The sequence below is a fragment of the Rattus rattus genome, chromosome 7 (assembly GCF_011064425.1).
Source record: "Rattus rattus isolate New Zealand chromosome 7, Rrattus_CSIRO_v1, whole genome shotgun sequence".
NCBI lineage: Eukaryota > Metazoa > Chordata > Mammalia > Rodentia > Muridae > Rattus > Rattus rattus.
In genome coordinates, this window is record NC_046160.1 from 28,635,680 (window position 1) to 28,699,726 (window position 64,047).

Here is a 64,047-nt window from a genome sequence, read left to right on the forward strand (position 1 = left end):
CCTGTAAGTAGCTGGTGAGGTGGGGACCTGTAGGATTGGTATCCAGAGCATGCCCAGGCTCCCTTCAGGACTCACATCCAGCTTCTGTCCCTGCTGACACCATGATGATTGTCAGGGAAGATCAGCATGGGACAGACAGATCCGCTGACCTTCGGCAGCGCTACCACCCACAATGCACAAGCTTGTTACCCCATGCCGCTTGAGCATGGAAATGCCAGGAAAGTGGGCAAAGGCCGAGCATGAACACTACACGGCCCAGCACAGATCCAGCCATTTTTCCTCACAATAAGATTAAGTAACCGACCACCCTCTCTGCAAAGGTCCAGCCCAGCTGCTTGGTAACCCCAAATCCCACAAGGCCAGAGTCTAGGAATCCTGAAAACGCTTTCCTGCCAATGGAGGAGTTACTTTAATCCATAAATTATGGCTTCAAGCAGCAAACCAGACCAGCTTAGTGTCTGGCAAGCCTGTAGGCCCAGCTGGCCTGCCCCTGCTTCCTGAGCTGGGACTGTCAGTCTCCACTCACTTGAAGTAGTGGTTCAGGTTATCTCAAGTAACTGTTCCCCAGCAACATGGAGAATTCTGTTTACTTCAGCAGGAAGATTTTGGTGATCTCAGGCTGAGGATGAGGGGACACCCTAACAGACATAGTCTGTGCTGACCACAGCATCCAACCAAGGATTTCAGCTGAGTTTGTCCTGGTCACCCAGCCCCACTAAACCCTAGGTGACAGGCAGATGATGAAGAGTGTTCCCAACTGTGCAGGCAGCAGTCTTTCTCCGCCTTTTGGCAAGCTAGTTTAACCACATCCCATCTGCCCCACATGCGGTTAGCCCTTTTGTGGTCACAAAATGCATCCTCTAGAAGATGGCCATAGGAAATAGAACCAGAAGAAGGGCACTGTTGCTAGGGATAGTTCTACAAAGGTTCAAGGGAAACCTGGGAGAAGTTCCCATCATTCAGCAAACAAAGAGCACAGGAGGAGAGGCTCAGAGGCAGACGACAATGTTGACCATTCTAAGGACAGGACCCTCTTGTGGGTACAACCTCAACACAGGGAAAAACCCACTCTCAAAACATCACATGCAATATGTCTTGTTAGAAAGAGGTCATCAAGTTAAAAGGGGGCAGGGCTAATGGATATTTCCCTACTGTATAACAACCAAGCTAAATCAAGTTATTTTCCCCCAAAAGTTGTTTGGCCTAGTCACAAAAAAAGTATTAAAATGTTTGCTTCTATACAAAAGTAGTAAACACTCTAAGTTTTTCTCAAAAAAATAATAGTCAACTGTAAATGTTCATTGATTTTTTTTCTAAACTTTCTAATACAGCTTTTAGCTTTTCAAGCATTTTATTCTCCATTGTGACACGAGAACGGCCACTATTAAATCATCTTAAACAGAAGAGGGGGGTTTCCCTGGCAGAATCCAGAAATCTGGATGCACATCTCTGCCCAGGCGACAAAAAAAGAAAAAAGAAAAGAAAAAGAAAGAAAGAAAGAAAGAAAGAAAAGAAGGAAGAAAGAAATTGTATCAAGAGTAGCCACTTTGTGAAAAAGAAAAAAAAAATGATGAAAGTGTTGTGTTTTCCGATTACAGAGATCCCCAGTCAATAAGTTCACATTCTAAAAGGAGAGAAATCTTCATTTAAAGAATAAATTATACATGGGGGGAATGAAAAGGACTCAGATGTGACTCTTAAATATAAAATTCACTGAATCTAAATTCTCATCCTTCCTGTCTCTCAGGAGTATCCACTAAGAACTAAAATAAAATACCTGTAAACTGCCCTGGGCCTTGGCATTCAAGACAAGTGCAGAATTAACTCCTCTCCCAAAGCCTAAATTAGAAAACCTAGAGTAATGTTAGAGAGGTCCTCTGAGCCCTCTGACAGGTGCAGCCCAGCTTGTTTCTGTTTCCCCAGCCATTGACAGGAGGCCCCAAAGGATGAACCGGTACCAAGAAATCAAATGCCTCTGCAGAACAAAAATTCTGGAGCTGGGAGACAGGCCTGCAACCCACTCATTCCACCATCTAGGAGCAAGGACCCGATTCTTCCCACCCTGCAGATCCAGACTGTGTGTTTAGGTCTGACAAAGGCATTTGTGTGGCTTCACTCCCCCTCATCACTGTCACACTGCCAAAAAAAAAAAAAAAAAAAAAAAAAAAAAAAAAAAAAAAAAAAGCAAGAAACACAGTCAAAGGCACAAGGCACACACAGGCCACCACAGATGTGCTAACAAAGGGAAGCCAAGCACAAGCACTCATTGTCTTTTGGAAGGGACTGTGCCTACCTGACAAATGCGCTTGAATTCTGAAGGTGAGAAGCTGAAGCTGGTGGCCCTGGGACACTGACTCCCTGACAGACAGCCGTTTCCAGCCTCTTAGGAAATCCTCTTGGCACAATCCTCCACTACCCCTTGTACAGTCACTGCTCTATCCTCCTCCTGCTACTGCCTTCTAGACGCTTCTAAACCTGGCAGATCCTATCCTATTCCTCACCTGTCTCCTCCATTTCACACACATCCTCAGGAGAAAGCTGTTCTTCCTACTTTCCCGATCATTCCTAATTGGAATTGATGTTTTTAAGTCGGTCTTGGCTTTTGCAGCACAACCCATTCGTTGGCATAAAGCTTCCTTTTCAAAACTGAGACAGTACCACGTGAGACGTGGCTAGGAGATGTGCGCCTCCTTGCGACCCCCAGCGGGTCCTTTTTGAAGATTCCCAATGCCCACCCCCCAAGAGAATCTGGGTATTACAGCCCCACAGTGGAACTCCACGTCCAGTGTCAGGAATCCAGCCACCTAGCAGAGCCACACCGCCTCCAAATAAGAGGAGAATCCAATGCTAACCCGTTTCTACTTGGATTTAGTGCCAATTACCGCAACATAAACACAGACACCCTTCATAAACACTCTGGGGAGAGGGACAGAGGTTTGTATCAACGTCAGCAAACGAACACGGCTATGACATCAGGTCGCTGCATACTATCTCTGTCCAAGGCTTTCAGCGCCTGGCATCCACAGTAAACATGTGCGCGAGTGAAGGAGTGTGTAAATGTGAGTGTTAACTGTGTGCTCTCCTCTGCTGGCAGAGAACATAGTCCGCCGTCCCTCGGGCCTGGTGACACACGCTCTTCAGCTAGGGTCCTGGGCAGCAAAACCCTCCCCAGACCTCATGCTACCTGCAGCCGCAGGCCTCTACCACCATGTCCTCGTACTGCTTGTAGACCACGTTGTTGGCGGCGTCGATGTAGAGGATGCTGATGGGGCTGAGACGTGCGGGCACGCAGCAGGAGGCTGGCGCCGCATCCGGCGCCATGGAGTTGAGCAGCGTCTGGATGATGGCGTGGTTGGTAGGCTCCAGGTGCGAGCGCAGAGGAAAGTCGCAAACGCCCTCGCAGTGGTATGCCTCGTAGTCTAATGGCGCGATGATCCAGTCGTCCCAGCCCAGCTCCTTAAAGTCCACGTGCAGTGGCTTGCGACTGCAGCGGCTCCGGCCTCTGCGCCCGTGGCCCCTGCCTGCGCCACCGCCGCCGCCGCCGCCGCCCCCACCGCCGCCACCGCTTCCCTGCGCTCCCCGAGTCCCAGCCAGCGCGGTCCGCCGCCGCCTGCGACCGCCCGGGGTGGCTTTCCGAGATCCAGCCCCTGGTCCTGGATCTGGTGGCAGCTCTGCGGCGGCCCGGAGAGCGCGGGTCTGGGCGCGGATCTCCCGGAATAGACTCTCTTTCCTGTGCGTGCGGGAGGAGATCACCAACAGCGCTCGCTCCTCGGTTGCCGTGCCGCCGCCGTCGCCACCGCCAGGCCAGCCGAAGCCCAGTCTTCTCAGGGCCAGCGGGCTGCTCTCGGCGCCCGTCACCGCGCGCAGCACCAGGCAGAACTTGCGGGAGGTGCGCGGCCAGCGGCGGTGACTCTGCACCGCGTCCGTCACGTCGAACGCTTCCCAGCGCGCGCTGTCCAGGGGCTCGGCGGCCCGCGAGTGCAGCAAGTGAGCTGTGCGGGCCTCGTCCGAGCACGTGGACAGCAGCAGCAGCGGAAGGAGAGTCGCACTGTCCCTGTCTGGCTCCGGAGACCTCCGGCGCAGCACGCGCAGCTCGGCATTCACCACCTCGTCGGAGTCCGAGAGGCTGGATACGTCGAATAAGAAGCTCTGGCCTGGCTCGGCCGCCGATTCCTCTACGGGGAAAGACAGAAACAGAAAGAGCAGGGTGAGGGTCAAGTCACACGCAGCAATAGAGGGGACGGCTTGGCTTCATTTGGTTTGGCTGTCCTTGATACATAATGCGACCCAGAAAGGATCAGAGGAACGGACAAGTGTTCCCGCATCTGGGTTCCCGCAGGGATGCTGTCAATCTGGCCCCAGGGAAAAGGGATTCTTTCTTGTCGCCTACACCTGAAGCTTTGATTCTTTGACCACCGCGACAGCCACAGATACACACGCCGAAAAGCTGAACTGTGGGCCCCAAGAGCGCACCACAGCACCTCAGGAACAAAAAAATAGGGCTTAATCTTTAGATCTGCTGCCTGCTTCAACGTCTTAACGTTTACTGAAACGGTAGGCCAATCTTCTGGGCAGGGGTGACCTGAGCTTGGTCAAGGGGCCCAACAGAAAGCGTTCACGGGCTTTCCCAAGAATTTGCTTTGCGTGGCAAATGCCCCCTTATGGCTGAGCTGTGCGCCCCCAGAGAGCTGCAAGTACTTCTGCCTGTACAAAAACTTTTCATTCCCTAAAAACACTTTTCCCGTTGGCTCCTTTTCTTCTCCTGACCCAGCCTAGACACCGTCACTGACCACGGTTTTCCGTGCAAGTTGGGCCCTGAGAATTGTCCAAAAACGGAACGCATAAGAACCGCGACATAGACACCCTCCGCTCCAGCCCACCCTGTCCCTTCAGCCAGGTTAGCGACAGGTTCTCCCAAGTCCTCAGTGAGCTTTCATTGTTGGTCGCCCTCGTCAACCCCATTCTTGGCTCCTTCTGGTGCACCCGCGGCCACCAAGAGGAAAAGAAAAGACAGTGGGACACAGAGAAGCTTCACGGAGAGATTAGAGGAGGCTTGCTTATTCTCTTGCTCTAGTGTGATTTATTTCGGGCTCGGGGTTTTATTTCTGGTCATGGGCCCTTTTTCTTTTGGGGTGGACTCAGGCAAAAAAAAAAAAAAGTTTAAATTCCACCAAAGAGCAGATAAGGCGTTGCCTTTGAAGGGGGTCATATGGTTTCGTTTTGCCCCATCGGAGAGACCAAGCAAACTCCCCCCACCTTTGGGATTTGTTCGCCAACCATGGCCAGTTTTAAGACTACGGTCTGGGTGTAGTGAAACTGTTCGAAACTGAAGCTGGTGGTAACAAGCTACACAGAGGTCCTGAGCTGTATTCCCAGCCCCTGCTTTCCCCCCAAACACCCTTCTCTGCGGCCTCCACCTCATCCTGCTTCCTAGGCCTCGCTACCTCCCCCAGAAAGGGAGGGAGGAAAGGTGGCCCGCCTTTGAGTCTTGCTGGTCGAGCAGAGCTACACGGAAGGATTTAGCTGGTTTTATAACCTGCTACCTTAGGCCCCTTTCCATTCTCTCACCATCTGCAGTTTGGGAGCATCCTATGTAGCGACAGGTTAGGAGTTTTCCCTGATGCTGTGTACTCAGATTGGCGTTTCCTCTAAGAATCCCACCAGTCAGTGCGGAGTGCCACGGCAGACCCCTGGGAAATGCATGCTGGGCCTAAGGGTCCCATAGGACATTCGGGACCTGAGACTTCTACGTCTGGAAGCCAAGCTGTCTGTGCATACATGCTGTGTGCTGGGTTTCTGAGATGAGCGATGGGTGGCGGCCACAGCCTGTTTTCCCACGCTGGTATCAAAGGCCCGCAGACTGCCAAAGGCTGCCGAGCCTTACTTCCCAGCCCTCCTTGCCTTCCTCTCCCTCCTGATTTCCAAGCTAGATCTTTGGCTGGGCAGAATTAAGGCCAAAATGACTTGCATTTCCGCCTGAAATTAGTTAAATTTTCCCTATCTGTCTGCTTTAATGACTTCAATGGAGATTAATAAAAGCCAGATGACACACACACACACACACACACACACACACACACACACACACACACACTGCAACTACCCCACAACCCCACCCACATCCTACCTTTAGAGGGCCCAACACAGGGTAAGACGTGATGCTTGAGCTCCGGGCATCCCTTTCCTCCCCACACAACCGAGGTTCTGGACTCTGGCTGCTGGGGCCTACTGCCGCAGAGCACAGGCACCCAAACTCTCTTCCCGTACACAAACCACCATCCACCCCAAGTGACCGGCCTGAGAAGGGCCCTCCTGATACCAAGAAAGGCCATTTACTTTAATCGGATACCAGCTTCTCTACCCTGAATTCCCCTGAGCTTCTGTTTGTGTATAGTCCCCAGTCTCCCCCCATCGCTGGAAATAAGGAGCTACCATCACTGCTAGCCCCTCTTGGCGGGAACTCAGAGGCCCCAACTCTTGCCTTTCTTTCTTCTCCCAGGGCTCCAAGCCCGAAGCTACCCTTCCCCAAGAAGCGGATCTTGAACTCCGCTCTGCTTGAGGGGAACCTGCCAGTCTCCTGTTCTAAAAAGCAATCCCAACTCCCTCAGCCCTCGGAGACCAAGCCATGACCGGCACCATAGTCCAGGCTTAGAGGTTCGTGTACGATGACTTCGAAGATGACTTTTTCTCTCTAACACCTGAGGATAGCTATAGGGACCATAGCTCAGGGTCGAACGGAGCAGAAGTTTGCCTCCCCCGGCTCGTCTCAGGCCAGGAGCAGACGGGATGGGCTGGTGCGCAGAAGACGCGTAAAGTACCTTGATTTGCTTGGTCTGTGAAGCCGGTGATCGTGTCCACGCGGCCGTGCCCTGAAGTTGCCGCGGCAGGAGCCCTCCCCGCCAGGCTCCGGTAAAGCGACATCATGAAGTGGTGTGGCACCACCGAGCCGTTCCTGAAGCCGGAGCCCGCGGCGCGGCGCACAGCGCGGGGACCGGGAACCGCAGCGGCCTGGAGAGCTGAAGGGCCTGGAGCTGGGGCGAGGGTCCGCCCGCCGCCGCCGCCCCCCGGGCTCCAGGCTGGTCCTGCTCCCGCCGCTCGGAGCACCGCGGCAGCTTCCAGCCCGTCGCGGGGACGGCAAGCGCTCAGCAGCCAGAGACACAGCGCGGCGGCAGCGCTCAGGTCCATGGGCTCCGTGGGCCGGCCGGCCGCGCGACACGGGCTCCGCGGCTCCGGGAAGTCCCCCGACGCCTTTTGAACATAGTGTTTAATAATGGGGGAAGTGTGCGCAGCAAGCCGCTGCCCCCCTCCTCTCCCACCCCACCCCCGCCCAGCGCTCAGAGCAGCGCCCCCTGCTGAACGCTCGACCTGTAGCGCTGAGCCCCCCAACTCAGGCCTATCGAGCAATGCAGGGTAGGAGCCGCCTCCCCTCGCTGTAACGCCGGGTCCCTGTCCTTGCCAAGTGAAGGCCATCCGCCCCAGGCTCCCGCCACAACGCGGTGCCCCGCCTCCCCTCCCTGAGGCACTGCGACACCCCCTCCCCGCCCCAAGACCTCAGAGATCTCCTTGGCTGGAAGATGGGGCGTCGAGCGTACCGCCCAGCCTCCTCCCCACTCCTCTACGGAGAAACACCGCCCTCCCCGCGATCTTGCGAGTGCGAGCGATGCCAGACCCGGGCCAAGACAAGCCTGGGCCCCTCCCATCCAGCTTTCCCCCTGTGCGCCCCCTCGATGGACGCTCATGAGGGAGCTACTAGGGATATTACCTACACATTTGGATACCACCCCCTCCCCTCCACAGCCCTCTGAAGATAACAGTGGGAGGCCAGAGCAAGGGAGAGGATCTGTGACGAAGGATGAGCGGCTGGAGGGACAGATGGTCACAGACCGACTGTCGGAAAGCAAAAGCTTTGAGAGGGCATCTTGAGCCAAAGCGGGAGCTGAAATCTTAAAGGGCTTAATGAATTAGGAAGGCAGCCGGACAGGGACTAGCGGATTTCAACGCAAAGCAGGTTTCAGGGTTCGAATGTGCAACCAAAGTGGTGACCTTCAATCTGCCCTCCGGTGGCGGGGGGCGGGGACATCATATTTCTTCAAGGTCTGCAGGGCAAAAGGCAGGAGGCTACTGATATGTTCGTGTGCAGCCATAAACCCAGAGGCTGGGCAGCAGAGTCACGGAGTAGTGCTCTGATGCCAGTGTGGTTATCGGTGTGGTCATAGCACCCTGTGAGCGTGGGCGGAAAAGGCTTCCACTTCAGACCTATGCCTGGGAGACACCTGAGCCTGCAGATTCCTTCCTCCCCATTCCTTCTCTCAGAAGGAAGGTGCGGGACGTTCAGCACAACCTGCTGTGAGTAAAGCACGCTGTGACCTTGTCCTTTGTACTTCTTGGTCCAGACCCATTCATCCACCCATCCGTCTCCACTCATTTCTTCTTGTAGCAACCTCTCGTTGCTAGACACTCTTCCCCGTGTTACAAATTCATCAACACACAAGACAAACTCATGGAGAGCCAGGGTGTGCAGAAACAATAATAGCCAGTAACACACAAGTGTGTATTACTAGCATACCTTCAAGGGTGTTCTGAGCACCTTGATGGGAGAGGTCTTTTTGTCAGCAGAGACCGCACTGAAGTGGAGACCCGAAAGAGGAAGGCATGGGGGTGTTGGAGGTCTGCCTGTTTCCTTCCCTCTTCCTTCTGCTTAAGTGACACTTGCCACTTGTCACCTGCCCATTGCTTTACATGCCCTGTGCCACCTCTCCCCCTCCCAGTGCTTCATCCTGTGTTAGGGATTAGCTTATCTTTTTTTTTTTTAAGTTCAGTCACAAAGATGTTAACACTTTGCCTGGGGTCAAGTGATAAGTAGCACAATCTTGAGTAACAAAGTGTCCTGGCTCAGATGTTGGCTTCCACTACCCTAAGGAGGTGAGACTATAAAGGGCTCTGGTCTCCTAATATCCTCCATGACCCTCTCTGGAATCTTCTCAGCAAAGAAAGTGACCCTAAGTTCCTGGGGAAGGTTGAGAGAACTCCCCAGTGGACTCTCCTATCTGCCCCCACCAGGAACTAGGAACTAATTCACTGTGCTTGGGAAACAGCCTGGAGGGTAAAGAGCAGGGTTCACCTGTCCTCCAGGTCTCTGTCTCCCTTGCCCAGGGCTTCCAAGGCCCGTGCCAATCCAGGGTGAAAATTCAGAAGTCAGAGAAAAAGAAAGTCAGAGAATTCCCTCAGCCCTTCACCCTTCCCCGTGCGTAGCTCAAACCCTCCTTTGAGTAGATGGCCCCTCTTAAATCCACAATCCCAAATCTAGCCCAGGCATGCTTGAGGGCCCATCTTTGGTGTAGGGAGCTTTCAGCAGCTGAGATCCCAGCCAGAAGACTTTGGAGGTGTGCTCTGCCACTGGCTTAGTGCCTGTCCTTGGCTTTGCCCCAGAACTACTCACTGGAAAGTGGCTACAGCATCCCAGTGGCAGGTGGCAGAGTTCAGGGATGGTGGGGAACAAACAAGACAGGAAGTAGTCTTCACCTTTGTTTCCTGTCTTTGATGATTAGCCCCAGCACTCTCAGGTGGGAAGGGTTCTGCATTTTTATCTCCAAGTATTCTCCATGGGGTAAGTTCCCTGTCTATTGCCCCTGCAGAAACTATGGCTTATTGTGAGCACAAAGCCCCTGCTTCAGCCACAGAACCTTCTTAGTTTAGACCAACTTCCCATGCCAGTCCCAAGTTGCATTTGCATAATCCAGGCAGCCTTCTCCATGACGGACTGGAAAGCAGTTCTTGTCGACTGCACCCATGAGAGCTTCCAAAGTGGTTTTCAAACTCGCCCTGACTGTAGGGAGTTTGCTATGACCGAGGATCATGCTTCTTTGAAATCTGGTCTTAAATCCTATCGCAAGGGGTGTCGTGATGGCTTCTGGGTACTGGAACTTAAAGAAACCCAAGCTGCCTGTAGCCAGTGGCTCGGCCTTAATGGTCGTCCAGCCACACCCAGATATGTGTGCTGAGAAGGGAACAAGAGGTCCCTTAGAAGTGAACTGCTGTACAGCCCACATGATCCACAAGAGGAAGCCAAGTCCTGCAGCAGAGAGTGGTGACATGGAGCCTATAACTTGGCACCACAGCTGTCTCTGTGTCTGGCTGACCCTTTGCCCTTCACTGAGGTCCAGCATGTGCTGGTTCTGCTCTGCTCAGGGTACTAGTGAATGAAATGAGGAGTGACAGGAAGCTCTCTGTCCTCTGGAGGCCACTGTCAAGGGCTCTGGGTCCTTGCAGCTTCACAAACCTAAAAGACTCGATGTGTGCTCTAGAAACCAAGAGACCTGAACTCAAGCCACACCCGTTTAACCTCTGGCTGCAAGCCACTCACTCTACCTGGCTTTGCCTTCTGCTCGCTATAGTGAGACTGGGAGCAAAGAAAGGTGGAGGAACCATGACAGACGGACCAGGAGTATGTCCTCTGTCTGGAGAAGCAAGGTACTAGTTTAGATCCCGGAGACATAACCTGTAGAAACGTCTATTTGCCTCTTCTTTCTCTTCTGATGACATGAACTCCTCTACTCAGCCCCTAGGAAAGCTTCACGAGTCTCTTCCAGAAAGATCTGGAACAGCAGAAATAAGAATTCCAGAACGTTCTGGCACAGCATCGGTGTATGCCCAGGGTCAGCCTTCTTCAAACTGCAGGAATTTCCCATGCTTAACCTATAACTAGGCTGCACAGGTTGCCCCCAGCAACGGCTCTGGTATTCACGCTGGGGTCCTCAAAAGCCTTGGCCCCAGGCCTCTGGGCGTGGTCTGCTCTGTGGCCCAGACCACCCGGTGGGGGAGGGGAGGAGAGGTAATGGGAGAAGATAGAAGAGTAGCTTCTTTCCCAGAGGCCTTCCTTGGGGTACATTTCAGTGCCTCCTATTCGGGACAAACTGCAGAAGACTTGTAGATAGTGCCATCTGCTGGCCACAATATGTAACAGCACCTGGTTGCTTAAGCCAGTGACTATTAAACTGACCACATCAAGTGAACTTAAAACAAATAAAAAAAACAAAACACTACAGTATGGGAAAGGAACTTGGCTTCAAACCACCATTACTAGGAACTTCCTTTTTGACCTTGTCAGAGTTGACCTCTATGCAAAATCCCAGCATTCAGAGAGCAAAGCGATTTTGACCTTACAGCCAGCCTAGGCTGCATGATGAGCCACTGTCTCTCCAAACAAAGCCTAACATCCTCTGCCTCTTTAAATGGAAGTGGGTGTGGTCTTGTTGGAAGAGGTGTGGTCTGGTTGGAGGAGGTGTGGTCTTGTTGGAAGAGGTGTGGTCTGGTTGGAGGAGGTGTGGTCTTGTTGGAAGAGGTGTGTCACTGGGGGTGGGGTTTGAGATTTCAAAAGCCCATGTCTCTCTCTCTCCTCCCCCTCCCCTCTTTCTTCCTCTCTCTCTCTCTCTCTCTCTCTCTCTCTCTCTCTCTCTCTCTCTCTGCTCTGTCTCTGCCTGTTACCTGCGATCAGGATGTAAAGCTCTCAGCTACTGCTCCAGTGCCATGTCTGCTTTCTACCATAGTGACAATGGACTAAAACTAAAACTGTAAGCAAGCTCTCAATTAAATGCTTTCTTTTATGAGTTTATGAGTTGCTTTGGTCATGGTGTCTCTTCACAGCAATAGAGCAGTAACTAAGACAGCATCGAAGATTAAAAAGCAAAAACAAAAACAAGGACTTTTAGAATCAAAGCTGCCATTGGGCTGTAATTTGGAACACCCATTCCTCCAACTGTGGTCAAAGAACTCAGGGTTTCTGTTCTAGATACACAAAGATGAAGGGGATTACGCTGGCTCGTGTTTGCTAACTTGACACATACAGCCACCTGGGAAGGGGAATCTCAAGGGAGGAGTTGCCTCTATAAAACTGGCTGGCAAGCATGTCTGAGGGACATTTTCTTGGTTAATGATTGATATGGGAGGGTCCTGGCTACTGTGGGCATTGCTACTCCTGAACAGGTGTTCCTGGATTGTGTAAGAAAGCAAACTGAGCAAGACTGCACCTCTTATAGTTGCTTTTAGTCATGAAACCTCATGACTAGTAACTATGTTACTAGTAGATACTATGTTGCAAGTAGATACTAGTAACACAACTAGAATCATAGTAACAGAGAAGCACACCAGTACAGGGACAACGTTAACTGAGATCTGGGGAGATGGGACTGGAAGACCCAGAGCCTGCAGATGAGAACTAGATGGCGACACCAGAATGTAGGTGCCAGTCTCAGATGAAACTTTAAGCTAACTGGGACCCAGTAAGTCTCCTGATTCCTGCAACAGATCCATTGAATAGGCAAACTGACTCAGATCTTGGGACCACCAGGCAAAGACCTCTGGGAAATCTGTCTGTAGAAGTTATCCTGAAGCTGTTCCACAGAGAACAGTACACCTACACAATTCGTTTTTATGATATAAGGCCACATTAATTTCAGGTGAATCAAATGACTACAGAAAATGTAGTCACAATAAGCATATTATGGGAATGCATGCATCTTGACAGAGATTGGATAGGGAATTCATCTCTAAGTACCATTACATCGTTGAAACCAGCAAGCGTCATATTCACAACTGGAATTGAATTGTAAAATTGAGCCACGCATATAAACTAGTCTAAGTACAGAAATGACTTTAACTAAAAGATCACACTCGACATTTCCATCTCCAGGAACAGCAATATCTTGGTTTCTCCCCATACTAACAGTGTTCCCTGAGATGCTATTCCCAAACCCATGTGCCCCAACAACACAGTTCTGAGGGCTCTACTGCATTGTTGGCAGTCATGTCTGCCATTAAATGAGAGGTGATCTTTGTTGCTTTTTAAAAACAGAGTCTCCCTCTTCTCTCTGCCTTTTCCTCTCCCTTTCCCTCCTCCTCCTCCTCCTCCTCCTCCTCCTCCTCCTCCTCCTCCTCCTCCTCTCTTCTTCCTCCTCCTCCTTCTTCCCCTACCTCTCTCTCTCCTCTCAGGATTGTGAATTCTTCCATATAACCATCTGACTCCTCTGCTTCGGGAATCATGTTCCATCAGATCTCAGGATCTTCCATCCTGAACACGTTGGCTCCAAACTCATGTTTGGGTCTCACACTCACAAGATGTCTGTCTTTGTCTCCAACATTAAGACTCTTTTTGGGTAGAAGAAGACAGGAGTTTTCTCCTGGTGATACAACACCCCTCCCAGGACTTTTTTTTATGACTTATTTTTAGAGATGGGGATGGTGGTGCCCCCTTTGCAGAGACAGGCAGGTTCTCTGTGAGTTCGAGGCCAGTATGGTCTACAAAGCAAGATCTAGAACAGCCAGGGCTACACAGGGAAAAAAACTGTCTCAAAAAGCCAAAAAAGTTTATTTTTTATTTGTGTTTGTGTGACTATATTCTCTCTCTCTCTCTCTCTCTCTCTCTCTCTCTCTCTCTCTCTCTCTCTCTCTGTGTGTGTGTGTGTGTGTGTGTATCTGTCTGTCTGTCTGTCTGTCTGTCTGCCTGCTAAAGCCAGAAGAGCTCAGAGAGCATCAGTTCCTCTGGAGCTGGACTTGCAGGCAGTTGTGGACTATCTTCTGTGAGAGTTGGGAATAGAACTCAGGTCCTCTGAAAGAGCAGCAGAGGCTTCGATATGTATTCCAGAAGTAAGCCACATGGCCCCTTTGAGCCACAAGGGAAGGTGACAGTCAAAGCACAACTGGTGGTTTCCGACCTCCATCACCCGCCATGCATTTGTCTCCATCCATTGCTTTGGCTGCTCTCAGCTGTGGTTCTGTTAGACACATTTCTTCACAGAGAAAGCTGAACAAGAACATTCACTTTTTCATTTCTTAGATATGGTACCAACTCCTCCTGGAAGAGTTCTTTGTACACTGCTCCCTATTCCAAGCGGTTACTCGTGCTCCCCATCACCAAGTTGTCCTCATGTCCCCAGAGCTTGCATTCTCATTGAAATCTCCAAGCATCCTCAAGTGGTCAGTGAACACCACTGGACAAAACCAAGTCAACTTCTGCAGCCCCAGGCCTGAGCTGTGTCGGTGAACATTGGCCGGATGACCAGCAAAGGTGGGAGTCCCTCCCACTTTACCACCTGGAGTTGAGCCGACGGACTCCTGGAGCATCAGTTAATGGACAGAGAAAATGAGCAGGTCCTCAGACTACCCATCCCGCTAGAAACAAAGGGGATGCCAGGATACTAGGCCAGCATTTAGACATCCCCCTGCAGACTCTGAGTGTCCCTCACTCTCTGTACAACCCTGGAGGCCTGACTCCCTCTGAAGGAAGCACACATGGAGGGTCCTCCTCGGCTTGAGATGGGAGAGAAGAAAATCTTGCATAGCATGGTCTCTGTTACCACGGCCTTAGCCGTGGACCTCAGCAGGAAGCACACAATATCAGATTCAGACCCCACCATTCCAGGTGCTGTACACAATTATGCACTGAAGCCTGTGGGACCCATGGAAGCAGAAAATGGGATTGCTATCAAGGAAGCGGGTCACTTCCACAGGAATCCTGGGGTACTCTTGACAGGCACCAGGTGCACTGAATTTCCTGTAGTGCACAGGACAAGCTCAAGTCACCAGAAAGCCCAGCTCATTAGCTCAAAAGATATTGGTGACAGTCATGCTAACAGCCTGGGGTCTCATGGCAAGTCCCCATTACGGTCTCTACTTTCCTAGAGCTCCTCAAAATATCTCTTTGGGACTCTAGTGAGGGGGGGGTGTCACCTGGAAAGACTATCTCCTTTCCACCTAGGACCCCACATCCAAATCTCACCTCCCCAGGTCCTGACCATAGATTCACTGGACCCTATATCCAACATCCTGAAACCTTTCTTGTCTAAAACAGATCATTTTACCACCCCAGGCTCCTCCAAATGTCTAGCCATAAAAGAGTCCATCATCTAGCCACTCACATGAGCCAAACCATACCATAGCAGCATCTTTTCTTAATTTCTACACACACACACACACACACACACTAAGGGGACAAGGTCTCCTGTGCCCTCAGGCTGACTTGGTCTCAAACTGGCTGTGGAATGGAGGACAACCTTGAACTTCAGCTTCTCCTTCCTTCAGACCTCCCGAGTGCTGCTGGGCTCATGGCCACGGATTTACACAGCACTGGCATGAAACTCAGGCCCTCGTGTGTGGCAGGCAAGCACAGTAAGTTAAGAGAAGAATTGCAGCTCAGCCACACAGCAGCGTCTGACTCGTCTGCTCATGTTCACGCAAATCCCCATCTCCTGGCGTTCTCACGCCTGCACCTCAGCAGCCTTCCCTGTTTCCCCCATTCTGGGCTCCTCGACAGTCTATGCATCTCCACACCACTGCCCACCTCGTGGGTCTCCAGGATATTCCTTTGTGCACAGTTCTCTGATGGCCAACGTCAGTGCAAAGTCCTAAGTTCAAACCCACTGAGGACTTCACGCCCTGACTCCTGCTTCCCTCCTCTGCTCAGTCCCTACTGATGCCTTCCTTGTCTCTGGAACTGCAACACGATATTCCTAGTTTACCAAATCTTGTTTCTCTAGGAAACTGCTCCTTCGCAAAGCCCTTTCTGACTCTACTTGTTCTGCAATGGAGGAAAAGAGGAGGAGGAGGAGGAGGAGGAGGAGGAGGAGGAGGAGGAGGAGGAGGAGGAGGAGGAGGAGGAGGAGGAGGAGGAGGGAGGAGGAGGCGGAGGAGGAGGGGGAGGAGGAGGGGAGGAGGAGGCGGAGGAGGAGGGGGAAGGGTGGAAGAAGGAGAGAGGGGGGTTAGGATGGGACAGGAGGGAGGGTGCATTAAATCTCTGTGTTAATGCCTATGAGGTGGCTCAGTGAGTAAAAACATGTTCTACACAAGCCTTCTATCTTCACACCAGAACCATGGTGGGAGGAGAAAACCAACTCCTGAAAGTTGTCCTTGATCTAACAAGTGCAGGGTTAACTGCACACACACACACACACACACACACACACACACACACACACACTGATGATGATGATGGTGGTGGTGATGATGATGATGGTGGTGGTGGTGGTGGTGATGATGGTGATGGTGGTGGTGATGATGATGGTGTGATGGTAATAATAATGATAATAATAATAATAATAATAATAATAATTTAAAACATGCTATTGTTAGCTTGCCTCTAAACAAATCCCAAACACTGACAACGAAGTGCATGAATATATATGTTTCAAGAGGCAAAGTTTGAAGTCATTTTTCCAACTTTTAAAATTAACTGTGGAATTACTTCACTGAAGCACATAGGGTTTGAGTGGGCTGAGATGCTACCTCCTGAGAGAGCATGGCCATGGAGCCTGACTCCACAGTGAAAATAACGTCATGCAAACCTGACCTCCACATTTCAATCCCCATAACCCGTGTAAAGATGAAAGGAGAGAATGGACTCCATAGCGCTGTCTTCTGACCTCTATACATGCCCATGGTGGGCACGCACGTGTGTGCACGTACACACACACACACACACACACACACACACACTAAAGGAGGGAACATAATATGTCCCCTTGGTATTTCTGGTGTGGCCCAGCACCTGTAGCTACTTATCACTGGAGAGAGCAAGGGACAGCAGTTTGTACCTGTCACTTGGCTCTGGTTCCAGTCTCCTGGGCCACTGGCAGGAGACAGCCAACAGCAGGTACTGCCACTCTCATTATTGTGGGATAGAGAATTGAGTCTATTCCCAGTGGATCCATTCAGTCAGAGACATACAGAGGAAAATGTCCAAGGCCTCAACGAAAAGCAAGTCAGGCTAAGAGTACAGGTATGAGAGGCGCCGGAGGTGCAGGGGGGAGGGGTTGCGGGGGGGGGGGACGGGACGCAGGGAGGGGATGGAGGGAGAGGGAGGACGCGCGAGTGAGCAGATAATGGAGGGGACAAGAAACCTTAGGAGAAGAGCCACAAAGAGAGGCCTGAGGTTTGTTGTGTTCAATGCACAGCCCCCAAGCCCGAAGGGACAGAGTCCCAAAGGGGAAAACTCCTGTTGCCTGAATGATTGGCTGCGTAAGTGAAAATGGCCCCAGGGAGAGGAGAGAGTGCTTTTGTAGCTAGCCATAGGAGAGAAGCCCGAAAACTAGCGGCTGGATTCCTGTAGCCTTAGAGGTTAAGCATGTAGTAGGATTAAATGGCATGAGGTGCCAGGCTTAGGAGGTGGCTATGGGGGACCTAGGGAGGGTTGAGCTGCACAAGCCCCCTCCGAGACCACAGATGCTGCGATGTGCACAGCTGCTGCCACCAGGGGGCGGTCAAGGGCTGGGGAGGTGGCGCTGCGCCGGAGCGGGGCGGGGCAGGGACGCAGCGACGCCCAGGACGCCAGATCCCGTGACCGTCCGCCAGACCGCAGCCGATATGCAGTCCCCGGCGGTGCTCGTCACCTCCAGGTGAGCCAGACCCCCATCCCGCACTATCCAGACATCCCAGCAGCTGGCGGTTCATCCCGCTGCACCGCACACTCTCCTGCGGGAGCAGTGGCGCGCCGTCAAGAGTCCCCGTTTTACAGACGAGGAAACTGAGGCCCCCTAAAGGACCAAGCACTCGCCCAAGACTCCAGGAAGGCCTGGGATTGTCGGGATAGCTCTGGCTGGGACGCGGCCCAGCTCCCTGTCCCTGCGTACTTCGGAATCCTATCTTCCGGTCCCCCAAACGTTTCTGTAGTAGCTGTGTGAACAGCCCGAAGCTAAGCACCAGGGACGAGGTGAATGAAACAAGCTGTTCCCTGCAGAGGATACCCGCACCAAAGTGACTGGTGCTGCGGGGGGGGGGGGGCTTGGGGGCAGGAGGGATGTCCTACTTTTCCTCTCTTTCCCCCATTTTTAAGTAACTCTGAAATGGTGAACTTCAAAGATATTCGTATACCCTGTCCCACCCCACCCACACAAACTGTAGCCGAGATGGCAAACGGATGCTTACCCAACACACGTTCATTTGTACGCCCAGCTCCCTGTTTAGAAAAGTACGATTCTGTACGTAAGCCCTGCTGTTGAAAGCAGCTTGCTCCCCTTGGTGTGGTAAGTGAGGCCGCAAGGCACATCCCCATTAAAAGAGATGCCCCTGTGGCTCTGTGAGTTGTTCCCTTTCACTGAGCCCCAGTTTCCCTTCCTGTAGAGAGGCTCCATCTAAATAGCTAGAAGCACAGGAGCAGTAAATGTCCCTGTGGGCCACAGCCAGCACACCCACGACTATGAATTTGGTGCTAGGAAGGGTAGTGTTGGATTCCCTTGGTGCTAGCATGCCCTCGGGTGTTAATAGGCATAGTGTGCTGCTGCAGAGTGAGTGATGTAGTGAGGGCGGACGAGCCATGCCCTGCCCACCACTCCACTCATAGTGCCTTTGAGGAGCACTGCCCCATAAGTAAGCAGAGGTGGCCCTGCCCCCAGGATCAGACGGTGTTTCCAGCCTCCTCCTGCTAGGCAGCTCCGGGCTTCCTGCATGCATCCACCCAGAGGGTGTTTTCTCAGGGACTCCTTCTGTGCTAGGTGCAGGTCCAGGTTCTAGGATACAGTAGTGAGGCACTGGTGGGAACAGGTCGGCAGTAGGAAAATGCAAGCTTTGTCAGGGTAGTAAATGCCACGAATGACGAGGAGAGTGGTCAGGTGACCGTGTGAGTGTTATACGTCTCGGTCAAAGGGAAGACGTCCCCCAGTGGAAAGAGCTGTAGAAAGGAGATCTTGTGGTGTGTGCTGAGCAGGAAAGCCACTGTCCAAAGGCCAGCGTGCTCAAGTGGAGGGAGCACGGAAAGTGTGAGGAGACACCTGCCATCAAGAAAGGTCACGATTTCATTCTGTGTGTGACGGGGAGCTGGTGGAGCAGGGAACTCAGCATTTGTTCAGATGGGTTTGCTTTAAAACTCGATCGACAGTCAAATGGAGGTGCTGGGTAAGTAAGAGGCGGGAGGGTTTGTAGGGAAGAGTCTGGACCACAGGTAGGAATTGGGCCGCCCTGGGCTCGGGATGCTATGGAAGGCCTTGAGTCAGGGTGAGGTCACTGGAGGGCAAAGTGAGCCGATCGGGCTGAGCCATGGGAACAGGGTTAATAGGATCCATAAGGGGCCTGTAGCCACATCCCGACGGAACCGCTTGGTTTAGGACACAGTGTGCTGTGCCCGTGAGCCATATCCTGCCAACTGCTTGCTTTTGTGATTCCAGTTGGATAAGAACACACCCAGACCGGACAGGGGGTGTCGGCTGTAGCTGCTTTCCGAGTTGAACTGAGATGAGGTAGCTTGCAAGGCTTGAGATATTTATGGTCTCAGGCTTCCGGTTCGGTGACCCAAGTGGATCTTTCTTGAAAGTTCCAGAGTGGCGCTCACACTGTCTAGGGACCACTTCTTGTCTGGATGAAGGAGTAGTGACCCCCCTGGCTTACTGCTCTCCCTAAAAGTCAGGAGTTTCAGGGAAGGACGGGGGAGCATAGTTTTGCCAATCCAGGAGAGACAGGAAGTATAATTGTGTCCAGGCACAGGAGCAGAGGAGCTGAGGAACGGGGCTTTTAAAAGTCAGCTGGGCCCTAGGCACAAAGGCTGGGGAGTCACATGTGACAAGGAGAGCTGCTTGCACAGTACTCTCAGCTGGAAGGAACGATACAGAGGCTCTAAGGACAGGGATATGAGTTCAGTTCCTGGTGTGGTTGTCTGTGGGAAACCTCCATGGACGGTTCCAAGTGGGGCTTGACGATCCTCTCCCATCTTCTGCCGTTCAGGGTGAGCAGCCTTCCGTGTTACCCCTTCCCACTACCTCAGCTTCATTGCCCCAGCCATCCCAAAGAAAAGGTGCCTCATTTCCCTCTCACAGCCAGCAAAGGCTGCCTGGGATGGCTCCCCGGAACTCTGACAGCAAAGATAAGCTACTTCCTGTTGGGACCTGCGTTCCTATAGGTGGCACTGAGCAGTTGAAGTAATTTCACGTACCCACCTGCTGGGAGTGCCAGCTGCTTCCTCCCTGCCTGAGCCTCTTCCCCCCATGCTGCCTCTTGTCCTTCAGCCTCAGACAGAGAACACTGTCACTTGACCATTGGTAAAGAAGTGGCCTGGCTCGGGACTCAGTGGTTGAGCGCACTCACTGGCTGTCCTTCCAAAGAACTTGAGTTCAGTTCCCAGTACCCGCATAGCAGCTCACAGCTGTCTGTAACTCCAGTCCCTGAGGGATCCAATGCCCTCTTCTGACCTCTGAGGAGACTGCATACATGTGGTACATGGATATTCGTGCAGACAAAACTCCTATACACAGAAATTTTAAAAAGGAAGTGGCCTGGCGTAGTGTGCCTCATCTTGCAGCCTGTGTCTGCTCTGGATGCCTTTGGGATGCTTCTCCAGAGGCAGTCAGCTCAAGTGTGCAGAGGGATCCATGCTTACGGATGCACCTCACATGGGATGAGAGTACAGGTCTGTACAGTCGCTGCACACACACACACACACACACACACACACACACTGCATATTTCATGCTTTTAGTATGCTGTCCCAGTGTGACAGCCTGATAGCCTTGTTCTCAGACTTGTGTGTGTGTGTGTGCATTAAAAACATGGGCTCCAGCTCTCGGAGAGCACTAAGTTAGCCAGCAGATCCTTGCAGCCCAGAGAGAATGTTCTAGCTATACTCAGACACAGGTATCTGTTCCCTAAGGGTATCCAGAGGAGGAAGCCACTGTTTCCTTGCAACCTTGGATGTCATTCCAAGCTGCCACTAGACGCTCTGGTTAAAGGCAGATAGGACCATCGGGCCTGGCTGGGCCTGCTCTACTGAACCTTGCCTTCTTCAGAACTGAGGAAGTACGTCTGTCCAGATTCCCTAGAGGGCTTCAGCCTGCTCTGTCTTCACAGACTGAGGCTTCTCTCTTGGTCTGCATACCCTCAGAATGTAAGGACAGACTGAGAAGAACACACAGCTGAATGACCTGGTGACCGGGTCCCACTGACCTCCTTCCTGCCTGCCCCTCATTGGCGAAGCCTGCTTACTTATACTTGATCTTGACCCACCTTCCTTTGCTCTACAGGCAAGTTCAGAATGCGCACACGGGCCTCGACCTGACTGTACCACAGCACCAGGAGGTGCGGGGTAAGATGATGTCAGGCCATGTGGAGTACCAGATCCTGGTGGTGACCCGGTTGGCTGTGTTCAAGTCAGCCAAGCACCGGCCCGAGGATGTCGTCCAGTTCTTGGTGAGCAGGGAGCCCTAGCCATGATGCTCTGAGGGTGCCCAGGCAGGTATGTCTGCCCCTCAGTGCTGACACTTCTCTGTACAACATGCGTCCAAGGTCTGTAGTGCTAGACTGTAGGATAACAGAAATGCCAGAGGAGACCACGGCAAGGCAGACTTGTAAAGAGGCGTAGATGGTGACCCAGGCACGTTAGAGCCTGGGAGTGTGTAGAAGGAACAACTTAATACACCTTGGAGAGAAGATGCTGGCACCCTCTTGAAAGAGGTAAAGGCAGGACAATGGTTTAAAGAGTAGATGGTGTTGCTGGATGGTGCTGGCACACTCGGGAATCAGAGGGAGGCGGATCTTTAGAATTCAGGGCTAGCCTGGTCTACAGAGTGAGTTTCAGAACAGCCAGGGCTATACAGAGAAGCCCTGTCTCAAAAGAATAGATGATGTTACACAGCAGGGAAGGAGGAAAGACTGGCCCAGAGGAGGACACAGGGGTTGGGTGACATGCGGGACTCAGGTTGTACCTGGACTTGACTTGCGGCCATGTAGTTTTAAGCAGGGAAGCGATGGTCCTATCTGCCTTTAACTAGAGCATGGCATCAAAGTATCAGGACCAAGAGACACCGGCTCTGAGGATAACAGTTGTCCTCCATGCTGGGACCCAGCACAAACAATAGGATAAGAGGCAAGGAGAGAAGGAGAGGCTTACAGTGTGCAGATGGCCAAGATCAACCACACCGGCAAGGAGCACAGTAGAGGCTGTGGTGAGAGTGCATCGTTCACCCACTGGGTGGACACAGGAAGTCCAGCATAGGCGTGGGCCAGGCCTGAGTCCTAGGTATCTAGATATCAGCTTAGAGGCCATGTTAAGAGCTGGGAGTGGGTGCAGCTACCCAGAGAGCAGAGGTGGAGACTCACGAGAAGAGCTGAGGAGAGGAAGTCCCGGAAGCACCAGCAGTGCCAACAACAGTGGGGCCGACCATCAGGGCAGAAGGGAAGGCTGGGTGATTGAAGGAAAGAAGCTCAGGAAACAGAATTTCAACTAAAAGGAAGGATGGGTTCACACATCTATTTACCCTTTGGTCTCTTATGGAAGGGATCCCGACCTGGCGAGCAGGAAGGACCGGTCTTGGGATCCTAGGATACGGAAAATGAACCAGAGTCCTTTAGTGCCCCAAGGGAGCCCCTGTTGCACGTTGGTTCGGCACCCGCAGGCAGCCCAAACAAAAGGAGAGCGATGAGTGTACAGCTCCGTGACAGTAAGGGACAGAATTCTAAAAAGAATATGTCTCACAGATCACTCCCCACAGTGCCGGGTTTCGTCTGATTGTTCCTTAGACCAACTCTTGATTGAACCCAGGTGGACCCTGGCCCATGGTTCTGGGTCTGCTGTGTTCTAGAGTGGATCTTCTTCTGAGGGGCCAGTTGCAGCTCCTGGTGGTCTGGCCTGAGCTCAGGTACACCCGTGTCTTCAGACTCAGGAGCAGGGAAAGGGGGGCCCGGGGTGGCTCTGGGGCCTGAAGGAGAAGCAGCATCCTTGGTCCAGCCCAGCCTGTTCCATCCTGTACAAAAGGCTGGATGTCAGGTGGCGTGAATGAAAGGTCACCTGTGACACTGCCACATGCCACATTAGTGCTGCCTTGTCCCAAACAGTGATGCCCATGCAATGTGGAAAGCATACAGAGTGTGGGCACGCACACCTGAGAGGGCAAAGGACAACTCATTTGCTCCCCCACAAACATGGTGGTATCTAGGGGTGTAGGCCAGAGTTATGCTCCCAGGTCTGTAATCCCCCTAGATTTTGACGAGTTCGCTAAAAGAATTAGTAAGCATTTTGTGTCTATCACATAGAAGGATATATACATTTTAATAAAAGCAAGCTTTTAGTTGCTAGCCATGAGGTAAGCCAGCCCCCAGGGAGGAGTACTATGCCTGAGGTTTGGCATACACGCAGAGGTATGTATGTATGTATGTATGTATGTATGTATGTATGTATGTATGTATGATGTATGTATGTACGTATCAGAGGACAGAGGCAGCTCATGTTGACCCAGTGCTCCGCACTGCCTGCCACACAGAGCCACTGGGTACTTTTGTGTTCCCATTTCAGCTCCCTGTTGTCCTTGTCACGTTTGCTGGCTGTGGCCTGAGATTCTAGCTAGAACACAAGTGGCTGATAACCCTGGATGGTACTAGAAACCTGGGCTTAAAGCTCCCTCCCTGCCCCTCACACTGCCTGGTTTGTGGGTCTGTGGCCTGAGCCTGCATGGTGCAGTTAGGCCAGCAGGGGGCGCTCGTCCCTCACCATGGCCAGGCGCAGCGGCTTGATCCAGCCTGAGCAACTAGCTAGTGCACTGGGGATCCTCCTTACCCTTTCCCTGGGGGTTCATTTCCAGGAAGGTTCTAGAACCAGGCTCTTGTGCTCAGCTGTGGGCAGCAGTTTCCTATCCCAGGGAAATCCCCACTTGGAGGGTTCTGAGGTTCCACCCCCACCGCCACTATACGATCATCCCCTGGAGTACAACACCTAACACTGGGTGGTGTGCTGGTTATTGAGATGTGGCTCCCTACCATGCCTTTCTGAGCCCCAAATGATGGGGACACCCGCAGTCCAGCCACACACTAGCATACATACATACTTAGGGTGGTGCAGCCAGGCCTGGAGGAGCAGTCCTCCATGCCTTCATCCTCAACGTTGCCACTCATTTCCTGGGGAGACGGACCTGGCCTCCAGGGAGGCACCAAGGAGTTGAGGGCTGAGATTAAATCGAGGGTGTTGGTGAAGGCTGTGACATAAGGCAAGTGACTTTTATCTGAGCTCATGTGGATTGAACAGATACCAGCAATGGCACCACCAAACCCACGGGGCTATGGCTACTCCCTGCATGGGGGCCCGGAGCCAGCTGGGGATTTCTGTGTCAACAAACGCATAGCAAGAGTATAGTATATGAACCCATGCTCACTGAGCCGTGGGGAGGTGGGGAGCTTAGTAAAGAGGCAGATGTGATCCCTCGTAGCAGCAATCCAAGTAAACCTTCAGAGACTCAAGGGATACTCAAGGGATACTCGGGACTGCTTGGTAGCAGCAGCAGGACCCATGCACACTGTGCTCCAGCTAACCTTACCTCTGCCGCCTGTCAGGGCAGGCCCCACCTGTCCTGTGCTGGGAAGAGGTCACACAGTGCTGTCACAAGATGGCCTGACACCTGCCAGGGGCCAAACTCACTGTGCTCAGGTTTGGAAAGCCCAGAATAGGTGGAGGTCATGGCCGTTTGTAGGCTGGGTTCAGGTCCCTGTGTCAAAGTCCTTTACGTGAACCTGCGGAAACACCCTAGATCAGTCCATCATTGCGTCCTTCCTTTGAGACTCTCAGACTTCCCTGGGGACCAGAGATTGAGGCTGGAGGTATACAGAGGGCCAGCAGTCAGGCCTGCTCCAGGCACCTCTCTGGTCACCAGGCGCCTCTCTGGTCAGGGTGAGGAAGCTTCTCATCCTTGGTTCTTCTCTCAGGAAACCACATGCTCCTCTCATTCCAGGTCTCCAAAAAATACAGCGAGATCGAGGAGTTTTACCAGAAACTGTGCAGTCGTTACCCAGAATCCAGCCTGCCCCCGCTGCCTAGGAAGGTCCTGTTTGTCGGGGAGTCTGACATCCGGGAAAGGAGAACCATGTTTGATGAGATTCTACGCTGTGTCTCCAAGGATGCCCAGTTGGCGGGCAGCCCAGAGCTGCTAGAATTCTTAGGTACCCAAGGCGTTGTCCCATGTCCATGAGGTCCCTCCATCCCAGAACCCACCTCACCCCTGTGACTCAGTGGGAGGCCCATTGCCACCCTCCATGACCTGTAGCTTTAGCAAGGATGTTTAGGGCGTTGGGTCTCAATAACCCCCTGGGCTGGATGATGAGCGGGGCACCCAGCCTTCAAGGGACTAACCTTCTGGATGCTAGCTGGATATTCACAGAGTGGCCTCACCATGGCCTTCCTGCTATCCTCATTGTATATCTCTCTTCACTTCGATACTTACAGGTACATATATCCCCCCTCCTCCTCCTGCCAGCCAGCCCCGTCAGCCTGGGAACACTGGACTTCTGCTGGCCCTGTCCCTTGTGGGCATCACGCTCAATCCATGGCCCACATAGAGACTATGGGTGTGATCTGACATGGCACCCTTATTCCTAACACTGAAGACCTCATGCTCTTTGGTGTAGCACCGGGGAGCTCCCCACCCCCATTCTCTCTTCTACCGGTGTTCTCTATAAGAGAAGTCATTTTTTTTTTCTGATGGAGATTGTGGGGGATGGTGTGAACTAACACACATGAAGTGCTTCAGACAGAGCCTATTATCAGGGGGTAGTGATCCAGGGACCACCCCTCTCCTGTCTACCTAAGCCCCCCTTGGGACTTGAGCATCTGCCCTTCATGCCCTGAACGATGAGGCCAGGCCACACCTATGGATGGAACCTCTCTCTCCCCCTCACCTTCTCCATCTTCTGGTCAGTCATTACCTTTGCTCTGACTAACAGGGTTTCTTAGATAGCCCTGCCTATATTAGAACTCACTACATAGACCATGCTGGCCTTGAACACACAAGGATCCGCCTGCCTCTGCCTCCCATGCTGAGGATTAAAGGCACCACCACACCTGGCTGAGTGATTTTTATTTTTTAGGTGACTGTTTTAAATGATAACTTACCAGTCACTGCTTGCTTAGGGATAAGCAAATAAATAGTCCAAGCCTATGCTTCTCAAACTGTCCTCTGGGGAGAGCTAGCTAGTCGTTCCAGCCTTTCACAGACAGATGCGCTCACAGGACTGCGTGCTCAGAGGCTATGGTGATGCAAAGCCTCTGTGGACATTTCTGGGCCTTGCTTCCCCTTTCTGGACTTAACTTATCGCAAACACCTGTCTCTGAACCACGCTTTGAGAAGCACTGATGTAAGCCCAGTTGCCCTGGGGTGATCACGTCTATTCTGGGATCTTCCATGTGCTCCCTGCACTCATCCCGGAGACTGAAGGCTCTCGGAGTTGTCTGTGTATGCTCAGGTCATCAGAGTTCATTGCCGGACTTACTACTGTAAAATGTTCTGAAAGACAGTCCTGGCCCAGCCTCATTGTACAGTGGCTGGTGCACTTCACCTCTGGGCTGTGGCCCTTTCTCCACTGGCATGACACAATGACACAGCTGTTGCCCTCTTGAATTCTTAGAAGCTGTGAACCATACAGGATCGGGTCCATTAACCTTCCCTCATGGGGGGGTAGGAGGGGCTCACAAGGCCCCACCCCTCCCCAGGGGACAGACAGGGCAGATGGAAGGACAGACAGATTGATGGATAGATAGGTAGCTAGACAGGTGGGTGGGTGGATGGATGGATAGATGGATGAATGGGTGGATGGATGGATGGATGGATGGATGGATGGATGGATGGATGGATGGATGGATAGATGGATGAATGGGTGGATGGACAGGCAGATAATTGAGAGGTGGGCGAATGGATAAGCAGATGATGGACAGACAAGCAGTTAACAAGCAGTCGTTAGGAGAGAGGCTTTTCTTACATGGTGTAACTGCTTATAAGCAGCCCGTGCTCCTGTAAGTAACCCCAGTTAAACTCAGCACGTTAAGCTAGACATGGGTGGGGTCCTCCTTTGTTCTGCAGGTGGTGCCCTATCTGGGCATGTCTCCTTGGGAAAAGTTTATAAAACACTCAGGCTTGTTCTTACATTCCCCATGGCCAAGCAATAGCAGGCTCCCTTAGTGCCAGCATCACAGAGTGGGATAGCACAGCGCCTGGTGCTGTGTCCACTCGGGCTGGAGCAGAATTTGGTCCCAGGAAGTTACAGGAAGCCCTCAGCCTCAACCTAGCTTAGGCGAGCGGCTGTGGTGATGTCGCCTTGAAAGCAGACAGGAACCTCTTATTTTCCTTTTCTTCCATAGGCACCAGATCCCCGGGGGCTACCGGCTTTGCCACCCGAGATCCCTCTGTCTTGGATGACACAGCCAGCCGGCCAGGGGACAGTGATGAGGCTTTTGACTTCTTTGAGCAACAGGATGAAGTGCAGCCACCCACATTGGGCCTGAGCAACAAGAATGTTGAGAAGTCCTTGGAAGAAGAGGAGGAGGAGGAGGAGGAGATACTGGATCCCCTGGGCATCATGCGGTAGGATCTCCACTTCTTCTGATGTCATTGCTCAAAGGTCTGGGCCGTGGGACGTTAACCTGGTGTGCTCAAGGGAGTTTGCTCTGTTCTGCCTCGGTATCACCTGTCTGTGTGGCTGGGCTCAGAATCACCCACCCCTCCCTAGTTATACCCCACCTCTGAGGTGAACTCCCCTGAGTTAACCCCATGATAGCTCGGTAGTGCAGACTGCTGGACCCAGCCTCCTGGTGTTGGGACCTGCCTTCTTTTTGCAGAGACTTGTTTGCCCCGAGCACCTCACCATCTGTAAGGCAGGACTTCTTTCAAACCCTCCAGGACAGGTGGAGGCCTCTGTGAACATGGGTATAAGCACCAAGAGGTGCTGCCTGCAGTGATGGGACAGTGTCCCCTTCACACGCTCACCCCACCCCAGTAGGCATGAAGAGGCAAACCAGCTAGCTACTGTCTCTGCTTTACTCCTGTCTGAGGCATCCCGCCAACTAGCTGCTCCTGAGTGCTGACAGCACGGACCTCCCCGTGCTGGCCATGCGGCCATGGGGACAGGGCACCGGCTGGAGGAGGAGATGGAGAACCAGACATCTCCTGCCACAGCCACTCCGGTGGACGCAACGGGCTAATAGAAATGGGCTACTCATCCATCCCAGAATACTGGGATTTTCCTTCTTGGCTCAAGCAAAGAGCAACTAATATTTTCTGTGCCGAGCATGATACTCCGTCCTCCCCATACTGCGTCTCATCTGTTCCTTGCCTTGTAAGCATCAGTTGAAGGTGGAGATCGGTGCTGGATTGGCACTGAGTTGGGGGGCTTACTGCTGGGACCTGGATTCCAGCTCCATCTTTCGGTAGCCAACGCTCCCTGGCTGTCCGCCTCTTTCTTCAGTTTTCCTCAGTAAATGGGCTCTTGGCAGTACCTACTACAGGGAGCAATCCGGGGAAGACTGTCTAGCATGCGTAGATGTTAACATTAGCTGTCATCATAGCCTTTCAGCAGAACCAGACCACCACGGGCCAGGGCACCCTCCTCCACACTGTGACAGTGTGACAGTGGGTCTTAGGAATTTACCGCCGTCCTCAGGGTACAGACAAGGGAGGCCTCCTGAATCTAGAGCCACCAACAAAGTGGACAGAGGCATGTTCAGTGTAATGGCATACAAAACGAAGTCCCCCCAAATCGGTGACCACTCAGCATGGGGCCTGCCTCCAGGATGATATGTGAGCCTTCGGCTGCGGGACCTCAAGATCACCACAGAGGCCTCACATTGGGCAGAGCTGCCCAGGCACAGAGGCTGCAGTGGGCCCAGAGGAATCAGTGTCCTCCCAGTACCCACCAGCCAGTGGGGGGTCTGGTCCCCAAGGGACAGGCAGTAAGGATACCAGGGTGACGTGGGGAGAAGCCCGTAACGCACACTCCTTATCTGCCCCACCCAGCCCTAGGCTTTATTTTGTTAAGGATAAGGCATTGTGTGAACTCATGCTGTCTGTCCTTCTAAGTAACCACCGAGTAGTGCCAAGCTGAAATGGGCTTTTGGGGCTGCACCAGCCTTTGGCTGGACAACATAGTTAGCAAAGTGGCTCCTTTTTTGGGTAGGAAAATGCTCTTGGGGTTGGCAAGTGCTGCCTTGGATTTCTTAATCTAGTGGCAGAGTTGCGGGTGGGGGCGGGGCAGAGGTCTCAGCAGCTGGGAGAGCCAGCCTGGGACCACCTGCAGCGAGCTCTGTGTTCTTGGGGGGCCCTGGCTCCTGGATTCTGGGAACACAGCACCAAGAGGACTCCCCTTCGTGCCAGATTTTCTTTTAAGGACCCATGTGACACCAGTTGGTATTATCGGCTCTGTCAGGAATAATAAGGAATTTTTTTTGGTTTTTTTTTTTTTTTTCCGAGAGCTTTTTCAATGCCAGGAGCTGAGCTAATTGGGCTTTGCTTGCGGGAGCTCATGTTACCTCTGAGACAGCACTTCTGAATTTGGCTGTGACCCTCAGTGAGTGCGTTGTGCGTCAGGACACCCATGTGTATGTGCCTTGCATGAGACCAGTCGAGGTTTGTGAGTGTAGGAAGCCTCGCTGAGTGCATTCTGTGCCGACATCTCCTACCCTGCTTCATTTGTGAAAAGATTCGTAACACGCCAAATGGCTTTCTGGGAACCTTGCCGGAGACGCACGGGAAACCGAGCCCTGGGAGGCTGATACTGGCGTTGCTTTTGTTTTCTGTGGTCGGACACTGGAGTCTCTCAGAGTCGGTGGCTTGAGCTCATTCCTGTAGCCCCAAATGGCAGAATCGGGGCTTGAGGCCACCTGCAGTCATCTTTCAGCAATGTGACAAGAGCCAGGGTAGGGAAATCAAAAGACTCACCCAAGCACGTGATAAAGGCCATGGGCAAAAGCAACTCAGCTTACACTTCAGGCAAGAACAGAAGCACAGACCACGGAGGGACGCTGCTCACTGGACTGCACCTCCTGGCTTGCTCAGTTTCTTCCACAACCCAGGCCCACCTGCCCAAAGGTGGCACAGCCCCTGTGGACTGTGGTCTCTCTCATCAGTCATTAATCAAGAAAATGCCCGGTTAGACTTCATGAAGGCAATCTGATGAAGGCTTTTTCTCAGCTGAGGTTTCTCTTCTCAGGAAACTAGTTTGGGTCAAGTTGGCCCAAAAAAAAAAAAAAAAAAAAAAAAAAAAAGCCATCTGGTACGTGACAGAGCAAAGACTTGAGGTCAGGTTTCCCAATCATGAACACAAGGGTTTCCTGCCTCACTCTTGGGATAGTCTTGTCCAGAAGAGGTTTGTAGTCAGGATTCCTCAGCTCCTCTGTACACGCAGTGCTCCCCACCCCCACTCTCTTCCCTCTACCCTTACCCCTCTACACATCTCCCCCCACCCCCACTCCGCCTCTCTCTGTCTGCACCCCCCTTCCCTCCCCCCTTCTCTCCCTCTGCTGGAGCCGCGTTCCTGTGCTCAGCCTCAGACATTCACTGCCGTGGCCACAGGGGGGCGCCCCGGCTCCACTTCAGGAGCGTCTGCGAGGGTGGGAGCAGTTGGCACAAAGTGGGAGTCGGCCTGGCCCGGCTTTCCTTTGTCTCTTCAACCTGCCTCTGACTAGGGAAAAGTCAGCTGCTGCGTTATACTGTTAGGAAGCAAAGAAAAGCCCACCCTCTAGCCCATTGAAACAGCATCGCTTCTTCTTTTCTGGGGATTTTTTTCCTGACCCTGTCCCAGGGCCATCTGGACTCTGGACATAGCGTACATACTGTTTCACACTCTGCCGTTCCAATCAATGTTCTGTCTCGGGCGCCTTTCTCTGTCATACATACTTTTCTGCATTTAACTCTATTTTGGGGTCTATGTGGCTCTGAGAAAACAGTGCCTTGCGTGCTAGAAACATTTTTCAACGTGACTCAAAAAATACCTCGGTCGTAGGGAATGAGTCCCTTCCCAGGAGCAAGGATTACCTCCCAGGAGCCTTCACTTCTCCTGCTGCCCCCTTAACAAAGGGACCGTTTCGTGCCTGCGCTTCCACAGTTTGGAACCGGTCTGTCTCCAGACTCTGAGTCAGTCCCTCGGACCCAGGCACTGTAAACCGCACGGTCCGGCCTCAGCTTGTGGACACTGTGGTGCCTTTCACGCCTTTGCTACCTCAGGCAGGCAGCTAACGTGAGGAGCTTCGCGGGTCCGGGGTCGTTCCATAGAATTTCTCATCTAAAAAATAGCCTCAGAACAAGGTCCCGGAAGGCTGCGCGGGGACCGTCTGATAAAAGCTCCTTGGAGGTGACACATTTGCCCTGTTGAGGGTCCCTCCTCTCTTCCACCCCCGCCTAGCACGTCTCCAGGCTGCTTGCTGGTGACAGGACACAGCTGCCTCTTGCCCCTGCCTATCTGTGAGTCTCAAGGAAAGGGAAAGCCCAGGACCCAAGTGCAGAAGACCTCTCCTTAGATACTGTTTTATTTTTATGTAGATTTTGCTTCGTTTTCTTCCAAGAAACAACTGCTTGTGTTGAACATAAAAAAAAAAAAAATACTTGGCCTTTTGTATTTGGATGAAGCTTCTGCTCTGGGATGATCCTTCAGTTTTTGAATGCCCGTAGACCCCCTGCTAAGTCCTCCTGGATTTGCAAACCCAGCATCTGGGATCCAAAGCAGGGGATGGGGTGGTTTCAGCCTTGCCCCTTCCTGCCTTCAAGAGACCCTGGGATGCCTAAGTAAATTACAGTCCCGTCACTTCTGTCTTAGGGATTTTGAGCCAGGAGACCAAACCTCTGCTGGATACTCCTTTGCAGCGGAGAGCAGTTAGGGGCTGTGTTCCAGGTGGGGATGCAGATTCACAGGCCCCCTCGGCCCTGCATGGAACCCCAGAGTCTCAGTGAGCCTGTGTGTGTGAACTGTGGTCACACTCAACACCAAGGCAGTCCAGGCACTGAAGTATGCAGAAGTCTGAGAGATGCCCCACCACAGTGCAAAGGGAGACTGTAGTCTCCTCCTAGTCTCCCACCCCTGCTCTCCTTGGCTCTCTCTGCTGCCTGTCTTTACTGAAGAGGTTCTCTGAGAACCAGATACCATAATGGAGATCTCCAGGAGTGCCCCCAAGGTCCCATGTCATGGTTGGCCCCAAAGTAGTGAGGGAGAAACAGTCAAAGCATTCAGCCACACTTACCAAGGGGCACAGTTGTCTTCTACTATTTGCTGTGTTTCCCATCCAGGTACTTATTGCTCCTGGCCCAGCCTCAGGGAAGGGACTCCAGGGACTATGGTTAGCACAGTGGTTTTTGTCCTTTTTATTTGAGTAGCAAAGTCTTCAAGAGGTTCAAAAGGAAAGCCCCACACAGACCCATAATGTAAAAACCAGACCCAAGTAGAATTGTCTTCATTTGGACAGGCGTGGAAACTCGATCGTTGCCGTGTAAAGCGGCCCTAGATGACGTTGGAAGAGACTGGGGCCTCTGTGGCATCACTTGAAAGCCAGTGGGAAGGCTAGAAGTCCAGCATGTATGATCACCCCAAAGGGATTCAGCATTCTGATCTCAGCTTCGAAGCAGGCCATGACAGTTTGCTGAACTCCAAACTGTGGTTTCTTCAGTCGTGAAACAGTTAGGGTCTCAGAAGCAAAGGGACCCCCGATGGGGTGCAGTGGGGGCCGTCTAGCCTTTCAGGAACTTTTACATTTCCCACCAAAGCCCACAAGGGTCTAGACCCAAGAGTCCAAAAGGAAGAAAGGAGAAAGCTTCGTGAAATGTTGTAACTAGTTCGTGTTCCTCCTGAGGCCTTCGTGTATCTTTCACATCAGATAAACGAACTGTAGAAGGCAACACCCCCTATTGTCAAGCAAACCCCAGCACCAGATGATAGCTTATGGGTGTACGGGGACGGCCACCTCCTGCCAAGTGCACCTGTACAGTGGAGGTGGCTGGGCTGCTTCCCACAGCTCTTCCTCTAGGAGAAGGGGGTTTTCTCAGCTGAGCCCTTTGGTGGAACTATCACTTACTTACCTGATTCCTCAGATGCAGAGTCTTAGAGGTCATGTCTACCAGCCTGATTGAGGCTGCCCCCCGCGTCAAGCGCTCGTAGCCTGACAGTCTGTGTTCAGGAGGAGGTTGGACTCAGTTCCGGGTTACAGAGTTCAGGAACATTAGTAAGAGGGCAAGACCATCCAGAGAGCAGCGCTTCAGTGACCAGATGGGTGGTTCAGATTCTCCGCGTGCCCAGCTGAGACCACTACCCGTGTCGAGTCTGGACTTCGTCAGCTTTTTTGTTTGTTGGCTTGTTTCTCAAGGCTGTGTAACCCTGGCTGTCCTAGAACTCACTCTATAGACGGGGCTGGCCTCGAACTCGGAGATCCTCCTGCCTCTGCCTCCCGAGCGAATGCTGGGACTGACAGCACGCGCGCGCAGCCGCCACCCCCTGACTTTTCCATTTTTATCCGCTTGCTCTCAGCTTGGATGCCGTGGGTGGTGATGGACAGCTCTTCAACAGAGGCAGCCAACTTCCTCAGCCGAGCCAGCAACTAGAATTCTGTGGGATATTGATGGGGATGGGGGGGGGGAAAGACCACTCAAATAAGAGCGCTCGAAGGCTTCTTGCTCATTCTGCAGTGGCTGGGGTGGAACCGACCACCAGCACCTGCATTTGCCAGAGGCTCAAAAGCAGACAGGCAGGGGGTGAGAAGCTCAATGGCAGACAAAAGAGAAGGCAGGGTTGGACTGTCAGCATGGCCACCTAGAAGAAGGACTTCTGGGTCTCAGGGAATTGTTAAGGAGGTGTTTGGCCTGCCTTCTCTGATTGATCCCACTAAATTGGAAGTGAAAGTGACAGTTAAGCAACCCGGCAGGTATTGATCACGCTTGGCCATTGGGGACCGATGGCTGCAGAGGGGTAGTTTGCTGCAGGCTCCGCTCCGTGTCCCATGGCCCTTGTTCCCGTATGCGTACTATATGTCTTGGAATAATTGCATCGTGAGCAAAGCTGGATTTTCACCTCAGGGCAAAGGGTTGTCCCGCTGCAGGCAAGACCACTTGCTCTCCTGGTGGTATGTGGTAGGTAGACGACAGAGAAAATGAAATGGGGTCACCCATACGCTAAGAAGAGGAAATCGCTACTGAGGTACTGGTCCCGGCATACGGCTTGGCTCTAGAAAGCTAGGAGAGGCTTAGGCCGCTGCTGTCGGGATCCACAGCAGTGAGGCCTGTCCAGGGTGGTTCCTCACACCAGGCCCGTTTTCCTGTTGGGCCCATAATCATAAGCTGGACATCATGAGACAGTGGCCTTGCCCACTGCCATCTGTGTACAGGCTGCAGAGTGCTTTCGTAGGGCTTCTTCCTGAGTCCCACTTACCAAATGAGGAAAATGGACTCCGAGGTGCTGTGGCGACCCAGGTGTGCCAAGCCGTGCTCAGGCCTGCACTTCCTTGAGGCATGGCTACTATACTAATGCTCATCGTCTACCCAGTCTCTCCCTAAAGTTCTAGTCTATTCCATGACACTGGAGCACTCTGTAGAGACAGAGGGATCCCAGGAGTGCACTGGCCAGCTATCGTAGCCTACTGCTAAGTTCCAGGCTAGCTAGAGAGCCTGGTGTCAAAGCCCAGGGTGGCCAGTACCAGGGGAGTGACAGCTGGGGTTGTCTTTTGGCTTGCACAGGCATGCTCACACCTGCTCACACAGGAGAGATTGTTCAGAAACACCCTAAGAATTTCCTACGATTGAGATAAACGGCCGAATTTAAGGTTAAGATGTGGACAGTGCTTCGTTTTTCAAAGCAGGAAAGTTGCATCGTTGGGAAAGAGGTCCGTTGCCATATTTGGTGAGGGAAGCATGGCCCTGGCTTTGAAGGTGGTCTGTGTGCGGGCTGGCTGTGTCTGGAGACCCTCTCTGTTACTCCCTTGCTCTCAGGGCAGCTGGTGGCCGTCACTGGTTGCCGCGGGAGGTGGATAAATCTGGAATGGCTCCACAAGGCCCCTGGGTGGCCAGAGGGGAGGCTGCTCTCGGGTGTCAATCACTGTCACCAGAAGTGCCTGAGCCACGGGGAGACACTTCTTGGCCAGGCAGAGCTTTGGAGCTGTCGGCGGCAGCTGCCACATCTCCTGCGTTAGCTACGCCCGGCTCTGAACAGGGCCCGGCTGTACATCTGGCTCCTGTCAGACACACAGCAGGAGAACCAGAGTCTGTACAGCAGCATGAACATGCTTACACATGCCTGCAGCCATGCAGGGACCGCCAACTACCTCACACAGCCTGTAGTGGGCAAGGTGCCTCTTAGGGTAGCCCTCACCTCAGGATCTGCACAGGTCTGCGGGAAGGCAGGGGCTGTAGACCCTGCTCTGTCCCTGCTGTCGGTGCATGGCTTTCTCTCCTGACAGTGCTGAGGGTGAGCCCCTGACAGTGCTGAGGGTGAGCCCCTGACAGTGCTGAGGGTGAGCCCCTGACAGTGCTGAGGGTGAGCCCCTGACAGTGCTGAGGGTGAGCCCCTGACGGTGCTGAGGGTGAGCCCCTGACAGTGCTGAGGGTGAGCCCCTGACAGTGCTGAGGGTGAGCCCCTGACAGTGCTGAGGGTGAGCCCCTGACAGTGCTGAGGGTGAGCCCCTGACAGTGCTGAGGGTGAGCCCCTGACAGTGCCCCTGACAGTGCTGAGGGGGAGCTCCTGACACTGCTGAGGGTGAGCCCCTGACACTGCTGAGGGTGAGCCCCTGACACTGCTGAGGGTGAGCCCCTGACAGTGCTGAGGGTGAGCCCCTGACAGTGCTGAGGGTAAGCCATATGTCTGTGGATGGCTGGGTGGAGGCGTTGGCCTTGGGTAGTGTAGGAGGACGAATGCTCAGAGCCTCATTGACTCAAATCCAGATGAAGTGATTGACCCCATCCATCTAACACTTAGCATACGGTTCTTGTAATGGCGCCACCACAATGTTCCCTCCAGCATTTACTCTGACCTCCCCTGCCTTCCAGTGTTCCTCAAGACAGACCATAGTCTGTGAGCAAAGTTCCACGAGGGACGGCTCCCCGTCCCTCTTCTCACCCATGCCTAGCGAGGTGTATGCTCCTGATTAGGCCACAGTCGGGCTCCTTCACGGTGCAGGGTGACTGACAGCTGGTCTGCCAGAGACGCCCCTCTACCCTCAGCCACTGGGTCAGCTGCTTGCTTCCATTACCTCCATCCGTTCCTCCCTGCGTCCTCGCTGACTCCACGGTGTGCTCCAGCCTGGTTTTTCCTAGGTGGAATGACCTGTGTCTGGGACTGACTGCTCAGCTCACGGCCTCTGGGAAGGTTGCGAGTGCATCTTAAGTGGTGGGGTCTGTCAGCATCACCTAGAGCAGGCACCTCTACATGGGAGGAGCTGGTCAGAGTGGGGGGAGGGGGGAGGAGGAGGAGGTGGTGGTGGTAGTGGTGGAAGAGGGGGAGGAATGGACAGGCTGCTTGCAGCTGAAAAGCTGGCAGAGGGGTGTTGTTAGAAGAACTGCCTTTGTAAACATGAGCGCTGACACTGCAGCTCTGACCCCTTATTTCCTGTCTTATAACTGTCTGTCTGTCTGTCTGTCTGCCTGCCTGCCTGCCTGCCTGCCTGCTTGCCTGCCTGCCTGCCTGTTTCTCCTCTCCTTCCAGTCAGCTAATCTGTCTTCCTTCTATTTGATGACTATCCAGCTACACAGGACAAATGCCTATCTATCTGACTGTCAGTCTGTCTTGCTGCCTGCCTTCTTCCTTCTAGTATTTGCTGAACACCTTTCTGCAGTTTTGGGATCAATCAGACAAGACCCTGGGGGCTTCCAGGTCCCCTGACGTCCCTTGTGTCCCCTTTGGAGAGCTGAGGAATTGGAGGACAGGACAGCTCAGTGGGCAGACAGTGCTGACGGAACGCTCTTGTGCCGAACATCTGCTTTGTTTCAGTTCAGCAAAAATCGCAGATATCTCCAAGGAGGACAAAGATGTGAGAGGGAAACTTGCCCAGAAGGGAGGTCTAGCCTCATCTGTGCTGTCCAGGCCAGACTGAGCCGAAATGGAAAAGTGGTTGAAACCTCCCTCACCTGGCTTCCCGCCTGTTCTCTCATACTTCCCCTCTTCTTCCCGAGTTCCCTACTCAGTGCTTCCTGCCGTCCTTGATCCATAGGAAATTTTTCTCCCCTGCCCTCTGGGCCTTTTGAGTGGGTACCATGTGTGTTGGGCCCTCAAAGGAGGAGGTTTCCGAGTGGGCGAGCACAGGACATGGAGGCAAACTCAGAATGGCTGAGGAGCAGCGCGAAGCCTGCCTTCCTGAAGCTACTGGGCCAGGTGCTGGGACAGATGTAAATGGGGTCCTCTGCCAATCACTGCTGCGGTGCCCACTGGATCCAGGCCAGCGGCCAAGCAAAGGACATGACGATAGGTGATCATGGGGACATTGGTGAAACAGCCCACCCTTCTCTTCCTGCACCTCAGGGCTGGTCCAGGGGCTCCCAAACCCAGCTGAGGGTTACATTCCACAGAGTCATGCTCACAGCTCCAGGGCCCTCTAGGAATATTGACACAGGGAGTGTGGACTCTGGGCATCCTTGCTAGGGCCATGGCCTCTGTCAGTCCTCAGGACTATTGATTCTGCCTGATAGATAAAAACACAGGGGAGCCCTCCCACGAGGCTTTCTGAAGGGTGCTCACTATCAGGTTAGAGATCCTCGCTCCCTCACCCGCCGCAGCACCACAAGCAGAGCAGAGCCCTGTCAGCACTTCACCGTGGTGACCCCGTTGACAGAAGAAATTTTTTGCAAATACTGCAGTAGGGACACAGATGCCATCACTGTTGGAATGTGCCACTCTCTCCCCAGAGGACAGCAAGGGCAATTCTGTTCATAGGACACTGAGAGTAAGGAGCAAGATCCTAAGTAGTAACCACCCTACTCCCAGCCCCCAAATATCCTGCCTGCTGGGCAGCCTCCACCGGACACTCGATGCCTCTGAACCAGGAAGGCTTCTGGGAAAATAGTCTCCTCAGAGTCCCTGGCTTTGCAGCACCCAGGGACCTGGTATTTTTATCTGCCACTGGAGAGCCTGTGGTACAGTTTTTGACAATGGCCAGCCCCTGCGCAGTTTGCCGCTGTGCTGCCAAAATGAGCTCAGAGATGACCTCAGTCCAGTGGAACTAGCTGCCAGGCATTCAGGAGAAAATGATCCCGGTTTCCAGTAAAAAAAAGAAAAGAAAAGAAACTTTTACGGTTTGTAGGAATCTTAAAATGCCTAACGTGGGTGGCAGCCCCCGTGCCTGAGGTCAGCTTGTTAAAACAAAACCAAGTTTGTGATCCGGCATTGGAGACATTGTCACTAAGGCAGTCCAGATCATGTGACCCAGCAACGTAGAGCTAGCCTAGCCACCTGGATCAAGAAGTAAAACTGCAAACCCCAGGAGCCTCCCTGGTGACCCTCGGTTTCCCGCCACAAGCATCCCAGGGCAGGAGCTCATCAGTCAGTGAACAGGTGTGGCACAGCCAGGCCCAGCTGACTCCAGAGGAACTTCAGAAAGGAGTAGGTTACCCAGGGGAACCATTGAGTAGCCGAGAAGGACGGCAGGTACACTACTGAGAGATGGGTGGCGAAACAAGGGCTTAGGCGGTGGGGTGGTTAATTCTGTCAGTATAACAGGACAGAGGATTAACTAGCCTCTAGCAGGATCCGAGAAGGGTTTTTGGATTGGATTAATTGAGGTCGGAAAACTCACTCTAAGTATTGGCAGCACCGTGGTATGGTCTGGTGTCTGGGACTTCATAAAAGGGATAAAGCAAGCCAAGCACTGACGATGGCTGCCGTGTGGCCAGCTGCACCTGTCACGCTGACCGCCCCCACCCCCATGGTAGACTGTACCCTCAAACCGTGAACCCGTACAATCCCTGCCTTCTTCAAGTTGTTCTGTCATTGTTGTTGTTCACTGTTTCGTCACAGAGAAAAGTGGGGGCTAGAGTGATGGCTCAGTGGTTAAGAGCACTGACTGCTCTTCCAGAGGTCCTGAGTTCAATTCCCAGCAACCACAGGGTGGCTCACAACCATCTGTAATGGGATCTGATGCCCTCTTCTGGTGTGTCTGAAGACAGCGACAGTGTACTTATATAGAATATATAAATCTTTCACTAACACAGGCTTCTTCCTGCTCTCCTAGACCCTACCCCTTGAACTTTGAGCCCCAAATCACATTTACCCCATGTCTAAGTAGCTGTGGAGAGCAGCCTTCTGAACCCGAGCCCCAGGGGGTTAGGGACCCCCACTGCCTTAGTTAGTTAGGGTTTCCATTGATACCATGACCAAGGCAACTCTTTAATCTTTTTTTTCTTTCTTTCTTTCTTTTTTCTTTTTCTTTTTTTTTTTTTTTTTTTTTTTTTTTTTTTTGAGCTGGGGACCAACCCAGGGCCTTGCGCTTCCCTAGGCAAGCGCTCTACCACTGAGCTAAATCCCCAACCCCCAAGGCAACTCTTATAAAGGACAATATTTAATTGGGGCTGGCTTACAGGTTCAGAGGTTCAGTCCATTATCAAAGCAGGAAGCATGGCAGCATCCAGGCAGGCACGGTGCAGGAGGAGCTGAGAGTTCTACAGCTTGTTCCAAAGGCAAGCAGGAGAAAACTGCTGTCTTCCAGGCAGCTAGGAGGAGGGTCTCAAAGCCCACCCCCACAGTGACACACTTCCTCCAACAAGGCCACACCTACCCCATCAAGGCCACACCTGCTCATAGTGCTGCTCCCAGGGCTGAGCATATTGAAACCACGGTCACCTTCAGAAGAGAATCGTGTTGTCAGGCCCATGGATGTGTGGTGCCATGATACCCAAGTGGACCTTCTGGGTTAGGAGCTGTCTGGCCACCAGCCCCTAGTCCAGATGGCCCCTTGCTTCTCCTGTCTTTCTGGAACAGTCTGCATCACACCTGAGCACAGTACCTGACTCCTTCAGTAGCAGGCGTCTCTTTACTCTATGTCAGATGATAAAACGCATTCCTACCTCAACCCTGCCTCCTCCCTTCTCCCTACTCTCACCCGCTTCACCCCCTTGGGTCCAGAGGACCTGTCAGCTGGAGCTTTGATGACCACTGCCAAGATGGCTCTGGTTGGGCTACCCTCGGCCTTCCTGTGGTCCTCCATTGAGCTTCTCCTATGTTCCTCGGCATCCAGAAGGCCCAGCTGAGCTGGAGATCTGGGAATGACCAATAGGCCACTCGTGCACTCGTGAGAATCCTTACCTTGTGTTTTATCTCCAGCTCCAAGAAGCCTAAGAAACACCCAGAAGTGGCCATGAGGCCCAAGCCTTCACCTCGGCTCACCATCTTTGACGAGGAGGTAGACCCTGACGAGGGGCTCTTTAGCTCAGACAAGAAGGTGTCCCCTCGGAGACCTCTGGGGACCACAGAGGACCGTGAGTACTGTGTTGTCCCTGCTATCGGCTTGGCGCTTGGTGAACGTCTGCGTCCCTGAGCAAGTGGGTCTCATCCTTGTTCTGTTTCGATGGAATACAGATTAGAGTGCAGAGATTTCCCGCTGGTGTCCCTCACACCTGGCGTCCCCACAGGCTGCGGCATTTGGGGATTACATACTCACTGGGAATGTTCTACAGAGCAGAGAATGACCAGTTTCTTAGTTGCTTAGAGACCTAGTTCCTTAATTACATCTGCAACCTCAGGGGCACTGGGGCTCCCTGAAACTGCCTAATGGAAAGTGGATACTGACCTACCTTGGGCATGCATGTGACTCTGTATAATTTTTAATTCTCATGAGTGCGTGCCACCCATGTAGATTCTACTGCAAGGCGTGGTGCAGGGTTCAGAGGGAGTGCTTAGCGGCTTTGGGACTTTTCCGTGTGTCTCTGACCTTTGCTCACGCCTGCCCAGGTCCTTCTCCCCAGGGGAAGAATTGACGGTAACTTACTGACTCATCCTGTGCTTAGCGAGCGTCCACCAAGGGAAGATCCATGGGGAGATAAAGATAGATAATATCACCCAAAAATTCAGCACAGCCCAAGTCTCTTTCGGGGATGAGCAGAAACACGGGTTCCCATAGGACTGCAGGCATCCTGGGAGAGAGTACAGCGGTGAATCCCAAAAGCCAGGAGGCTTAACCAGGTCCACTGGGAAAAGACGTTTCAAGTAAAGACATGATCGACACTCCCAAAGTGCAGCTCCTGTGGGACTGGCTGGCTTCCTGAAGATGGATGGGCCTTGTGGGTAATTTTTGTCTGTCGCCTCTGCTCATCACCCACGACCTTGACAAGACCTGTGGCTGGCGGGTGCCCCTCAGTGCCCGCTCATTAGCACTGGCCTGCCAGAACTTCGAGGAGCCTGGTGCAGTGTCCTGAGAAGCCACTTCCGCCAGCAGTGAGAAGCCCTAAGGACTGGAACAGAGCCAGGCCAAGGCGGACAGGCCTTATAGAGACGCTGTGTCCTTGCCTTCCTTCTGCCCTGCTGGCTTCCACCACTCTGCTTTCCTGCCCACTCACTCGGGTGCAGTAGGGGGCTTAGCAGGCCTGCTCTCTGGCATCTGAGGATAGACAAGCACTTTCTTTATCGTCTGCTGTGTCCTCTCTTCCCACAGCCCTGAAGCTGTTTGACGACCCTGACCTCGGTGGGGCTGTCTCCCTGGGTGACCCTTTACTGCTGCCGGCTGCCCGTGAGAGTAGAGGGCCCACATCCAGCCCAGAACACAGGGATGCCTCCAAGGAGCTGTTCAGGTACCGTCGTACCCCAGGAAGACTTCTTTAGCTTGTAACCCAAGTGCTAGTGCGTTTTACCAGCTTCAGCTCACAAGGGAAGAGGGATCCAGGCCTGGCCAAGTCTAGCAGCCATGAGTGGCTAAAAGGGGGTGAGGATTCGCTGGGAGAAAGCTGTGGGCAACGAGGGCAGCCCCACTGGTTCCACGAACTACACTCATTTTCTTCTCGCACTTCTATTTTAATAGCTCTTTTTTTTATATAAAGATTAAAATCACTTTTTTTTTCTTTTTTTTTTTTTTTCGGAGCTGGGACTGAACCCAGGGCCTTGCACTTCCTAGGCAAGCGCTCTACCACTTAGCTAAATCCCCAACCCTTAATAGCTTTTTTTTTTTTTTTTTAAGGTCTTTTTTTTTCTTTTTTATTAGATATCTTTTATTTACATTTTTTTTTTTTTTATTAACTTGAGTATTTCTTATTTACATTTGAATGTTGTTCCCTTTCCGGTTTCGGCAAACATACCCCTAATCCCCCCTCCCCTTCTTTATAGGTGTTCCCCTCCCCACTCTCCCCCCATTGCCGCCCTCCCCCCAACAATCACGTTCACTGGGGGTTCAGTCTTAGCAGGACCAAGGGCTTCCCCTTCCACTGGTGATCTTACTAGGATATTCATTGAATAGCTCTTTTTTAAAAAAAGATTTATTTATTTTTATTATTATATATGAGAGTACACTGTAGCTGTTTTCAGACACACCAGAAAAGGGCATCAGATCCCATTACAAATGGTTGTGAGACACCATGTGGTTGCTGGGAATTGAACTCAAGACCTTTGGAAGAGCAGCCAGTGCTCTTAAACGCTGAGCCATCTCTCCAGCCCTAGTAGCTTCAGTAAAGAAATAAATTACACAATTCACGATCGAGTATAATTGGTATAAGTGGGTTCGGGAACAAATAAAACTGACCCTCGATACACTACAGCATATTCAGAGAGAACAAAGCACAAATGTACTTCAGAACCATGGCCCAGTCCACCAGGAGGGTCCCATCAGAGGGAGGGGAAAGCCACAGTTAATCTGTTACATGAATGTTGGTGTCAGATGCAGTAAAACAAAACAAAACCCACTATTTCCTTAGAGCTTACTGTGTGTTTGGCGCTGTGAGAAATTTGCTTTACCACAGATACTCTTACTTACCCCTCGCGCGACCCCTAAGATGGGCGCTGTTCTCTGCAACTACAGAAAATAGTATAGGAAAGATCACCTGCCCCAGGCCACCACTCCTGGCAAGCTCTGTCACCACCTTCTTCCAAGGGAAGCCCTGAGCCCTCGGAGAAGAGGATGAGAGACCTGCCTTCCTGTCTCAGGCTGTGGCTCTCCCTGACTTCTCCTTGCACCACAACCTGATTTCCGGTTGCTTCCACTGTGGCGTCTCAAACTCCTTTTCCCTGCCCTCCAGGGTGCAGTGAGTGTCTGGTGAGGTGCATGAAGCAGAGCTGCCCCTTTCCAGGAATAGTTTAAGTGGCACTGGGGCCTGCGGTCCTCAGAGGCTGTCATCCGCACCCCTCGTTAGCAGCCCCAGGCTATCACACAGCCCTCTAAGCGCCCGCCAAGCCTGAGTCACCTCGCTGGCGTCTTGTATTTACATCTCCCAGAGGCCCCTGGCATCTGTTCACTCTCTCCTCCTGTGTCCTCGCTCCTGACGTCCTGCTGTCTGGGAGGGGCCAGGATGGCTGTTATTCCATTAGGGAAGAAACTGAGGCACAGGCAAGTCCAGCAGCACGGTATATGCCCGTGGGACGGACGTCATGGGGCCTCTCCCGCATCACGTATTGTAAACCCTCTCCTTCCAATCCCACCCTCCAGAGAACACTGTTCTGTGGGTGTGTCGGCTTCACGGGACCCCGTGGCCAGCTGACACCAGCTTTTAGCAGGCTGGTCATGCACGAGCAAACACCGCCGTGCGGCATGTCATATGGCCTTATTGGTCCCTGGGAACCTTCCTTTTCATTGTGCCTCCCTATCTTGCACAGCCCCTGGGAATCACGGCGTAAAGAATGTGGGCTTCCGCAACCCTGTCTCCATGAACAGACATCTGGCGGTGAAGCACTGGCTTATTGAGAGCCGGAGCCAGAATTTTTCTTTGTGCCTACCTTGTTCCTGTTAAGGGAGTGAGCGCCCTGCTTCTTGGTAGCAGGCTTTCTCTCCACCATTACTGTTATCCACCTGCCTGGTCCTTGGTTCTCTCTGAGTTGTTGAGTGAGCCAAGCGGACTTCTGGAAGCCTTTATCTCAAGCCTTGAAGTCGATCTGTAGTTGAGTTCTGTCATTGGTGGGGGCTCAGGAAGGAGGAGGTGTTACGGCTTCAGGGCACAGAATACTTCAGGAGAACCACCTCACCCCCTCACGGGTTGGCCTCCTCCCACCTGGATGTAGAAGAGAGAAGGCCTGGACCTGGTGCTCCTTTGACCTGTTCTGAGGAGCCCACCCCAGAGACCCCTCCCCGCCTCAGCAGATCCAGCTGTGACTTGTTCCAAGGAGTCATGGCTATGCCTGAAATTGGTTCCGGGCCTTTAGCTGCTGTTCTTCCCTAAAGAACTCTGGAAATAGTTCTGGCTTTGAACCCCCCCTGATATCTTATAGGGGATTGAAAGGAAGCAGTTCCCTGGCCCAGGGAGTCAGGAAGCAATGCCTGCCTGGAGAAAGCAGATACACATTGGAGCTGAGAGTGGCAGAGCAGTCAGCCCATGAATGACACCCCCAGCATCTTTCTACAGGGGCCGGGCTTTCTAGAAACTAGCCCATCCATTCCCTCTGTGTCCAGAGGTTCTGCTCACTTCCTTACCACCCAAGCAGGCTCTGAAGGCCCCAGTCACACCAGAAGTCAGGCAGGACCATCTAGAGCTCCCAAGTGCTGGTTCCTGGCGGGCAGTTCTCTGGGACACCGCACCGGGAAGCTCTGAGCTCACTCAGGCTTCTTCGGGCTTTGCAGGACCAGAGCAAGTATTCCTCTGTCCGTGCCTGTCCCCCTCCCCCACCGCAGTCCTGCTGGGGTGGTACTGTAAGGACACGCTGTCCAGGGCCGAGTGCCTCCAGCACAGTCCTGAATCCTTTTGCTTTTCATTCCCGCTGCCCTTTGCGCTCGGTCATTTCCCTCTCTGGGTCCCTGCCATTTCACAGCAGGGCTGTCTTTCCTCTCCTTTTCCCTAAGAAACCGTTCCAGTCTCCTCTGGCCGCACCCTTCCCCAGCCATCAAGTGACTGCTTCATGGCCCGTAACACTCTCAGATCTTCTCTGTCCAGCTGGGTCGGGGTCCCCTGAGGAAGAAGTGAGGCATTGACTCCACTGTAGCCAGCGCCTGCTCTGTTTAACATTCTGAGGCTGTCTGTCCAAGTCAATATGTGCAATATTCCCTTAGACTTGCGAGGCCCCTCCTCTGTGCTGTTTTCTTTGGTCCTTACAGGGATCCCTGTGAGGTTAGGGGAACAAGAACACCCCTCCTTTACAGATAGGCAGAGACTGAGAGAGCCAGAGAGGTGGCGTGACCTGACGCCATCCGCTGAGGGGCTGCGGGATATACACAGTGGAAGCCAATTGTGCACACAGCTGCTGGACAGCATTGAGGCTCCCTTCCCCACCCACCCCACCCCCACCCTGCTTCCTGAAGATGAGGAGTCAGAGCGTGGGGAAGCTAGGTGGCCCCCCAAATTGTCTGCTTTCTATTGCTGTCCTGTGCCTACTTGGCACAGCTGAAAGATATCTGTGGAGATTACCATCACCACAAGGGACGGCCCCACCCTGAGGCTGGAGAAGGGGCCTCCATGTAGTGGTATCCAGGAAGGTGAGGAGAGCCAGCCACCTATAGGGTACGTGCTTTATCCCCACCCCAGCCATGGTGCCCAAGACGGTTTTCATTTTGCCATAGCTCAGGGACTGGATTCCCTTGTACTGGAGTTACAGGTCGTTGCGAGGACCGAACCTGTGTCCCCTGGAACAGCTGATGCTCTTTACTGCTGAGTCATTCATTGCTCCGGCTCTCATGGCCCAATCTTGGTGTGCACTGGCTGAGTCCACTGCAGCCCTAATGGGGCTCTATCTAGAACCCTAGTGACTCAGATATGCAGAGGCCAGCAGACCTCGTCCCACGGCAGCTCAGAATCCAGTGTTTACAGTGTCTCTGGATGGAGTTGATTTGGCTTCATGTTGTGTCTCCTGGGTCAGACATCCTTGTTGTGACTCAGGCGCGACTATGATCTAGTGCCCTCTCGTTGAACCACCCAGCCTTTGGACTGTAGCTTCCTGCCTGCAAAATAAGACACATAGATGCCCTTCCCTGATAGAGGGATTTGAGAGACAGATAAGATAAGGATTCTGAGGTGCTCTGTCCGGTACCAGGCAGCAGGTGGCCATTTCTAAGGGGCTGGGAGGCGAGTCCCCTGAAGACTTTGAAGTGGTGTCACCACCAAGGGACTGGCTCTACCCTGGCTGCTGTAGAGGTGGAGGGTCAGAAAGACCCACCCGTGGGTTTCTCCTCAGGGCTGCTTGGATGAGGCACGCTGGTAGCTATTCACCGCCCATGTAGGGAAGGGTGAGGTCCCAGGCTCTTGCTCCTTTGTGGATATAGTTATGCTAAGACTGTTCTGCTTGCTTCTCTAGAGTTGAAGAGGACCTGGACCAGATTCTGAACCTGGGATCTGAACCAAAACCCAAGCCCCAGCCGAAGCCCAAGCCTCTAGTCCCGTCTAAGCCAGCATTACCCAGGAAGCCAACTGTGCCCCCCGAAGCGGGCCCATCAGGAACTAGGGCTGGGCCACAGAAGCAGCAGCAGATCCAAGCTATGGATGAAATGGACATCTTGCAGTATATTCGGGACCAGGACACACTTGCCCAAGACTCCCCCAGCCTCTTCTGACTTCTCCACAACCCTGCCCTTCAAACTATGCTGGGCCTGGGGAGGAAGGCTGTGTGTCAATATGTGGGTTCTGCTTGCAAGGCAAGGACCACCAATGGAAGTGGAACCCTGGACCCCCCAGTCCCCCCATATCTTTCCCTTTTCTCCCGGGCTATGGGATAGACAAGGACTCTGCAGAATGTAGAGCTGGGAACACCATAGAAATCAAGCCGCATCATCTCCACCCAGCTGGCTGTAAGAAGGAGGTTGTTTGTGGGCTCGTCTTGCTCAACGGGGACCTGACCTCAAGTGGGGAATAAGATCGGAGGACAGTGTCCCCCAGGGAAAGGACGTCTTCTGCATACTCGTTCCCACTGGCCAGCTCAGCATGGGAAGGAGTGTGAGCTTTGGCTAGGCCAAAGGGGTCCCTGGGACAGGCCGCTCCGGACTCTCTATTTGGCATAGCTGCTAGGGCCCCACGGTGTGTTCTGAGGAGAAAGGCCAGCTCCCCTGACTGCCCTGACCCAAGTCCCTTCTCAGTCTCTTCTGGCTTCCAGTGCTAAGAAGAAAGCGTAGGCCCAGCCTTGCCTTTCTAGGGCACAGAGGCTCCCAGGACCCCATGCCTTCCACTTCCTTCCCCAGAAAAGGGCCTGGCTAGCCCATGGCCTTTTGGATGCAGCTGTCAACAGAGTAGGTCCTAGCATCTCCCAGAGTTTGGCCCATAGGGTATGAGACTCTGAGGCCTTGTCTGCCCTCAGGATCTGAACTTGTTCCTTAGCCTTTCTCCAGTGGAGCCACCAGCCAAGGGAGAAGGAACTGTGCCCAGGGCAATCCCGTGCCTTCTAGTAGATGCTGTTTTATGGAGCGAAGGACCTTAGAGTATATTTTTGTGTCAGAAACATTTTATTTTTAATGAAACACATAGGGTTTTTGTTTTGTTTTTGTCTTTTGCTTTTTTGTTTTTTCAAAATGCAGCCATTTTGTTCCTTGGGTCAACTGTGCTTCACTGAGGCATTAGAAGGGCCCAGTTGGGTCCAAGAGCCACTTTCAGGAATCCCCAAGTAGCACGGTTCAATTTTTTGTTGCCATCAGTGTCTGGGGTCCCCAGCTCCTACCCTGTAGTAAGACCTATAGGATCAGACTAAGAGTATCAAGTCGGACCTATCTTTCATCTCACCATGTCCCTTGTCACCTGCCTCGTTCTGAGCAGGCCACCTGCCCAGGCTGAAAACGGTTCTAGGCGGAGGACCAGAGTACCCTGCTTTACTAGGTTGAGGGTCTCCCCAGAGCCTTGAACTGACTCTAGATAGCCTCGACCCCAACTCTACTTCCCCTTCACCAGCAGGCCTTCACCCCCTCCATCTCTTGGTGCCCAACACTCAGCCCAGTGTCCAGAAGCCCTTCCTCACTGACTGCAAAGGCAGGTTCACGTGGCCTAGTCTTGTGTAGAGCTACCCTACTGTGTTCCCTGGGCATCTTTGCACCCTTCTCCCTCTATATCCACTCCTCTGTGCCTTGGCTACCAGCTCTCTACCTCTCTTTCACACACCTTGCACCTGCTTTGGGTGTTGGATGACATAGGAGCCATGGGTGTGTAGGGGCTTGGATGACCACAGACTGATCCCCACCTGGTGTCCCTAACCGTACCTGACCTGACCTACCACTCTCTAGGGTGGTTTTGCCCACTAGTGGGGATGTCTACTGTGGAGATTTTGGGATACCTTGGCGTGGGTGTTTGCCCCACAGATAGCATTTTCCCAATCATGATTTGTTTTGATCACAGGTCTGTGACCTACAGCCAATCTATGTCTCCCAGCTATCCAGTAAAGTCTGTGTGTGACAAAGCCAGAATTTCAGTGTTTTTCTTTTCTATGTCTGGGCTGGTGGTGGAGGTGGTGGTGGTGGTGTGTATAGAGGGATTGTCCTTTGTAACCAGGGAAAGTCTCTGACTCTCTGTATGTTTCTTTGTGTGTCTGTCTCTGGTTTTGTGTATATCTCAGTCTCCATGTCTCTGTCTATCCTCCATCTCTCTCTCCACTTCTGTCTCTGTCTTTCTGTCTCTCCCTCTTTGTCTCTCTCTTGTCTCTCCCTCTCTCTTTGTGATGGAGGCTGGGATAGTCCCTTATAACCAGGGAAGGTACTCTATGTCTCTGTCTCTTGTGTTTCTCTGTCTATCTCTGTCTCTCTGTCTCTTTAAATCTCTGTGTGTGTGTCTCTGTCTCTCAGTTTGTTTCTCCCATCTCTTGCCCTGCCTCTCTGTCTCTCTGCTTCTCTTTGTATGTCTCTCCTCTCTGTCTGTCTCTGCCTCTGTCTTTCTGTGTGTCTCTCTGTCTCTGTCTGTCTCTGTCTCTCTCTCTCTCTCTCTCTCTCTCTCTCTCTCTCTCTCTCTCTCTCTCTCTCTCTCTCTGGTGGGGAAAACTGGGATAGTCCTTTGTGACCAGGGTAGGTACTCTATGTCTGCTAATTCTGTCCGGGCCCTCTAGGCTGTCTCTTAGCTGGACCTAGGAGAAAGGAAGGAGTCCAGGGAGTCTAGTCTTTCCCACTGTGTAAACTGAGGCAGAGGGCCAAGAAATCCAGACTCAGTGGGAGTCTCTGGCCAGTAATCATTCAGCCAAGCCCTGTGTAGGAGGAGGACTGCTTCTCTCCAGATCCCCACCTTGGGGACCATGTGAGGCTGAAACTACCATGATTTCAGACATGCCCCACCTGATGGAAATACACAGACCTAGCCTTGCAGTCCTCACACACTGCTTCGTCTTGGGTTCTACAGTACAGCTCTGCAGGCTGCCACCCACTGCGGAGCAAACAGCTTCTCAGGAACCCTCAGATCGGTGCAGTCTGAGCCACCCATAGAGCCTCTCTTCCCAACACTTTGGTTTGAGTTCTTAAGACTGAGTTGGAGTCTGTGTTCTTGAGGATGAACCGACTGCTGTTCTGTTCTGAGAGCTGACACCTCAGGAGCCTGCAGCTCAAATATCTCTCCATGCGAGAGAAAGCGAAGGCTGGACAGCAGCGTGTGTTTCTTTGGGGCTATTATGGGCCCCGTGGGCAGGAAGCGTTGCCAGTGGCTGCATCCGCTGCTCCCTTCCTCCCATCATTGTTCTTCTTAGAACATCGTGAACTCGGGACAGTTCTGGAAAGTCCCAGATCTAGGACTAATCCTGGCCAGGCCGGCATCCTGGGCTCTGCGCATAGAGGGGCATAGAGGGACTGTTTCTGCATCTCTGTTCATTCTCATGTGCTCAAGGATCTGCGCTAAAACTAGGGCCCTTGCAGGAGCCGCTGATCACAGCCAAGTCCTACTGTTCTTTGGGACCTGAGCTCCTTGTTCTCACCTGGGCTTTGTGTCTACGAACCGAACCACTGTGGATTTAATGCCCAGTGCCAGGCCGATGTGGAAGGCTGCGCTTAGCTTACTAGCTCACTCACCACCCTGGTGTATGCATCCCCAAAAGAGGACCACGAAGCTGCCCCCAGTGTATCTCCTGCCTGGATGGCTAGCACTTCCCAGTGCAGCCATCTTCCCACATGCTGAGGACAGCCCAGAGCAGCCAGGATGCACAAAGCACCTTGGAGTAGCTGAGCTCTCAGGTCCAGCCTTAGATGCCCCCAGGGACTGCAGACTTGTTTTGAGCCAGCACTACCCAACTCTGTACCCTCAGAAGTCAGGAGAAAGGTGGCCAGGGACTGGTAGAGAAGTGACACAAGCAGCTAGCAGTTCTCACGTGACCTTGGTGAGAGGTGGTCAGGTTGGGGCTGTGGAAGCTTGCTGCTCTTCTAAGGGATCAAAGTCTAGTACCTGCGACCCAAGACAGGTTGGGTTCCTCGCAATCACCTGTAACTCCAGATCTAACGCCTTTTCCTGCCGCTGTGTGAACCTGTGCACACGTGTCCTACATACTCACAATAGAGTATTTTTTGAAAAGACTATCTCAGGGTCTGGAGAGATGATAGCTCAGAAGTTAGGAGCACTGACAGTTCTTCCAGAGGTCCTGAGTTTGATTCCCAGCAAACCACAAGGTGGCTCGCAACCATCTGTAATGAGACCTGATGCCTTCTTCTGGTATGTCTGAAGAGAGTGTACTCATATGAATAAGATAAATAAATAAATTTTAAAAGACCAAATATCTCCATTCCTGAAATAGGATGTGCTTTGGCTAAGTTATATCTGTGCTTGAAGAAGCTTCAGGAGCTGGTCACAGAGGGACTCTTATCCAAGAGGAGCTCCTACTAAGTGGCAGTGCTGCCTACTAAGTGGCAGTGGCCAGGCAGAGTCGTCAGAGGCCCATGGATTGACCTCAGCGAGCCTCTTAGCAGCACTGGCTGTTGTATACACGCTGGGCATTGTGCAGTAACCATGATGTGCAGACCTCAAGGCCCGCTCTGCTTGCTAACCCCTAGTTTACATAGCTCTGGCCAGTGGTGAGGGGCTGGAGATCATACTCCTCGGGTCATCCTCAGAATAAGAACTCTAGCTGAGATTAGTGTTGCCTAATCTAATATATAATACACTTCATTCTCTCTTAATCACACTTACAGCCTCTTTCCCAAACAGCCTTCTTCACAGCTTCTAGGTAGACTAAAAAATTGGGGAGACCCTCTTCAATGAATTACGTTCAACGCCTGTCCTGAGCATTTGGCATTCACAAGTGGCCCCAGGCAGAGAGTACCCACTTCCCTTCGTCCCATGAAGCTGCGTCCCGGTACTGTGTCCGGTTCTGTGCTTGAGCCCTAGTTTGGTGCCTATTTCTTTGTGCCTCCTGCTCCAATGAGCTTCAGTGACTCACAAAGAAGTCTCTGCTAATGGTGAAGACAGTGACATGCTTGCCTTCCTTCCTGCAGGGCATCTCAGGCCGGGGAACACCTTTTCTGTATCATTACCTGCCATCCAGAACATTGTCCTTGTGTGGCTCCGCATGGCTCAGCCTTCCCGGGGCAGTGGCTCCTTCCTGAACATCCCTCCAGCCGGCTCCCCATCATCTACTCACTCAACCTCTGAGAAAGGCAGGAAAGGACTCTAAGAAGGAAGCCTGGAGGCTACAGCCTAGGGCTTCCAGAGAGTGAGGGCCGTGTGCTGCTCTCTCGGAACTGGCTGGCCCACACTGGTTTCCTGCCTCTGGAGAGCAGGCTCTTAGCCTCCCTTGTGTTTGCCTCTCTTTTTGTTTCTGATTTAATGGCCACTTTACTGACTTCCCCTGACAAGTGCTTTAGGTCCCAGAGGGCCATGTTTTTAGATGAGAAAGAAGGACAACAGGTTTCTTGTCCACCTGTTTCCCCAGCATCCAAGACTGTAGAGAGGCTGAGCAGACACCCAACAGTGACCTCACTTCTGCCCCAGGCTGGTATTTAATTAACTCCAGTGAACTTCTTTCTGGTTGTCTGGTTGGCCAAGGATTCGAACCCAGGCCTGCTGGACTGTGAAATCCCTAAAAGAGAGGACCAGATATTGGATGGAAAGGGAAGCTGGGGGGTGCAGTGGAGAGCAGATGTGACGGAGCGGGGCGGACATATCATTAGATGTCTCACTTCATACCTGCCCCTGAGCTCCCCCGAGCTGGTCTGCCGACATGCGTCCCTTGCCTTTCTGTGGCTCAGGAACCTTGTAAAATGGCAGCACGGAATCATCTGACCCACTGAGGCCGGATCACGCTGTTTAGGTGTGGGCCATGGAGCATGTGGGAAGGAGGGTAGATGGAACTTGCTGGAAACCAGCCATTCTGATGAGACTCGCCAATATCATCAGGGCGGTGGGAGTGGCGACCTCCTCCCAGCCCACCCTACAAAGTAGACAAGGGCGTTTTCCCAGCACCATGGAGACAAATAAACACATCGTCCTCTCTCTCCCAGCCCCTGACCTTTTGTTCAGAGCTGCAGGCTGGGTGCAGGAGAAGCCCGTGAAGGGAGAGCCTGTAGACAGAGACAGCTGCCTCCATGAATCCCCACCCCCACCCCACGTTTCCCTTCCATGCCTTGCTCCCACCGGGTAGCAGAGCTAGCTAGGATCCCGTTCTTTCCAGAGTCTGCACACAAATATTTAGGCACGGATGCTCTCGGCAGTGTTATTCTCAACAGTTTCCTGTCCACAGGAAACAACCCGAATACCCGCGGGTTAATGGATGAAGATACTGTGGTATATCCATATATGGCTTAACACCATTCTGCACGCAGAGGAAGAACTTCCAGTGGCTGCGGCGGGGCGGACCTCAAAAACAGGTTAAGTCAAAGAAGCCAGGCCCAAAATGCATTACAAGATCCCCACTTGTGTGGAAATCTGGAAAGGGTAAAACTGTGGTGTGGGCAGGAAGCAGATGGGAGTGGTTGGGGGGCTGAGAGGTGGGGGAGAGAATCAACTGCCAGCAGCCAGGAGGAAACATTTACATTTCAGAGCAGGGAAAATGATCTAAACGTGAGCTTGCCTGTAAACATTCACTCAGATTCTCCAAGCTCCTCCGTTTAAGTAGGGGAGCTTTTACTGCTTTTCAACCCTAACTCTGTGAAGCTGTGCAAAGAGGAACCACGGTCTGAAGCCAGCCCTACCTCAGCGGATCCAGGGATTGTGCACGTTGGTATTTACCCAGAGGAGTTGAAAGATTTGAGTCTGCACACGAACCTCATGTTTACAGCTCCGGCTTTATTCCTAATGACTCAAGCATGGAAACAATCAAACCGCCCTTCCCCGAGTGAATGCACGAAGACGGGTACCCAGGCAGTGGAGTATATTAGTACTGCGAGGAGATGCACCAGGGGACCTCCATAGGTTAGGGGAGAGCTTCACGTGCCTATTGCAAAGTGAGAGACCATCTGAGAGACAGGACTGAGTCGTGCCAACTCGGTAGCACAGAGAGGAGCACGCCAGGGTCAGTGAGAACGTCACTGGTTGCCAAAGGGTCAAGGGGAAGGAGGGATGAGTGGCTCAAGGACAGGGAAATTGCTCAGGGTGGCTATCCCACAGTGGACATGTACGTACATTTGTCCAAACACGTAGAATACACACCAAGAGTCAGCCTAATAAAAACTAGACTCTATAGGATCAGCGGCCACTCTTTACAGCAGAGTATCCATGGTGAGGAGGCTATGGACTATATGGGGACTCTGTACTGTCTGTTGTTTTTCTGTAAACCTAAAACTGCTCTAAAATATAAAAACCTATCTGAAAACAGGGGCTTGAGAAGTGATTCAGTTTGGCAAAGGGCTTAAGTTCAGATCCCCAGCACCCACATATGGCAGTGCGGGCCTACGGTCTCAAGCATTGGAGAGTCACAGACGGGCAGGTCTCTGGAGCTCACAGGCCAAGGGAACCTCGCCAAGTCGGTGAGCCCTAGGTTTCGTGACACTGTCTCAAGAAATAAGGTGCAGAGTGATTGCAGAAGACACCCAGTGTCTACCTCTGACCTCTAAATATGAGCTCACAGTGGGTGCACACAGCTGCATGTATACACACCCATAAAGCACACACACAAGTGGGTGTGCACACGCATGTATACACACCCATAAAGCACATGCACAAGTGGGTGTGCACACTCCTGCATGTATACACACCCATAAAGCACATGCACAAGTGGGTGTGCACACTCCTGCATGTATACACACCCATAAAGCCCACACACAAGTGGGTGTGCACACTCCTGCATGTATACACTCCTGTAAAGCACACACACAATCTCTCTGAGCACATAAATTTAGGAAGGACCCACCAGGAAGTCTCTTAATTCAGAGGACAGCTCCCGCTCCTAGAGGTTAGCCCTGCCTCCCTGTACCCTCGCCCTCCCCTATGCTGCCACTCATCTGGGATTTAGGTAAGACTCAGCAAACATCTTCCTGGTGGTGGTCAGGATTCTTGTCCCAGAGATAACCACATGGAAGGAAGGAGCTGTGGACATCTATGGAAGAATAGAAGTCTCCAAAATACCCTGGAGAAATCCAGGGACAAAAATCCCCAGTGGGCCTGGAAGCTCTGGACACCAGCTGGCTTTATCTCCGTATGAGATTTCCAGCTTTTGTCCCTTCCTCAAGCTGTCCCGTGTTATCCTAAACAGTCAAGCGTTGCTGGTCGGGGAGAGATGACCAAGGTTCTCCCTGAAGCCTTCAGTAAATCCCAGGAGCCCAGGCCACATGGCTGTTGAGAATATAGACCATCCAGGGAGTAAAGCCCTCATCATCCGACCCACCACTCTGGGCCACTGTATTAGGCTATGAAGTTGCAGTCCTGCTGATGGTCTCCGGGGAGCCCTTTGGATTCAGTGTTGGCCCTCGGCTTGTTAGCATCCAGGAAGTACGGCTGTGTGACGTAGAGGAAGCAGAGAACAAAAACTGCATCATCTCAGCTGTGAGAACATCAAGGAGAGAGAGAGTGTGCGTGTGCGTGTGCGTGTGCGTGTGCGTGTGCGTGTGTGTGTGTGTGTGTGTGTGTGTGTGTGTGTGTGTGTGTGTGTCTGTAAGCCTGGTGAGGCCGGGCCCTCTCCCTCCCAAGCAGTACTCACTCAGCCGCTGACAGTGACCAAGAAGTGGGTGCTTCATTGTGCTTTGTTTTGTTTCGTCTCATGGTTACAGGAACAAGCTAAGCAAGTCATTTCCCGTCCCTACTTTCAGCCCAAGACATTATTGTTGCTAATAAATAAGAGGCAGGCTCCTGCGTTGGCTCCTGCCTGAAGTCACACCCCACCCCCACCCCAAGCCATGGCATTTGAGCCGCTCTTGAGGACGGACACCCCTTAGACCTAAGGCTCAAGCATCCTACATTTAAGGACAAGTTTAAGAGTCTGAATTCAAGAATAGCCCCCTCCCTGCAGGCTCGTGTAGGGATCAGGATGGCTGAGTGAGCTTTGCAGAAAATACCAAGCTATGGTAAGGGCCCTACCCAAGCTGTCTGGACTCCCCCACCTTCATCAATGCTTACCTCTTTCTTCTATGGATGTTAACTTCATGTCTTTGTCTAATTCTTTTCCAGTTAGCTTTTATCCTTTTTGTTTTTCCTAGAAAAGCATCCCCTTCTTTAGATTTCAAAAGTATACATTCTTCTCCTATAACTTTAAAATTGATTTTGTGCTATCAATAGTTTTCAATCTAGGGTTTTTAAAAAAAATCTTTCTTTTAGCACTTATTTGTTTTTTAAAGATGTATTTATTTATTATATATGAGTACACTGTAGCTGTCTTAGGAAAGGGCATCAGATCTCATCAGAGACGGTTGTGAGCCACTGTGTGGTTTCTGGGAATCGAACTCAGGACCTCCAGAAGAGCAGTCTGTGCTCTTAACTGCTGAGCCATCTCCCCAGTCCCACTGTCCAGCTTTTATATTTTGTACTTATGTACACACCAGAAGAGGGTATCAGATCCCATTACAGATGGTTGTGAGCCACCATGTGGTTGCTGGCATTTGAACTCAAGACCTCTGGAAGAGCAGTCAGTGCTCTTAACCACTGAGCCATCTCTCCAGCCCATCTTTTAGCACTTATATCTACGAGAAATGAAGTCACTGTTCTTTCTGTCTTAAATGTATGTAAAGGGGTGTGTGTATGGATGTGTTTGTGTGCGTATGTGATATGATTATGGTATATGGACTTGTTAATGTACTTGTGTGTGTGTGTCTGTGTGTACAAGCTTTTAGAGGTCAGAGGTCAACACTGTATGTCGGTCCCCAATCATTCTCCTCCACCTTTATTTTTTTGAGTCAGGGTCTCCCACAGAGTCTAAAACTCATCAGTTTGACAAAACTGGCTGGCCAACGGGCTCCAGAGTTTCGTGCCCAGACTTATGTACTTGCATGGCAGGAAATTCACCAGCAGCGCTACCTCCCAAGCCCTTCTACCTGTCATTCATCTTGTCTTTAATCCCAGCACTCAGGAGACAGAGGCAGGTGGATTATCTATGAGTTCAAGGCCAGCCTGGTCTACAGGGTAGACTTCCAGGACACATGGAGAAACCCTGTCTCAAAAAAATAAATAAAAAAACAAAAATAAACATACCAATAATAAGCCTGGTCTATCTAATGAGTGTCAGGACAGACAGACTGCACAGTGAGACCCTGTCCCCGATAGATAGATAGATAGATAGATAGATAGATAGATAGATAGACAGACAGACAGACAGACAGATAGATACTAAAAAACAGATAGTTTGGGTTTTAAATATATATATTATTCTATTTTTATATACCTTTATATAAATGTATATACTATTTTTTCTAGTTTATTTATTTGTATGTATGCCTTTCCCTAGGAAGCCACCTCATCAACACCCATCAAAGCAGAGTTTGGGTCACCTCCTATTCATTTTGTCGTTTATCACTCTCATTTTTGTTGATCTTTTTCAACAAGTATAAATTTGAAGTTTTTATCTCTTATTTAAAATATAATCCACTATTTAAAATGCTAGTAACGTCTATGTGTTTCCCCAGGTCCTCTCCTTGGTTTTGCTATCCCTTTGTAATTCATTTTAAGTTTCATCGAATTATATACCTTGTTTAGAGAGAATATATAGTTTCAAATGTATTGGTTATATTTCCCAGGGCTCTGTATTCTCATTTATTCTGGATTACTTGGACCATCGTTTCTGAGAGAGGATATATTAATACATCTCACCATGGTGATTTTCTCAAGTGCTTCTGGGTGGGTGCCATTTGATGCCTGTTCTAACTAAGGATCGGCAAGGTAGACTCTGACCTCGTCCCAGAGCAGGGCTGGGGACCTCTGTGAAGATTTGTCTATGTTGTGACTCCCATGCCTCTAGCAGGAAGGTACTAAGCACTGCCCTAGGCTCGTTCTGATTTTGTGTTCTAACCAGCATATAGGTCTCCAGCCATCGCCTTCACAGAGGTACTTGGCTCAGGGGTTGGGCACTTCTGACCTCCTCTAGCCGAAAGGGACATGATTATAGTTTTTGTTTTTGTTTGTTTCCACAGATTGTCAGCAGGTGCCACCTGCCATGGGTCAGATCCTCTGGAGCACCTGTGATTCAGTAACTGCCAAATCGGGCTAGAGGGTTTGGGGATTTATCTGTCCTGTTCCAGGAGGGTTAAGACATTCCTCTTCACAGCAAACCTGGCCTCTAAAGAACGTCTAAAGGCTTCCGGCATGCTCCCCAGCACCTATGTCTGCATCTTCTGGGTAGTGAGGAAAGGCCCAGGAGAACTCATGCCAACTGACTAGACTAGGCCCAGAACATTCGTAGTCGTAAACATGGGGTATTTTTTTTTTTTTGAGGAAATGGTGGGCAGAAATGGAACTCATGTGGCCAAAGACAGGAGAGTGAGTAGGGGTGGGAACCACCATGACGACCACAGAGGGATTTCAAGAGGCAGAAGATGGGCTGGAGAGATGGCTCAGTGGTTAAGAGCACCGACTGCTCTTCCAGAGGTCATGAGTTCAATTCCCAGCAACCACATGGTGGCTCACAACCATCTGTAAAGAGATCTGATGCCCTCTTCTGGTGTGTCTGAAGACAGCTACAGTGTACTTATATATAATAAATAAATAAATCTTTAAAAAAAAAAAGAGGCAGAAGAGTGTTTGGTGGAGTCTTGATCTCTCTCTCTCTCTCTCTCAAAACACACACACACATACACACACACACACACACAGAGCACAAGCTAGTTTTGTGTGTCAACTTGACACAAACTAGAATTATCTGAAAGGAGGAAACCTTGATGCCTCCATGAGATCCAGCTGAAGGCATTTTCATAATTAGTGATTGACGGGGGAGGGCCCCGCCCATTGCAGGTGGTGTCATCTCTGGGCTGGTGGTCCTGGGTTCTATAAGAAAACAGGATGAGCAAGCCATGAGGAGCAAGCCAGTAAAGAGCACCCCTCCATGGCCTCTGCATCAGCTCTCTCTCCAGGTAACAGCCCTCCTTGAGGTCCTATCCTGACCTCCTCCGATGACAGATGATGATCTGGAAGCAGAATAAGCCCTTTTCTCCTTCTCCCCAGCTTGCTTTTGGGTCATATTTTCATTTCAGCAATAGAAGCCCTAACTGACACACACACCCAGGCATGCACACACACACACACACACACACACACACACACACACACACACACACCAGGCACACACCCAGGTCAGCAACAAGACCAGAAGTTCTATTTTCATTTCAGCAACAGAAGCCCTAACTGACACACACACCCAGGGCACACACACACACACACACACACACACACACACACACACACACACACACCAGGCACACACCCAGGTCAGCAACAAGACCAGAAGTTCTATTTTCATTTCAGCAATAGAAGCCCTAACTGACACACACACCCAGGTACGCACACACACACACACACACACACACACACACACACACACACACACACACACACACACCAGGCACACACCCAGGTCAGCAACAAGACCAGAAGTTCTAGCCAGAGCGATTAGGCAAGAAGAAAGCCGAGATCAAAGGCACCCACACGGCTAAAGGAGCAGTAAAAGTGTTCTTTTTGCAGATGATGTGATTTTTACATGTAGACAGACACTCGTAAAAAATTCTCATTCAGACAGGGAAAATTATGATAGCTAATAAATGAATTCCATGGAGCCAGCGGATATAATAAAAACATTCCAATCAGTCATATATCTATACACAATGTGGAAAGCTAAGAAAGCGATTCCATGCTTTCTTTCTGGACTATCCACAAAATAAAATACTCAGAAGTGAGTTTCACCAAGAAGGTTAAAGACTTATTCCCTGAAGACCATAAAGCATTAGTGATGGGATGGGAACATGATGAGTCAACAGCTAAGGCCAGAGTTAAGATCCCAAACACCCACTAAGTGCTGTGTGGGCGTGGTGACCCCACCTGCAATTCTAGCCTTGCAAAGCAGAGACAAGAGGTCCCCAGGTCAGCTGGTGAGAGACAATAGCCTGGATTTAAGATAGAAAACAATTGAGGAAGATTACCAACACACACACACACACACACACACACACACACACACAAATACACATGTGTATTGCAGCATATAAGCATATACATAGACATAAAGAAGATGAGAGAACACTGCTAAAAGAAATTAAGACCCAGGGAAAGAAAAAGACACTTATAGTCATGGGTTAAAAGCCTTAATTAACACCGGGGCTAGAGAGTTAGCTCAGATGGCGATGGCTTGGATGTTAAGAGCACTGTTGTTCTTGCAGAGGACCCAGGTTCAATTCCCAGCACCTACGTGGCAGCTCACAGCATCTGTGACTCTAGTCCCAAATACTCCTGCACCCTCTTCTGTCCTCTGAGGACACTGCATGCACATGGTGAACATATTATACAATACACTCAGGCTAAACACTTACACACATAAAACAATTAAATAAATAAATCTAAATTGTTTAAGGCCTAATTTTGTTAGAAGGCAAATATAGGACAATGTTATCCATACCTAAATTCCAGTGACCTTCAGAAAAAAAGAAAGAAAAAGAGGAAGAAAGAAACAGAAAAGTTAATCTTAAGACGCACATGGAGCCAGGCACCATGCCTCGTGCCTAATCCCACCATTTTGGAAGCTGGAGCATGAGATTCTCCATGAGTCCCAGGTCAGTCTGGGATACAGAGTTGAAACCTGGTCTCAAAGGAATGAAATATATAGAATTGCGAGGGACTCTGGACAGCCAACTCAGTCTTGAGAAAGAACAGAGTTGAAATGCCTTGGGTGTCCTGATTTCAAAACTTACCACAAAATTAGACTAATGAAGTCAGTAGGGTACTGGCACAAGGCTGGACATGCAGATCCGAGAATTCAGATATGAACTTGTACATCTACAAAACTTGATTCTGTTTTTTTTTTTGTTTTTTTGTTTGTTTGTTTGTTTGTTTGTTTGTTTGTTTTTGAGGCAGGCCCTCATATAGCCCAGGCTGGCCTCAAACTTGCTATGTGGTCAAGCATGACCTTGAAAATCAGATCCTCTTGCTTCTAAGTTCTGGGTTATGGATGTAAACCACCAAGCCTGGTTTACACAGTGCTGGGGAATTGAACTTAGGACCTAGTGCATGCTAGGCACAAACATCTCAAAGGAGAAAAAATATAAAACTTGATCAAATCAAGAACCTTTCTGCATCAGGGTTCATCATTAAGAACATGAAAAACAGCCCAGAAAAGGAAAGGAAACAGTTTGACGATTTTTTTTCCCTCCTGAGAGAGGTTTTCTCTGTGTCTCGTGGCAATCCTGGAACTTGCTCTGTAGAACCAAACTGGCCTTGAACCCCTGTCTCTGCCTTCTGAGTGCAGGGATTAAACCTAGCGTGGCTTGGTGGTTCTTAAAACATTCATCAGGACTTCTTAGTAGAAATGATATGGCCCAGAAATCCCACGACTAAGTTATACAGGCAAGATCATTGAAGACAAGTGTTTGAATAAGTGAAACACACAGAAAACCCATAAGGCTTCATAAAAAACTCTAAGTAGAAACAGCCCGAATGCCCACCAACTGGTGGGTGAATAAAGAAAATGTGGTACATCCATACAGTAGAATATTGTTCAGTCATAAAGTGCATCAAGTCTGGTAGCTAAGGGATGGGGGAGCTTTGGGAACTCTAAGCTGAGTGAAGGAAGCCATGTATAGAACAGCATTTATATGAATTTCATAAAACATGGAAAAGTCAGAGACTGAGAGATGAGAGGCCACTTACCAGAGGCCAGGGAGGGAGGAGTGAGAGGAAATTTCTTGTTGAGGCTAAGCGGCCTCCTGCAGTGGTAAAATGTTCTGGAAACGGATGGTGGTGACGGTTGCACCATATGGTGAACGCACTAAATACCACCGAATTGGACATTTAGGAATGTTTTGAATGGTAAACATTATGCTATGTGCTTTTTATCAACTCCCTAAAATATCTAAATAGATAAACCTGGAGTGTTACGGTAGAACTTCCCTGCCAAACCAGGACGCCACGGAGCAAAGCATGATGGGAAAGAAGAAATGACCTGGGAAGTCTCTCAGCCCCGGGGGTGGGGGAGGAGGCTGGACACTTGAAGCCTGTCACAGCCTAGCCAAGCAACTTCTGCAGTCCGTGTTGAAATCCCGCTGAAGAGAGGCTGGCTGCCGGGAGCTGCAGGCCTCCCAGGTTTGTGATGCTCTCGTTGTGTGTGCGCGCATTTCCTGTGACTAATGTGGGCTGGGGCTTGTCTCTCTTGGCTGCAGCTAGACTGAAGACAAGCTCTCCCCTGGTTTGGCAGGAAGCGTTTGAAGCTACTGCCAAGACATCTGCTTCATCTCTCTTGGCAACAACAGGCATCCTGAGAGACAGACTCTGGGCTTGGAAGTCGGAACAACCAGCAATGATTCTTTCTCCTTTTCTCCTGTGGGACTTTAAACGGAAGCTCCCAGACCCAGATATAGATGGATCATATGCAGGGAGCCTGAGTTACAGAGAAGCCAGCACTGGGGTACAAAAATGAGGGATGGGGAGACATGGAGACTTCTGGCTTAGATAAATTCGGTTTGATTCTGAGCATGCCATTGTCTTAATGACATATGTGAAGTCACTGTGTGGAAAAGGAAAACATCTTCCTCAGGAGTTGAGCAGTGGGATTCTGAGGGAGAACACCCTGAAAACATGAACACATTCGGGGGGCTCTGGGGAGTTTGAGAAAAGCTCCCGGGGGGCCTCCAGAGAAGTGGCCTACGGAGACCTGAAAGGACCAGTTCAGCTCTTAGCATAAAGAGATTTATTTGTCCCAGAGGGACAAAGGGCAGGGGATAAAAGACAAAGACAGGAGATAGAGGATGAGGGAGAAGGGGAAGGGAACAAGAGAGAGGGGGACAAAGGACTGCCTCTGGATAGAGAGGAGACAGACATGGCCCACAGGCAAATGGTGGTTTATAAAGGAGGAAACCCGTGTTAGGATGAGGTATTTTATTTTGATTGGGCGTGTTAATTACGTGAGCCAGAGAGGACTTTTGATTGCTGGGCTTCTATACTTTGATAACTAGACCTTGGTGGTCAGCCTCAGGAAGAGGAAGTGGCCAAATAAGGGAATAGACCTCAGGGGCTGTAGGAATGCCTTCCAACAGTTTTTAGTGAGGCAGAGGGAATGAAGAAGGACAAGGCCTGCCAGAGCCATGTCTGCCACTCTCCGGCTGGCCAGAGTCCCTTCAAGACCACCATGTCAGGCACTCTGGCCTTGTGTCCTCTGCCCTCTAATCTCCAGTCACCAGGGGCCTGACGTTGACTCACTAATTTTATAACCAAGGCCTCCAGACTCAGGGCTATCCCTGGTCAGGCTTTAAATACAGTTGCTGATTCAGGGTCCCGGAAGAGTAGGACACAAGAGTGTAGACTAAAGGCTACTGCCACTCCAGCAAAGCGCCAAGCACTTAGGGTCTCTGACGTGTGGATAGCCGCCTCTCAGACCCTCGCCCAGCTTCCCGTAGAATAGAGCAGAGTGGCTTCCCACAGCTACCCGGCAGCTCCTGTCTCCCTCCCCGAGGCTCTCATTCCTATAAACTTTGTGAATTGCTATTTGATTTTTTCAAGCGTGTTTTGGAGGAGTACATGTCCAGTGGAGTCTGTGAAGGTCAGAGGACAGCTTGCTAGAACCTGTTCTCCCCTTCTACCGTGTGGGTTCTGGGAATTGAGTTCAGGATTGGCAGCAAGCTCTAAGCCATCTCTGAGGGCTCCATCATTGTTATTTAAACATCAGCAGGACCGACAGCCCTTCCTTCCTATAAAGGGAATCTACAAACCGCGTGTATTTATAACACCTTCCAAGGACGGGGGCCTTAGAGAGACTTGCCTTAGTCTGTTTTCTGTTGCTATAACAAAGTACTTAAGACCAAGTAGATTATAAAGAATGGATGTTTATTTGGCCAGTGGTTATGGAGGCTGGGGAAAAAAAGAACCTGTGGTGTGTCATCTGCTAGGCATCTGGCCTGGAGGACAGAGGGCATCATCACATTAGGTAAGACAGCCAACCAGCATGCCAGCTCCAGTTTCCTTCCTCTCTTCACAAGGCCACTAAGATTATCACAGCGGTCACGCCCTAGTCTTAACTAGCTCACAAGGGGACTGCAGCCCTCCAAATATCATTAGCATATGCATTTGGGGAATTAGATTTCCTGTGTGCGTGCATGTGTGCGTGCATGTGTACCAGAAGCCAACCTTGGGTGTCGTTCAAGAGCCATCCCTCTTGTTTTGGTTTGGTTTTGGTTTTAGTTTGGTTTTGAGACAGTGTTTCTCACTTTCCTGGAACTTACTTAGTGGCCAACAAGCCCCAGGGATTCACCAGTCCCTGCCCCTCAGGGCTGTAAGTCCAAGAGTATACAGCCTTTCTAAGGACATGCAGTGATTGAGAATGCTGCACTGTGGGCTTGGACAAGTGGTTGAGCCAGAGTTCAAACCAGCTCAAATCACACTTGGGTTCCCATCTGTGTCCCCAGCCTTCTAGGTGGGCCAAGTAAAGTAAGTGCCACACGCCTATCTGTCTGTCTGTCTTCCTTCCTTCCTTCCTTCTTCCTTTCTCTTCTCCCTTCTTTTCTTTTGTTTTTTGTTTGTTTGTTTTTGTTTGTTGTTGTTTTGTTTTGTTTTGATTTGATTCAGAATTTCTCTGTGTAGCCCTGGCTGTCCTGGAACTCATTCTATAGGCCAGGTTGGCCTTGAACTCAGAGATCTGCCTGCCTCTGCCCCCCAAAGGCATGTGCTGCCAAACGCAGCTACTGGGCACTTTTCAGTGACCTTATTAGCATATAATTAGCATACCATACAGCACAACCGTATGAACTGTAAAATTTGGTGGATT

General features: G+C 51.5%; 2 protein-coding genes across 3 annotated transcripts; one reads left to right on the forward strand and one right to left on the reverse strand.

Moving 5' to 3' along the window:
- Positions 1-2,885: 2,885 nt before the first annotated feature.
- Gdf7 (growth differentiation factor 7) lies at positions 2,886-7,200 on the reverse strand. Of its 2 annotated transcripts, none has more exons than XM_032908671.1 (2): positions 6,819-7,200; positions 2,886-4,154 (listed from the first exon to the last, which is right to left on the reverse strand). In XM_032908671.1, exons 1-2 carry the CDS (start codon positions 7,183-7,185, stop codon positions 3,181-3,183), a joined length of 1,341 nt encoding a protein of 446 aa, XP_032764562.1. In that variant the 5' UTR covers positions 7,186-7,200; the 3' UTR covers positions 2,886-3,180. The 2 variants fall into 2 exon arrangements, with proteins under 2 accessions (XP_032764562.1, XP_032764560.1); XM_032908669.1 differs by having other exon boundaries at positions 2,892-4,175; positions 6,819-7,185.
- A 10,103-nt stretch (positions 7,201-17,303) lies between these two features.
- Positions 17,304-48,175, forward strand: Hs1bp3 (HCLS1 binding protein 3). Its single transcript, XM_032909191.1, has 7 exons — positions 17,304-17,384; positions 20,994-21,159; positions 24,687-24,894; positions 27,086-27,308; positions 39,997-40,151; positions 41,324-41,459; positions 46,090-48,175. The coding sequence occupies exons 1-7, from the start codon at positions 17,353-17,355 to the stop codon at positions 46,343-46,345; spliced, it is 1,176 nt and encodes a 391-aa protein (XP_032765082.1). The 5' UTR covers positions 17,304-17,352; the 3' UTR covers positions 46,346-48,175.
- The last annotated feature ends 15,872 nt before the right edge of the window (positions 48,176-64,047 follow it).

What these genes read in the sequence shown, in the direction of transcription:
- Gdf7 (XM_032908669.1), bottom strand. Translation starts at nt 7,185, where the DNA reads ATGGACCTGAGCGCTGCCGCCGCGCTGTGTCTCTGGCTGCTGAGCGCT. An exon ending in CACAGACCAAGCAAATCAAG is followed by an intron (nt 4,176 to 6,818) that starts GTACTTTACGCG and finishes CTTTCCCCGTAG; the next exon opens with AGGAATCGGCGGCCGAGCCA.
- Hs1bp3 (XM_032909191.1), top strand. Translation starts at nt 17,353, where the DNA reads ATGCAGTCCCCGGCGGTGCTCGTCACCTCCAG. An exon ending in TCTGGGGACCACAGAGGACC is followed by an intron (nt 40,152 to 41,323) that starts GTGAGTACTGTG and finishes CTCTTCCCACAG; the next exon opens with CCCTGAAGCTGTTTGACGAC. An exon ending in GCCTCCAAGGAGCTGTTCAG is followed by an intron (nt 41,460 to 46,089) that starts GTACCGTCGTAC and finishes TTGCTTCTCTAG; the next exon opens with AGTTGAAGAGGACCTGGACC.